The 70,970-nt window shown below is 48.8% G+C and overlaps 3 protein-coding genes and 1 pseudogene across 3 annotated transcripts; 2 read left to right on the top strand and 2 right to left on the bottom strand.

The window, feature by feature from the left end:
- Positions 1–18,328: 18,328 nt before the first annotated feature.
- LOC142439430 (CD209 antigen-like protein 2) lies at positions 18,329–20,538 on the top strand (annotated as a pseudogene).
- An 8,439-nt stretch (positions 20,539–28,977) lies between these two features.
- On the bottom strand, positions 28,978–36,540 carry CD209 (CD209 molecule). The gene is made up of 6 exons (XM_075541705.1): positions 36,477–36,540; positions 31,983–32,072; positions 31,329–31,421; positions 30,268–30,419; positions 29,626–29,738; positions 28,978–29,119 (listed from the first exon to the last, which is right to left on the bottom strand). Exons 1-6 carry the CDS (start codon positions 36,538–36,540, stop codon positions 28,978–28,980), a joined length of 654 nt encoding a protein of 217 aa, XP_075397820.1.
- An 18,372-nt stretch (positions 36,541–54,912) lies between these two features.
- LOC142431244 (C-type lectin domain family 4 member G-like) lies at positions 54,913–58,098 on the bottom strand. The gene is given in 10 exon segments (XM_075536169.1): positions 54,913–55,051; positions 55,484–55,599; positions 55,749–55,897; positions 56,073–56,162; positions 56,699–56,803; positions 56,977–57,039; positions 57,203–57,256; positions 57,568–57,669; positions 57,961–58,026; positions 58,029–58,098. Coding segments are annotated over 10 exon segments (954 nt in total).
- A 2,796-nt stretch (positions 58,099–60,894) lies between these two features.
- Positions 60,895–69,949, top strand: CLEC4G (C-type lectin domain family 4 member G). The gene is made up of 10 exons (XM_075541592.1): positions 60,895–60,903; positions 66,949–67,018; positions 67,310–67,411; positions 67,723–67,776; positions 67,932–67,994; positions 68,168–68,272; positions 68,767–68,856; positions 69,046–69,194; positions 69,284–69,399; positions 69,811–69,949. The coding sequence occupies exons 1-10, from the start codon at positions 60,895–60,897 to the stop codon at positions 69,947–69,949; spliced, it is 897 nt and encodes a 298-aa protein (XP_075397707.1).
- Positions 69,950–70,970: the final 1,021 nt, after the last annotated feature.

Genomic DNA, 70,970 nt, shown 5'->3' with positions numbered 1-70,970 from the left:
TTTAATACAGCTCCTCATGAAACTTTATGGTTGCGGTGACCCCAATCATAAAATTGTTTTTTTTGCTACTTCATAACTGTAATTTTGCTATTGTTACGAATTGTAATGTAAATATCTGATATGTAGGATGTATTTTCATTGTTATAAATTGAACATAACTAAAGAATAGTGATTAATCACAAAACCATATGCAATTATATATTGTGAAATGTTTATTTCTAATTACAAATAAATGAAATTTTGTCTTGAAGCATGGTGTAGCATGGGTAATAGTCTTAATATAACAACAGTAAACTACATTGCGACATTTTGCGACAGTGTGCATAAAAAGCCAACGTCAGTGCGAAGGTTGAGATAGCTTCTTTCTCATCAGATCAGAAATTTGTGTTCTCCGATGGTCTTAGGCAACCCCTGTGAAAGGGTCATTCGACCCTCAAAGGGGTCGCCACCCACAGGTTGAAAATCGCTGAACTAGAGGAAAGTTGTGTTTCATTGGTGCTATACTGCACCCTGAAAAGCTCATCTCTTTCCTGTGACCCCTCTGTGAGGGGATAAACAATTGTCTACAGATGGGTGTGGGGTCTCCACTCCATTATCTCCCCTACCCCCTCAATTCACATTGGGTATGATTTTGTTCTGGGTCTTACATGCCTGATACCTGATCCCATTGATGCCTCATGATCACACAGGCTGGTGTGCTTCTTACATGCGGACTTTGCTTCTCAGCTAGATGGTCGCTTATTTATCTTCAAGCCTTTAGGACCCCAGACACTATATGTTTTTATAGTTGGGCACCATCAGCTTTCCTCACCACATTTGCTTATGCACCCATTTTGTCTTCAGCGATCGTGTCAGGAAGATGAGCATCACAGAATGACAGGTTATTAGAACAAAGTGTTCTTGCATTGAGGGAGTACTTGAGTCGAGCACCAATGTTCATCTGCAATCTTAATTCTTAACATATAGATATGAGTTCATAGTTCTATTCCCCTCTCATTGTATATACATATATATTTACATATGTGCATGGCTGTATTTAGACCTCTATAAATGTCCTTTTCCTCCTGGTTCTTTCCTCTATTTCCTTTTACTTCCCTCTTGTCCCACCATCATGTTTGCCTTCATTCAGGTTTAGTAATTCCTCGCTGCTGCATTGCCCTTGATTAAGCCCCACTAGGCAGAGGATCTTCCTTTAAAGAAAAAATTTTTTTTTGCTGATGTTCTGTTTTATCCAGCAGATGTCCTTTTCCAGGAACCAGAATGTCCATTTTTTAAAATATGGATCAAGCATTTTTTATTATTAAAATAATTTTATTGGGGGCTCATACAACTCTTATCACAATCCAGACCTCCATCCATTGCGTCAAGCACATTTGTGCATTCGTTGCCCTCCTCGTTCTCAACACATTTGCTCTCCATTTAACCCTTCTGATGACATGTCCAAAGTATGTGAGTCAAAGTCCACCCTTGCCTCCGAGGAACAATCTGCTTGTACGTCTTCCAGGACAGATCTGTTTGTCCTCCCGGAAGTCCATGATTCTTGCAATATTCTTTGCCAACGCCATACTTCACCTACATCGACTCTTCCGTCTTCTGTATTCAATGTCCAACTTTCTCATGTATGTGAGGCAATGGAACTACCATGGTTGTGTCAGGTGCATCTTAGTCTTCAATACCTAGGATATCAGTCTTTATGTGTCCATTTCCTTTTGGATGATTGCCAATTTTCCTAAATCCATACTTCATACACTGCAAGTTCCAATTGTTTTTTTAATTAAATTAAAATTTTAAATAATTTTGTTGGGGTCTCGTACAACTCTTATCACAATCCACACATCCATCCATTGTGTCAAGCATATTTGTACGTTTGTTGCCATCATCATTCTCAAAACATTTGCTTTCTACTTGAGCCCTTGGTATCAACTCCTCATTTTTCTCCTCCCTCCCCACTGCCCCCCTTATGAACCCTTGATAACTTATAAATTATTCTTATTTTGTCATGTCTTACACTGTCTGACATCTCCCTTCACCCAATTTTCAGTTGTCCATCCTCCAGGGAGGAGGTTATATGTAGATCCTTGTAATCGGTTCCCCCTTTCTACCCCAACTTCCCTCCACCCTCCCAGTATCTCCACTCTCACCACTGGTCCTGAAGGGTTTATCAGTCCTAGATTCCCTGTGCTTCCAGTTCTTATCTGTACCAGTGTACATCCTCTGGTCTAGCCACATTTTGTAAGGTAGAATTCGGATCATGATAGTGGGGGAGGGAGGGGGGAAAGAAGCATTTAAGAACTAGAGGAAAGTTTTATGTTTCATTGTTGCTACCCTGCACCCTGACTGGCTTGTCTCCTCCCCAAGACCTTTCTGTAAGGGGATGTCCAGTTGCCTACAGATGGGCTTTGGGTCTCCACTCTGCACTCCCCCTCATTTACAATAATACAATAAATCTCTTTCTTACACACATGTGTGTCCATGGATTTGTTTCTCTAGTCTACCCAGACTAACACAGAGAGTATTGGAGAGACAATTATAGTACATTAAAATTATAAACCTGATTTGAATGGTTAGAACCTTGCCATTTGATCTCCCTTTTGATACACTTTGAGCTTAATCTGTTGTTGTTTTAAATCATTTTATTGGGGGCTCATACAACTCTTATCACAATCCACACATCCATCCATTGTGTAAAGCACATTTGTTGCTATCATCATTCTCAAAACATTGTCTTTCTACTTGAGCCCTCGGTATCAGCGCATCATTTTTCTCCCTTCCTCCCCACCCTCTCTCCTTCACGAACCCTTGATAATTTATAAATTATTATTATTTGTTCATGTCTTACTCTGTCTGATATCTCCCTTCACCCACTTTTCTGTTGTCTGTCCCCCAGGGAGGGGGTTATATGTAGATCATTGTGATCACTTTCCCCTTTCTACCCCCACCTTTCCCTTCCCCTCCTGGTATCTCTACTTTCATTATTGGTCCTGAGGGGTTTATCAGTCCTGGATTCCCTGTGTTTCCAGCTCTGATCTGTACTAGTGTACATCTGACCTAGCCAGATTTGTAAGTAGAATTGGGATCTTGATAGTGGGGGGTAGGAAGCATGAAAGAACTAGAGGGAAGTTGCATATTTCATCATTGATATCCTGCACCTGACTGGCTTATTTTCTCCCCGTGACCCATCTGTAAGGGGCTGTCAGGTGTGTACAGATGGGCTTTGGGTCTCCACTCCACACTTCCCAACATTCACAATATGATTTCATGGGGAACCAATATCAAGGAGTGGAAGAAGGAAGAAAATGATTGTGGTAGCTTATGCACAACACTGCTTGATAGGACTCAACAATTGAAAGGTGCGATGTCTGGATTGGTTCCTAATAAAATAAACTTTTAAAAGATAGAATAACACAAGACCAGGGGCATATCTACAAAATCCGGCAGAGATTTGGTTTTGTCCATTGATAAGCTGATTGTTAATATTTGCTTTTCTCAGAGATCATAGGTACAAGTTATATGGTAACAGCAGCCAAGAGGTTTCTTTCTTTCTTTCTTTCTTTCTTTCTTTCTTTCTTTCTTTCTTTCTTTCTTTCTTTCTTTCTTTCTTTCTTTCTTTCTTTCTTTCTTTCTCTAACAGGCCAGAATGTCAGAGGACAAAAAAAAAGAAAATTGCCCTGTCTAGTTTTGAGGAAGACATTCCGTAAATCTTGTGTACATCTGCTCCCAATAACCTATCTGTCTTACCCAAGATAGATTATTGGCTCTTTCTCCCAAATTCATCAAGGAGACTTAGCAGGGCTACCGCCTCATTCTGCTTCCCCAGGGTCTGTCCCAGGTGCATTTACAATCTGTTGTTGTTCGATGCGTTGATTTGGTTCTGACTCATAGTGACCCGATGTACAGCAGACGGAAACACTGCACAGTCAGTCCTGCGCCCTCCGCACAATTGTCCCAATGCTTGAGCCCATTGTTGCCGCCACCGGTCAGCTTGCCGAGTCCATCTCATTGTGCGTCTTCTTCTTCTTCTTTTGCTGACCCTCTATCAAGCATGATGCCCTCCTCCAGGGGCCAATTACTCCTGACGACATGTCCAAAGTATGTAAGACAAACTCTCGCCATCCTTGCCTCTAAGGAGCACTCTGGTCATACTTGTCCCAAGACAACTTTGTTTGTTCTTTTGGCAGGTTGGTGGTCAACAATATTGTGTAACGTACTCAAGATGGCGTTTGGACTGGTTCAGAGCACAGGATGGAATCAGGGCTCTGTCTGCAGACTGCAGACTTCCTCAGAACAAATAAATGCCTTTTCCGGTTTCAGGTGTGAATGCATTCCCTCCTCGTGATCAGATAGTGAAGGTAACACATCAATGATCAGCCTGGGCTTAATGAGGCTCCTTGATGGCAACCATGGCAGGCTCCTTAAGCTCTTCAAAACCAGGACATGTTTATGTACATAAATAGAGAAGCCTATATAGAAAGGATTTTATACCAAGAAAATAACCTAGACAGCCGCAGATGGGTCGGACCCAGCTAGACTGCATTTATGGGCCAGTTCCGCTGAAGGCCCTTCCTGACTCACACAGGTGCTGAGCCAGTGAGCCAAGGAGGAGGAGGCAGAAGGGAATGGCGGGGCAGTGGGAGTGAGACCGGGCTCTGCCACCCCAGCACAAAGAGAGAGAGAGACTGCCCCTGGAGTGTTAATTTATACACATCAACTATGCCACCCTCTCTGCCGTGAGAAGGCATCAGCAAGCTGTGGTGCTCTGCTGGCCTGTGCTCCGACCTCAGAAGGGAGGCTTCGATGCCAAACTGCAACACCAAGTGAAGTCCACACCAACCTACTTATCACACCCCCCCCCTTAAGGTGTTCTTTACAACTCATTGTAAAGAAGAGCAAAGCCCTCACAACTGGACCAATAGGTAACATCATGATATACGGAGAAAAGATGGAAGTTGTCAAGGATTTTGACTTGCTTGGATCCACAATCAGTGCTTCTGGAAGCAGCAGCCAAGAGATCAAAAGATGCATTGCATTGGGCAAATCGGTTGCACGTGATCTCTTTAGAGTATCGAAAGGCAGGATGTTACTAAGAAATGCCCGGCTCAAGCCATGGCATTTTCAGTTGTCTCAAATGCATGTGAAAGTTGGACCTTGAATAAAGACCAAAGAATTGATGCACTTGAATTATGGTGCCAGAGAAGAATATCGGAAAGACATTGGAGTGCTAAAAAGACAAACCCATCTGTCTTGGAAGAAGTACGGCCAGCGTGCCCCTTAGAGGCAAGGACGGCGAGACTTCATCTCATGTACTTTGGACATGTTGTCAGGAGAGACCAGTCCCTGGAGAAGAACATCACGCTTGGTCAGAATAGGTAGGACAAGAGAGGAAGGCCCTCAATGACATGGACTGACACAGTGGTGGCAACAATGGGTTCAGGCATAGGGACAATTGTGAGGAGGGGGCAGGGCTGGGCTGGTGTTTCGTTCGGTTGTGTGCAGGGTGACTATGGGTTGGAACGGATTTGAAGGCATCTCATAACCACAGAGAAGATTTCATAGCTTTGCCCCTTTGTGTGCACCACCACATTTATGGGCATATTTTCAGCGAAGATAACTTTTAAACACTGGAAAGGTGTGTTTTGAAGAAGCTTTGCCCGGTGCAATGTATTGTTGAATTTCTCTACTTGCTGGTTTCATGAGGGTTGATTATGGATCCAAGTAAAATGAAATCCTTGACAACATCAATCTTTTCTCCGCTTATCACAATCATTGCAACAGTTTCTCATAGAAGAATCAGTACCAGACTGGTCCCAAGGAGTTGGAGATTAATGATGTCCCGAACGTCCAAGTCTTCCAAGATGCTACTCAACTCCACCAACACTCATTCCCCCTTGAGGATATTCCGTCACGTTCCTGGGTTCTGTCAATCGTTGCTACAGCCCACAGAAACTCACAAAACTTCGAGGAATTGTTCCACATAGTGATGGGTGCTTTTCAGCCCAAAAGTTGAAGGTTAAGTAGGGGTGAGTCAAATACAGGGTCCAGAGCCAGAAACCCAAACTGTCCAACTGTTAGAGCAGGTCCTGCTTCCCCTGAGGCTCAGTTGGGAAAGAGAGGTCTACCTTTCCAGGTGAGGGGACCAGGGTCAGAGCCAGCATTTGATGTCCCCCCCAAAATGGCGGCTTAAACCACACCCTGGACCAAGGAAAAATCAAAGATGCCCCCAACTCAACTAGAAAGAAAATGTTTTGGAAATGATGGTGGCAGCATATGTACAAAGGTGCTTGTTACAATTGATGTATGGGGGAACCGATTACAAGGATCTACATATAACCTCCTCCCTGGGGGACGAACTACAGAAAAGTGAGTGAAGGGAGATGTCGGACAGTGTAAGATAAGACAAAATAATAATTTATAAATTATCAAGGGTTCATGGGGAGGAGGGAGGGGAGAGTGGGGAGGGCCAGGGGGAAATGAGGAGCTGATACCAAGGGCTCAAACAGAAAGGAAATGTTTTGAGAATGATGATGCAACAAATGTACAAATGTGCTTGACACCATGGATGTATGTATGGATTGTGATAAGAGCTGTATGAGCCCCCAATCACATGATTAAAAATAACCCACCATAGTGACTCCACAGGTCTGTCTGAATAGGACAGGCTGGATTAACTATCTGGATGAAAAACAACGGGACCGACAGTTCCGGGGGGACTTGGGGTGGGGGGTAGGGGGGGGTAAGGAAGTGGTGTTAACAAACCCAGGGACAAGGGAAAAACATGGGACCCCAAAGGGTAGAGAAGGGGGAGTGGCAGGCCTGGTGGGAAATGATCAAGGGTAAGGTTGCTTAGAAAAGAGGTATACTCTAGCCCAGGTGGCGATGAAGCATGGTAGTAGGGCAGGAGGAAGGTCAAGGGAGATGGAGGAAAGAGCTAGGAGTCAAAGGGCATTCATGGAGGTCTAGACAAAGACATGTACATGCAAATATATATAGGAGGTTGGGGAAATAGATCTTTGTGTCGATATTTATAGGTCAAGTATTAAGGTGGCGGAAGGACCTTGGGCCTCTACTCAAACACTCCCTCTATGCATGAATACCTTCTTTTATTAAATTGGAACTCTATGATGCTCACTCTCCCGACACAACGGCTGGAGCCAAAGTGGGTGAACAAGTAAATGTGGTGAAGAAAGCTGATGGTGTCCGGCTATCAAAAGAGATAGTGACTGGGGTCTTAAAGGCTTGAAGATAAACAAGCGGCCATCTAGCTCAGAAGCAACAAAGTCCACATGGAAGAACACACCAGCCTGTGTGATCGAGTGGTCCCAAAGGGATCAGTTACCAGGCATCAAAGAACAAAAAATCATATCATTGACTGCACACCTCCATGATAGGATCGCTGAAGACAAATGGGTGCACAAGCAAATGTGGTGAAGAAAGCTGATGGTGCCCGGCTATCAAAAGAGATAGTGTCTGGGGTCTTAAAGGCTTGAAGGTGAACAAGCGGCCATCTCGCTCAGAAACAAGTAAGCCCACATGGAAGAAGCACACCGGCCAGTGCGATCACGAGGTGCCCAAGGGACCAGATATAAGGCATCATGCAAAAAAAAAAAAAAAGATATAAGTGTGTGTATGTATGTGTATTTATGTGTATATTTATATATGTATGTGTATATATATTATATTAAATGAAGGGGGAAGTGCTGAGTGGAGACCCAAGGCCCAAGTGTCGGCCAATGGAGATCCCCTCATAGAGGGGTTTAGGAGAGGAGATGGGTTAATTAGGGTGTGAGGTAGTATCGATGAAGAGCACAGCTTTCCCCCAGATCCTGGATGCTTCCTCCCCCCAACTGCCATGATCCGAGTTCTGCCTTGCGGGGCTGGATAGGACAGAGGCTGTACACTGGTACATATGAGGGCTGGAGATGCAGGGAGTCCAGGGTGGATGATACCTCCAGGACCAAGGGCGTGAGGGACGATGCTGGGAGAGTGGAGGGTGAGTGGGTTGGAAAGGGGGAACTGTTTACAAGGAGCCACATGTGACCTCTTCCCTGGGAGAGGGACAGCAGAGAAGGGGGGAAGGGAGACCCCGAATAGGGCAAGATATGACAAAATAACGAGGTATAAATTACCAAGGGCATATGAGGGAGGGGGGAAAAGGGAGGGAGGGGGGGGAAAAAAAAGAGGACCTGATGCAAGGGGCTTGAGTGGAGAGCAGATGCCTTGAGAATGATTGGGACAGGGAATGTATGGGTGTGCTTTATACAATTGATGTATGTATATGTATGGATTGTGGTAAGAGGTGTTGGAGTCCCTAATAAAATGTAAAAGAAGAAAAGAGAAGGGGATGATTGGGGCAGAGACTGTACAGATGTGCTTTATGCAGTTGATGTATGTATATGTATGAACTGTGAGAAGAATTGTATCAGCCCCAATAAATTGTTAAAAACAAACAAACAAAAAAAAACAAAACAACAACAACAAAAAAATAACCCACCATTGATGTATGAATTGTTAGAAGAGCTGTAAGAGCCCACAATAAAATGATTTATCATAAATAAATAAATAAAATTCTATTTTAAAACAAGAAAGAAAGGAAAAATAAAGTTAAATAAACAAAAAAACAAAGATGCCCCAAGAAAACAAAAGCTATGGCTCGGCCCGTAAGGAGTCATGACTTGAAGGCCTGTATTCACTGACCGTCACTCAATAGTGTTGCTCATCAGTCCACTTGCAGCTTCTGTTTACTCTGAGGTGCAACCCATACTGAAGGTTACAATCTGTGATCTTCATCAGTAAGTGTTCAACGGTCGTTTGCTCCCCAATGTTCATCGCAGCACGGTTCGCAATAGCAAGAAGCTGGAAGCAGCCTATGTTCCCATCAGTAGGAGAGTGGATAAAAAGCTCTGGTACAAATGGACGGTGGAACTGTACGCATCCCTAAAAAACAGCAACGAAACTTCAAGACATGGAGGGATCTGGGAGACATTGTGCTCAGTGAAGTCAGTCGAGCACTAAAGGACAGATACTGTATGCGTCCACCATGGTAGGAACACGCAGCCGAACTGGCACTAGCTCAAGCTTTCTGGGCACCGAGTCTCTGGCTGGGACCAGAAAGCCTGGTAAAGAGCCGGACCAGTGCCCATGAGCCTCACATCATCCTCTGCAGGTAAGTATCGTGTAGGTCAGTTGGCCGGAGCACATCACTTCAGCTGGGATCAAATGGGTGGGGGAGAGGGGCCTCTGACGGTATCCCTGGGAACCCAGGCCGGGTCTCATGGAACACTGGGACACTGAATTCTGGATCTTTGGGGCACACGGCATGCTCCAGAGGCTGCATTTGGTGAGACCCTATACGGATCTCCATTGGGAGAACTGGACTCTACTTCAGACAGACTTGTAACCTGAGGACGTAAGCCGTAAACACATGGTGTCTGAGGAAACAGAAGACAGCTGTACCATGAGGGATGTACTGTGGTTGGTGGACAAACAAGGTCTTGTTACATCAAGGCCCCGCATGCTGTATTTAGATACACATCATTCCAGCAATCCAGCGATAGTCATTTTGTTACATTTTGGTTAATACTTGTTCATAGTAGGGTGTTTCTAAGAGGGGAGTCACCAGTGGGGGGGGGGTCACCCTATTGAAGCTGTGTCATTTGTTTCTCTGTTTTCCCGTAAATGAAACTCGGGGACTTTGAACCTCTAGAGAAAGCAAATGGAACAAGGGTTTCGGGGGAGGGGAGATAAGAGGGAGAGGATGTCAAGGAGTCCATGAAGGACAAGTAGGTTTGGAGGCTGATTACAGAAGTAATTGTACAGTTCTGTTTGATGTCATTAAACTCTGGCATGACATATGTTTTAGCTCCCCAGTTAGAGCAAATTAAAAAAAATCTATATCTATATGTATATCTATATCTATACCTATATCTATATCATCCCTATCTATCTATCTATCTATCTATCTATCTAGAAGCATAGATCCAGGAATGGGCTTTGGGCTCCCACTAACTCCTAGCTCCAACTTAAGAACAATCAATTCTTACATCATAGCCCTGCTTCATACTCGCCCTCAGGAAGGGGACACGGAAGATAGAGGTGCTATAGCAAAATGTGGTGAAGAATGTAGATGGTGCCCGGCTATCAGATAAAATAACGTCTGGGGTCTTAAAGGCTTGTCTACGTGAGATGTCAACTGAGTCCACATGGAAGAAGCACACCATCATTAGCATCCGGAGGATTGGAATCCATGTCATCTGAACTCAAAGGAGGGATCGCGATCAGAGGCTAAATTGTGTGACTCTGGTGTGCAGAGGTGAGAGATGGCAGTGGAGCCCAAGATCCACTAGAGGAACTCCACAGGAAATAAGCCTCTGGCGAACTCCCCCTACCTGAAATGGAGGGATGGGAGGAACGTGGTCACTAAACAGAGTGCTTGGGAGAAAGGAGGATACAAGGTCAAAGGCATAACTCTGACCTGAACAGCTACAACAGCGTTAGTAGATTCCCCTCTGTGATGCAGACTGGACCCTGATCTGGTTTCTCAAATTTTCTGTATTTGAGGTTTGTATTGTTTTGTTCAGTGTTTGTGTGTTCATCTTAGTGTGTCTCAGAGGTGTTATCGAAGCTGTGTTGTGTGCTTTTCCATTTTACGAAACCCAGGATTGACGAACCTGTGGGGACAGCAAATAGGGTTCAGGGGGCAGGGGGGTACAATGGTGGTGGGGGAGGGGGCGGTGAAAGGGAGACAATATCACGGAGTCCCTGTAGAAAAAGATTGTTTGGAAACTGATGGTGGTCGCAATTGTACACGTCTACTTGATGTGATTGAAAGATGGAGTGATGTGCTATGTGTATGAAACCACAACTAATAAATAAATAATAAACGAAAGACATATCTACCTAAAAAAAATAATACATGTTCGAGTGCCCTTCCCTTTCAGTAACGAAGGCTGTGTCATGTGCGCAGCGCACATGGTAAAGGAGAACTGAAACAGACGGGCACAACGGAACTCCCCTTGGATGTTGAGGACTGGGGCGTGAGACCAATTACTCAGGCATCTGAGGGATACATTGAGTGTTTCTGGAAACGCCCACAAAAAAACAACAAGCCACTTCCCATCAGAAGAGAGACAGGCCCTCTTTTATTTGAACAGCAGTGTTCTTGGAAGACCCACCCTCCCTTCCAAAACCCCAACCTTTGCTCAAGCCTTAGTGCAACCGAAGGACTTTTTCCCCAGTAGCATCCACAGAAAATGCTAATGCAAAGTCACAGTGCTGCAACTTGGCCCTTCTGCTTCCTCCTGCAACCCAGCAGCTGTGGTGTCCTCAGGGTCATGGTCCTTGGGGGACCACACTCATTCTCCTGTGGCTCGTAGAACACCTGCCTCCAGAGTGGCTGAGCTATGAGATGCTAGGTCATTTACTAGGCACAGGGGATTCAGCCAAGGAGACCCCAAAACGAAAAAACCAAACTCCCTGCCCGTCGAGCTAATACCCACTCGTAGAGACCCTACAGGAAGGGCGGAACTGCCCCTGTGGGTTCCTGAGATTGTATCTGTTTACAGGAGCAGAAGGCCCAGCCTCTTTCCTGGGAAGAACTCTGGTGGTTTCGAATTGCCAACCTTGCAGTAAGCATCGCAATCAGTGAACCACGATGTCACCAGGGCTTCTCAGCAAGGGTCAAGATAGGCAACATGTGACAGAGGATGCAAAGCCAGAGTGTCAGGAGTCGTGGGTCTGATGCTTAGGAGACTGGTTGTTTTCATTCAACTGCCCTGCTAAATTCCATGCTCGGGTATTGTCTATGACTCAGGGCAAGGTTCCCCCCTCGCTGCCCCTCCTTGGAGAGTGGGCCTCTCCGCTGCTGGGATGGGTTATTAAAAAGACAAGAAAGAAAGAAAAGATCAAAGTGGATGTCAGAAAAGACTCTGAAACTTGCTCTCCATCATAGAGTAGCTAAAGCCAAAGCTAAAGTCAGGGAGCTCAAGAGAAAACTTCACAGGTCAGCGTTAGTCAATTTTGATAGCAGAAAGTGCAAGGACACAGAGCTAGAAAACCAAAAGGGGAAAACAAGCACATGTGACAATGAAAGAACTCGAGAAAAAAAACTGAAACCTCAAATTGCAATTTTGGAAGTTCTCGAGGCAAACTATTAACCAATGCAGGAGGCTCCAAGAGAAGATGGAAAGAGTACACAGAGTCACTGCACCACGAAGAACTCGTCACCGGCCCATCAATGCAGGAGGTAGCATATGGGCAAGAGCCAATGGCGCCGAACGAAGTTCAGGCAACACTGAACGTATCAGCCAAAAACAAGGGTCCAAGAGTTGACGAAATACCCATTGAGATGTTTCAGCAAGCGGCAAAAGCACAGGGAGCACTCACTCATCTAAGGCAGGAAGTTTGGAAGCAGCTACCTGGCTGACAGGAAGAGATCCATATTTGTACCCACTCCAAAGAAAGGTGACCCGACCGAATGCTCCAACTATCGAACACTGTCACTGACATCGCGCACCAGTGAAATTCTACTGCAGCTCGTTCAACAGTGGTTGCAACAGCATATTGTCAGGGAATGACCCAAAGTTCCGGCCAGCTCCAGAAGAGGATGTGGGACAAGGAATATCATTGCTGGCATCGGATGGCTATGAACTCAAAGCAGAGACTACCCGGAAGATGTTTACTTGTGCTTCATTGGCTGTGTAAAGGCTTCAGCTGCACGGGCCATCGTACACTGTGGAGCGCCTGGAGGAACATGGGAATTCCACAGCAGTTCATCGTGCTCACGAGGAACCTGGACACGGATCAAAAGGCAGTGTGCGAACAGAACAAGGGAATACCGCCTGCTTTAAAATCGGAAAAGGTGTGCGTCAGGGTTGTGTCCTCTGACCGTGCTTGTTCAGTCTCGGTGCTGAGCTGATCATCAGAGAAGCTGGATTGTGTACGAAGGTGAGTGCAGCGTCGGGATTGGAGGAGGGCTTAATAGCCCGCGGAATGCAGATAACATAAGCCTGCTTGCTGAAAATGAGGAGGGCTGAAGACACATGATTATGAAGATCAAGGATTGTGGCCCTTAATATGGATTACGATCCAATGAATTCAATGTAAGGAAGCTCAAAATCCTCACAACGGAACCCATAGGTGGTAACATCATGATACATGGAGAAGAGGTTGAAGTTGTCAAGGATTTTGTCTGAATTGGATCCACAACCAATGCTCCTGGAAACAGCAGTCAAGAGGTCAAAAGATGCGCCACCTTGGGTAAATTTGTTGCACAAGACCGAATGCTAGAGTATTGAAAAGCGAGGATGTTACTTTGAGGACTAAGGTGTGCCTGACCCAAGCCACGGTATTCTTCATGGCATCATATGCATGTGAAAATAAGGAAGATGGTAGAAGGATTGTGGTTGCTGGAAAAGCATGTTGAAAGTACCATGGGACAACTGCTCTGTACTGGAAGAAGGAAGGCCGAATGCAAGGTCTTACAGACTTTGGACATACTGTCAGGAGAGACCAGTCCCTGGAGAAGGACGTCACGCTTGCTAAATGGAAGGGCAGCGAACAAGAGGAAGGCCCTCGATGAGATGGATGGACACAGTGGCTGCATCGAGGGCTCAGGCATGGGACCACTGTGAGGATGGCTCAGGGTCGTGGCAGTGTTTCCATTTTTATTGGGAACTCTTACGGACGTTGTAACAATCCATAGCTCAATTCGATCGAGCCTGATGGTACAATTGCTGCCACCATCGTTTTCTTGTTTTTTTCTTAAATCACTTTATTGGGGCTCATACAACTCTTATCACAATCCATACGTACATCAATTGTGTAAAGCACGCTTATACATTCGTTGCCCTCGTCATTCTCAAAATTCGCCTTCCGCTTGGATTCCTGGAATCAGCTTCTCATTTTCCCTTTTCTCCTCCTCCTCCCTCCCTGCTCCCCCCTCCCTCATGAACCCTTAATAATTTATAAATTTTTATTTTATTTTATCTTACACTCCCTTCACCCACTTTTCTGTTGCCCATCCCCCAGAGAGGAGGTTATATGTAGATCCATGTGATCAGTTCCCCCTTTCTACACCCCCTTCCCTCCTGGTATCACCACTCTCACCACTGGCCCTGAGGGGTTCATCTGTCCTAGATTCCCTGTGTTTCCAGTCCCCATCTGCACCGCTGTGCATCCTCTGGTCTAACCAGGTTTTCAAGATAGAATTGGGATCATGGTAGTTGGGGGGAGGAAGCGTTTTAGAACTAGAGGAAGGTTGTGAGTTTCATTATTGCTACACTGAACCCTGAGTGACTCATCTCCTCCCCACTACCCCTCTGCAAGGGATGTCCAGATATCTACAGATGGGCATTGGGTCCCCATCATGTGCTCCCCTCATTCACGATGATATGATCCCCCCCTGCCTTTGGTGCTTGAAACCTGGTCCCCTCGGCCATTCATGATCACACATGTTGGTGTGCTGCTTCCATGTGGGCTTTGTTGTTTCTGGTCTAGATGGCCGCTTGTTTACTTTCAAACCTTAAGACCCCAGATGCTAATTATGAGAGTGACGAGTGCAACGAATGTATAAGGGTGCTTTGCTCAATTGATGTATGTACAGATTGTGATAAGAGCCTTATGAGCCCCAATAAAAAGATTTTAAAAAAAGACCCCAGATGCTATATCTCTTGATAGCTGGGCACCATCAGCCTTCTTCACCACACTTACTTATGCACACATTCGTCTTCAGCGTATATGTGAGGAAGGTGATCACACAATGATGGTTTTTGCTCTTTGGTGTCTGCTACCTGATCCCTTCAACACCTCGTGTTCACACAGGCTTGTGTGCTTCTTCTCTGTGGGCTGTGTTGCTTCCAAGCTAGATGGCCGTTTGTTTGCCTTCAAGCTTTTACTACCCCAGACACTATCTCTTTTGATAGCTCGACACCATCAGCTTTCTTCACCACGTTCGCTTATGCACACGTCTGTCTTCAGCGATCATGTGGGGAAGGTGGGTATCATCAAATGATCATTTAGCAGAGCAAGGTGCTCTTGTATTAAAGAAATGCGCGCGAGGAGGTCCAATGTCCACCTGCTACTCTACTACTAAACTATAAATATATGCACATAGGTCTATTTCTACCATAATCATAAATATATTTACATATGTACATGCCTGTATTTAGGCTTCTATGTATGCCCTTTGCCTCCTGCTCCTTTCCTCTATTTCCTTCCGCTTTCCTCCTGTCCCACTATCATGTTCAGCCTTCATTCTGGTTTCAGTAATTCCTCTCAGTTACCTTGCCCTTGGTCACTCCCTACCAGTCCTCCAGTCCCCTCCCTCCACTGGGTTTGAGCCATTCATTGTTCCCTTGTCCCTGGGTTGGCCAACACCTCCTCCCTTCCCCTACCTCCCACACTCTCATGTCCCTCCGGGACCGTTGGTCCCATTATTTTCTTCTCACATTGTTTGTCCAGCCTATCTTATCTAGGTGGAACTTCAGATATATTAATATGTGCATAAAATTGAGGATGGCTTTGACATCACCAAAGTGGCTCATAAGAACATGTGACGACGGCAGCAACACCAACAAACTAACAAACATAAAAGCCACTGATGTACAAAATTTAAAAGAAGAGGAAAAACACAAAACAAAAAAACACCCAGGAAAACAAAGCCTGTTAATAGTTCGAGGTCTGTTTGTTGGCCTTTAGGAGTGTTTTCCGGATGAGTCTGACGGAGTGCCACATCCTGGCCCCAAAGTCCATCCTTTATACTCCCTTGGGACCTCCTTGCTCTGCTTCCCCCGCCGCTCCGTGTAGGGACATGGGTCAGTGCAGGCTGTCGCATCCTGCCCTGGGGCCGGCTATATGGTCCTCTCTGTGCACTGGGCCCTCTGAGCTGGGCTGTCATCCTCTGAGCTTGGCCACCATCATTTCCAAAACATCTTTGTTCTTCTTGCACTTTGAAATCAGCTCCCTTTTATCCCCGGCCTCCCCTGCCCTGCCCTCTAGGAACCCTTGTTGTTGTATTAAATATTATCATTACTGTTATTTCTTTTGCTTTTGCTTTTGCTTTTGTTGGCCATATCTTGTACCACCCCATGTATCCGTTCACCTATCACTCTGTAATTCGTTCTCCTCGAGTGGGGTTCTAGTGTCACTGCTGCTACCAGTTCCCCCTTCTCCCTCTCCCACTCCCCTCTCTTTCTGTGCCCTCAGGGAATCATTGCTCCCATTCTTTTTAAAAATCATTTTATTGGGGGCTCATACAACTCTTATCACAATCCATCCATCCATCCATCCATTGTGTCAAGCACATCTGTACATTTGTTGCCCTCATCATTCTCAAAACATTTGCTCTCCACCCAAGCCCCTGCCATGAGCTCCTCATTTCCCCCCTTCCTCCCCACTCCTCCCCACTATGAACCCCTGATAATTTATAAATTATTATTTTGTCATGTCTTACACTGTCTGACGTCTCCCTTCGCCCACTTTTCTGTTGTCCATCCCCCAGGGAGGAGGTTAAATGTAGATCCTTGTAATTGGTTCCCCCTTTCCACCCACCTTCCCTCCACCCTCCCCATATTGCCACTCTCACCACTGGTCCTGAGGGGTTCATCTGTCCTGGATTCCCGGTGTTTCCAGTTCCTATCTGTACCAGTGTCCATCCTCTGGTCTAGCTGTATGTGTAAGGTAGAATCGGGATCATGATAGTGGGGGGAGGGGAGGAAATATTAAAGAACTAGAGGAATGTTGCATGTTTCATCATTGCTACACGTCACCCTGACTGGCTCATTACTCCCCCTCTTAAACAACAGCTGAGCTGAATTAGTCGAGACGGTCTGCCTTGAGCATGTACTCTTTTAAGACTTTAGCTCTGTGAGATCAGTGACAAACACGGAAAGGGTCGATGGAAGCTGAAAGGGCAGGGAGTTGACCTCCCTGGGGAGGAGCAAGTGGTAGAGAAGGGTGCTGGGAGACAGCTGTCCAGGTCACAGAAAGGAACGCATGCGCCTGAAGTGCATGCATGCACACCATTGCACGGGGCTGCGCCCCGAGGCCTGTAATCTCGACAACAAAGGTGTCAAACAGCGGTTCTCGATCTGTGGGTCGCAACCCCTTTGGGGGTCAAACGACGCTTTCACAGGAGTCGCCCGATTCATCACAGTAGCAAACTGACAGTGATGAAGTAGCAACGGAAATAATTTTATGGTTGGGGCGGGGGGGGGGGGGCGCGGTGTCAGCATGAGGAAATGTATTGAAGGGTCGCGGGATGAGGAAAGTTTGAGAACCACTGGTGTCAAAAAATATATATAACTAGGAACGTGGAGCTGCAAAATGCCACTCCCGCAGTGCAAAGCGGGTTGCTGTCCCCTTCCGCCACCGCGGAGGAAACCGAGGCACTGAAAAGGCGATGGGTCTCATGGGGTCAAGGTCAAGGCTGGATCGGGGTTGGAACATGTGCCTTCTGGCACTCTGCCAGTCACCTCATCCCTGACCCCTCCTTTCCAGGGGGTGTGGTGTGCTGGGGGAAGCACTTCCTTGTTGTTCTTCTCTGGTTGTGAACAGGGACGGAGGGGTGACTGTGCAGAGTGGTCCTCATGGGCAATAAAGCAACCGCCTTCCAGTGAAAGGGTGGACAGGGAGGAGGAGCAGGGGAGAGAAGTACATGATGGAGAATGAATATATCAACGAGCCAACAAGCCCCGGTGAGTGAGTGTGTGTGTGTGTGTGTGTGTGTGTGTGTGTGTGTGTGTGTGTGAGAGCTTCCAGTCTTAGGGTGGGGGTGAACGGGCAACTCACTGGGATTATGTTTGACCTGGTTCAGAGGTGATATTCTGGGGCCAGAGACCTGCGGAGAAAGGCCCTGGAACTTTACAGATGCATCGTCTCAGGAGCACAGCAGGTACTGTGTGGGGTGGATGGTCCGGGGCAGGGCCTGGGGCGGTGGGAAGATGGTGACCTCTCCAGGAGGGGCAGAGAGAACTCTGTCCCTGAGCTCCCAGCTCTGCCGGTCCTGCAGGCTGTCTGCCCCGAGTCTCCCTGCCTCTGCTGCTGCTTCTCTTCTTTCTGGGCCTCGTCTTCGTGCTCCTGGTGGTCACCCAGGTGCAAGGTGAGTGAGGGGCTGGGCCTGCGAGTGCTGGGAGAAAGGGGGCCTGGGTCCCTTGGGGTTTCCCTGTTGGATGGCCCTTGCCCTTTCCAGAGTCCCTAAACCCACCAGGACTGAGTGCCCGGACTCCACCTGCCTCCCTGTGTGACCATGGGCAGGGCACTGTCCCTCTCTGAGCCTGTCCTCTGTCCTGTGCAATGCTGACTGTCTCTGTAGTGGGGGCCTGGGCTCTCCGGGAGGATGGGGCTGGGCCGGGCACAGGGTCAGGTGTACAGTCAGCGCTCAGGAAGGAGGGGTGCTGTGCTCTATTGCAGTTTACAGGATCCATCAAGTCCTGCAGAGGGAGAAGGGGGACCACCCAGGGAATGCCAGTCTAGGTAAGGGGCTGGGCACTGGTCCTGAGCGGGAGGGGGCCCCAAAGCCCATCTTTGAGCCTCATGCAAGTCCCTTACAGTACCATGGGGTGTGGGTTAGGGCACTCGGAGCCCAAGAGGAGGCCTTGCTCCTAAACCTGGCAGGTAATGAGCACACACCAGGTGCTCCCTCAGAGCCCCTCCTTCTCCCAGGTGCTGTCTCCTGGGCCCCCAGGAGGGACCCGGGGGACCACCAAGGAGATTACAGAACAGGTGAAGGGCTGGATGCTGGGGTCCTAAGTGGGATGGGGCTTTGGTGCAGCATGAACCCCAACAAGCCCTGGGAGAAAGATGGGAGACAGGAGCAGGGGAGGAGATTGGACCTTGGTGTGATATCCTGCGGGCTGTTGTTGGGCAAGTTAGTTTTGCGGCCTCAGTTTTCTCGGCTGTGAAATGAGCCGGGGAGTCCCTGTGAGAGCCATGTCCTGGTGTCCTCCCGGGGCCTCCTCTGCACAGCGCTGCACAGAAGGTGCTTGCCAGAAGGCGACCGGCCTTCCCCTTCTTCTCTCGTTCCTCCCCAGCACTTCAGGAGTTGCAGGGGATCCGCCAACAGCTCACCTGGCTGAATGCCTCCTTGGGTGAGAGATCTCGGGGTCCATCGCGTGGGCTTAGGACCTGCCTCTGCAGCCCGCGTCTTCCGGGGGAGACCATGACAGACCTGAGCTCTTTCTCACGGGTGCACGGAGTGGGTCCCTAACTACCGGGGCCCTGCCTCTCCCCCCACCATCCCCTCCCCAGGATTCCCAAGGGCTGATGCAGGGGGGTCCAGTGACATGTCCGTCTGCCCTGCTCCTCCTCTGTAGCCGGCCTCTGCCGTCCCTGCTCCTGGAACTGGGAAGTCTTCCACAACAAGTGCTACTTCCTCTCCCAGACTCAGAAAACGTGGGACACGGCTGCCTCCCACTGTCAGGGCCTAGGGGCCCAGCTCCTGATCATCAACAGTGCCGAGGAGCAGGTGGGCCCGGCAGGGTTCCCCAGGCAGGCGCTGGCTCCTGCCGCTGGTCAGCCAAAGGCCTTCTACCACCCTCCACCTCCCTCTGAGCGGTGGTGGCCCAGATGCAATCAGCAAAGACTGCCTGGAGGAGGACACGCAGGCCTGGGGAGGTCACGTGGGTGGGAAACGCCGGGACCCTCGGGAATCATCCACGATCCCTCCCCAGACACGCGTGCCTGGTCCGAGACACAGGGCAGCACACTGACACACACGTGCCTCCTCAGCTCACAGCTGTAGCCCGCACAGCGTAACAGGGTGGGGTGGGGGGAGGGGCGCGGGAGGTTAGACTGCAGAAGGGACTTCTCCTGATGCCCCCTCCCCTGCAGAAGTTCCTTTCGACCTGGAACTTCAGGAAAGATGACCGTATCTGGATCGGCCTCACCGATGTCCACAGTGAGGGCAAGTGGCACTGGGTGGACCACACCCCTCTCGAGACCAGGTGAGCCCCGGAGAGAAAGGTCTGGAAGGGCTCCTCCCCCCCTCCCCCCATCCCAAGAGGAAAGACGGGCATCTGAAAAGCATGCAGCGCCCTGGTCACCTCCCGGAGGACTCTGATTCACTAAGTGCTGGTCAGGGGCCCAGGGAGCCTCATTGTCCCCTCACAGAGCTGGTTGGATGGAGGGGTCATTGTTTGAACTCTGAGCCCCTCCGCACCGCCCTTGGCCCTAGAAAGGCCACCGTTCCAAACTCAGGGCCCAGGGCGTTGGGGCGGGCCGTGGGTCAGGCCGTGGGTCAGGTGGGGGGCTCATGGCTCTGATGGGCTTCACAGCTTCTGGCTCACCGGCGAGCCCAACAACATCGGGGAAGAGGACTGCGCGGAGCTGTTCAAGGACGGCTGAAACGACAGCCCGTGTAACTCCAACAACTTCTGGATCTGTGAGAAGCCCGCGACCTCCTGCGGGGCCCCCTGAGCACCCCTGCACCCCCAGGCTGCAGAGCCCCGGCCACTTGGGCACCTTGCTGCCACCCAGCCCCAGCCTCTCATGGTTTTCCCTTTGCTCAGTTCCCATCCTCCTTCGGAGACCCCCTTCTCCTCTGAGACCTGCTCCCCAACTTCTCCACTGACGGGAGATTCCTGGCTGCAGCGAAAACTGTTTCCCCACAGCCCCCCTTGACGTCTCGGTAATAAAGTCACCCCTGGCATTTTGAGTCCCAGTCAATGTGTCCTTGCTGACCTGGCCACAGTGGCCAGGACTCTAATTCCGTCACCGCAGGCTGGTGGTAGGTGCCGGCGATCCTCTCTGTGTGGCAGCACAAAGCACTGCCCTGCCCCATCCTCCTGCTGCGTCCATCCATCTCACCCAGGGCCTGCCCCTTTTCTGGTGCCCCTCTATTTTGCCAAGCCCGGTGTCCTTCTCCCGGGGCTGCTCTCTCCTGGTAAGCACGTGAGATGTCGTCTTGCCATCCTTGCTTCTAAGGAGCTCTCTGGCTGCACTTCTTCGAGAACAGATCAGTTTGTTTGTTTTTTTACCTTCTGGCGATCCATGTTTCTTTTGACCCATTTTAAAGTTGGGCTCGTTTTTAATATTTTCCTGCTTTCTTTTCCATTGAGGTTTTCCTCTGCTTTATTCTGTTATTTGTTGTTAGCTTTTGTTTGCTTGTTTTGTTGTCTTTCTATGTTTCTCAGTATATGATATCCAGAGTGGGTGGAGACAGTGTCTGGATAAATGGTTTCTTGGGGGTAGGGCCAGGGAGGTTGAGGGGGACTGGGGGGCTAATAACGAGGAGCACAAGCAAGGAAAAAAATGCTCTAAAACAGAGGGTGGTGATGATTGTACAACTCTTCTGGATAGGATTGCACAATTGCATTCATTGTATGCTTGTGACCTATGTCCCCCTAAAACAGTCTTAAAAATATTGGAAGCGAGGGGATGATACCTAACACCGGTCACGTGACCGGGAAAGTTGTCCTAAGTATTGAATTTGGGGTGAGACATAGTTCCCAAGAAGCCCAGGTGATGGGACAGTGAAGTGACCAGTTGTGAACCAAAAGCTGAGTGGTCAGTCTCAGTGCCGTGCTGGGGAAGGGAACCCGGAACCGGAAATCTGCTCCTGTGGAGATGACAGCTCAGGAAAGAGACCCTTTGGGGAAGTGCCAGTGTGTCATTCAGGGTTATGATGAGTTGGAATTGGCTAGCGACCACACCATGAACAAAAACAACTGCAACACCATGCTACGTCTCTACGGCTGTTCTAACCGAGTGCCCAAAGCCACGGCTTCAAAAGACACCAACTGACTGTCTTTATCCAAAGGTCCCCTCTTATGGAAGAGCATTTATTCCTGAAAGAAAGGGGAAGGAAGAGAAAAGACTTTCATTGGGCATCTGCTCAGTGCCAAGAGGTCTGTGTGAGGTTCTTTCTTTCCTTGTGAACGCTAGGCTGGCCTGTAGGAGCTCCTCTGGGCAGTTACACAGCTTGTTTACAGCGAGAAGTCATCGGACTGAACATGCTGCACATGGCAATCCGGAGTTGTGTGGGAAGAGAGCCTCAGCCTGCCTGGCTGCAGCCAACAACAAAAAACAGAGTCGGAGAGAAAATCAGGGATGGAACGAGGGTGTGGTTTTTCTTAAAGTGATACAACACACCTTACAAACACACACACACACACATCTTTACAAAGGAAAGTTATTAATTTGTACTCCAGGAGGCTCCGGAACACCAATGACAAGTGCTTGCCTTCCATCCTGTCCACATCTCAAACATCAGAGATGACCAGGAAGATATTGGAAGCAAACAAGCAATTCTGCAAAATACTTGGCAACTCGAAACATGATTGCAATCTAAAGTTTTGCTTTACGTTTTTTTCACATATCAAAAGATCTGCTTTAGAGACATGCTACTCCTACCAGAAAATAACCCCAAGATCCCTTTGTTGGTAACACGCTTTACGTTTACCAGCAAATTTGTTAGTCTACACCCATGTGGTGTGTGTGTGTGTGCATGTACAAGTTCATGTATTGTGTTGGGCAGGGCTCTCTAGGGAAACAAAATCAGATGTATCAGATAGATACATTTACACAGCAAGAAGGACTATTACAGCTAATTAGTCCACACAGCAGTACAGAGGGCTCAGCTCAACTCACTTCCATGGGACAGTTAATCTCCTGGAAGCCCAACTCACATGGGTTGCTGGGTCCAAGGTCAAGGAAGCAGACAGTGGAGTCTTCCCATGGGCAATGTAGGCAGAGTCCTCCCGCAGGCAGCAAACAACAGGATGGGTCACCAACAGTCAGCAGCAGAAGAGCTTAGCGAAGCAGGCCCAGGTGGGATATCGAACTCAAGCAATGCAAGATGACAGGACCCACCAGCCTCAAGCTCAAGATGAACACACCAGAAGCATGGTGAAGCAGGTGTTAAAGGAGCCTCAGGCTCTAGTGACAAGGTCCACAGGTTGGCTTGTCCCACGGGTAGTGTGGCTCTCAAGTTGAGTCAGAGAGCTAGCTAAAGCAGCCGTACACTAGTTTGATCATCTATCTATCTATCTATCTATCTATCTATCTATCTATCTATCTATCTATCTATCTATCTATCTACTAAGGTGACCAGATTTTAACATTGGTAAAGTGGGACACCAGCAGGACACCATTGATAAAACTCATATCCTGGCGACATAGCCACATGGCAGCCGAAAACCGTATACCCTAGCTTGTCGTGCATCCTTTCCAAAAATCGGGACTTTTAAAAAATGCTGCAGGATGCGGGAACAATTGTTCAAAAGCGGGACTGTCCTGCCAAAAGCGGGACGTCTGGTCACCTTCTAATCATAAGTGTCCTGGTTTTGTTTCTCTAGAGAACCCTGACTAACACACCTCCCATCGCCCTATGCATCTGCCTGGCTCATCTCCTCCAGGAAGGCATCCTGGATTCCCCCAGGTTAGGTGGACTCAACGTTGTATCAGACTGTAATGAACTGCTAGGACCTCCTGCATTTTTGCTTGCTTTCATAGTTTAGTCTATGATGCATTAATTTGCCTGTGCTGTTTCTCTTTAGAAGTGCTAAGTGTAATTAGAATGATTTAAGGGAATAGATTTATGGGAGAACGAGTGAAGAGTGAGTTGAACACTATGACTTTAGTAGGATTTATTTTCGCTTCCCTAGTATTACGAGTTGGGCACGTGGAAAGTCTGTGATCGCAAAGCCAGTGTTTGTTAAAGTTAGACTAGACGGAAGCGCGTTCTTTGGCGTCCCAGAGAAAAACGCAAGATGAATCGCTCCCTTTTGCTGTCCCTGCTCCAAGCACGATCACCAACCACCAGAGCAGAATGAAACACAAAGAAGAGCGCATGATGTGTATTAATCGACATCTCTTAATCAAGATGATTAAATGAGGTGATTCACGTTTCTTTCCCAAAGCTCTACTTGCTCCCCCCACCCCCCATTATCTACAAACTCCCTCCTTTCCTCGTCTGAGGAGGCAGTTGGAGGAAGCAATCTTTGGTCTCCTTTTTGTTATTGATCTTTCAAATAAAACTGTCATTCCCCTAGCCAAAAGCTTGCCTCAGGGTACTCTGGTTTGACCCTGGATGCAGGCAGGGAGCTGGCTTCTGCAGCAACAGACTCTTTAAGTCCCTTTGTAGTAGTTACATAATCATTTGTTAATTTGCAGATTAAGAATGTAGGGATGGAATCTAGCCCATCAATCAGATCATAGCCAATGAGGGCTCTGTGTGGGCATGACCTTCTCCTGAGAATTCTGGGAAATCCAGTACTTCCCCCTTCGAGGCAAGAGACACCTCACTACTTCATTCCCTGGGAGACATTGCAGCTGACAAGCCACATGGATGTAACCAGACCTCTGAAGCCAGAGAAGCCACAAAGAGACTCCTGCCAGCGCTGAGATGTTTACATCGTCACTGGACTCAAAGACTTTCTAACCACCTGCTGGTGATCTTCCTACATATGCCTTCGTTGCATGTGTTTCATGAGTCTGAAGAGGACTTTATTGATTGGTATCAGACATATTGGCTAATTTCAGACTTATGCCCTTGGACTGGACTGGGTTAGGATCTTTTCTTAATGTACAATTGCTCTTGTATATAAACTTTTTCTTATACACATATGTGTGTCTATGGATTTGTTTCTCTAGTCTACCCAGACGAACACACCCTTGTTCACATGCTTCAACACTTGCTAGATGCTGTCTCCCCTACTAGCTCCATGTGAGATGCTGGATTGGTCTGATTCATTGCTTATTCCTGGCTCACAATTGCTCACTGAAGCAATGAACTCAAGGAGTGAGTTTCGGCTCCCTTCCCTTCCTGGTTCAACCTCTATGACACACAGAGATACATCTGTTAAGCCCTACATTCTAAGTCATGCTCTCATGTCTCTCTTCCATGGACACATCTCACCATCTCTATATGTAGATCATCTCCAGGAAGCTTTTCTTCCATCACAGGAAGCCTCTTCCAGAGTGTCTTGGGGTGCACAAACTCTGACAAACACAATAATCTTTGAGTTCTGAGAAGAGCAGATTTTTCTAAAAGGGCTGACTCAGGCCACCTCTCCAAAGTCCAGGCAGATATTGTTAGATCTCTCTGGAGCTAGAGTTACACCTCAGTCCTTGGCCCCGTGCGAGAAAGAATTCACGCCGAAGCCTGGTTCGTGATCCAAGTGAGTTTTATGAGAGTTAGAAGAAGCTTCAGGTTTACACGGCACCCATAGGACTCCTCCCAACCATGCAGCCTGGCAGAAGCTGTGCAGCATCACACAGAAGAGTGTGTGTGTCGAATCTGGGCTCTTGCCTTTTCAAGGATTCCACGGGGAGGCATGGTGGATGACCCCTGATCGACCCCATTGGCTGAATTGAATTCACCTGGCCTAGGTGGGCCAATCCAGGTTTAGCGCCCACCCGTGCCTACTGGTGGCAAACCTGAACCACTGAGCATGTGCAGTGCGCCACTCCTTTGTTTCCGTAGCTTGGCCCCCAGCCCTATGCTAGCCTACCTAACAACCTCACTGGTTGCTCTCAAGGTTTCAGTCTCCCTTTTACAACCCAACCCAATTTAATCCCATCCACCACACCCCACCCACCCAACCCAATCCACCCCACCCAATCCACCCCAATCCAAGCCAACCAACCCAACCCACCCCACACCACCCCACCCCAACCTAACCTAACCTAACCCAACCAACTCAACCTAACCCTATCTGACCTATCCCAACCCAACCCAACCTAACCTAACCTAACCCAACCCAACCTAACCTATCCCAACCCAACCCAACCCAACCCAACCCAACCCAACCCAACCTAGCCTATCCCAACCCAACCAACCTAATTCAACCCACCCAACCCAAATCAAGCCCAGCCAATTCAACCCTACTAAACCAAACTCACTGTCATGGACTCATAGTAACTATATAGGACAAGGTAGAACTACCCCTGTGGATTTCCAAGACTGTAACTCTTTACAGGAGTAGAAAGTCTCACCTTTCTCCTGTGGAGCAGCTGGAGTTTGTTAAAGGATTCTAACTGATGACCTTGTGGTTAGCAGACCAATATGAAACCCACTCCACCACTAGAGCTTCCCTTTTATGAAACACCTACAGTAAAGAGTTGAACAACTTGAGAAACTAGAAAAAGAACAAATGAAACCTAAAGTGATCAGAGGAAGGAAGTAACAAAGGTCAGAGCAGAAATAAGTGGGAAAAAGAATAGAAAACCAACAGAGAGAATCTCCGAAAGCAGAAATTGGTTCTTTGCAAAAATCAATACAATTTACTGACAAATCTTTTGCTAGATGGAAAAAGAAACACAGGGAAGAAGATGCAAAGTACTAAAATCAGAAATGAACATGAGGACATTACAGCCAAACCTCTGGAAACAAAAAGGCTATTATGTAAGCAATTGTGGGGGACAATGAATAAGGAAAACTGAAGCGTTGTTGGAAAATGATGGTGTGTTGGTGAAGAATATTAAATGTACCATGGGCTGCCAGAAGAACAAACATATCTGTCTTGGAAGAAGTACAGCCAGAATGCTCCTTCGAAGCAAGGATCGTGAGCCTTTGTCTCACAAGTACTCTGCATGTTACCAGACGGGACAAGTTCCTGGAGGAGGATGTCCTTGTTGGTAAAGTGGAGGGTCAGCAGAGAATGCAATAACAAGAAGACCCGTAACAAGATGAATAGACACAGTGGCTGCCTCAATGGGCTCAAGTGGAAGAGTGCTTGTGAGGATATCATAGGACAGGGCAGTGCTTCGTTCTGTTGTGCTATGAGTTGAAACTTAACAACCACGGCATAAGCAATCGCTTGCCAACCAATCAGATAATTGAGACGCAGAAGACAAATTTCTGGAGCCACATAAACTACCTAGGTCGACTGACAAAAGGAATGGATACATTAACAGGCCCATCTAACAAATGAAGAGTTTGCTTAGTGATGAACTGTCCCCTGTGGTAGATGGCTTCCCTAGGGAATTCTGTGAAACATTTAAAGGTGTATTGATACCGCCAACTGTTCTTGGACTCTTCCCGAAAAGAGACGAAAAGAAAATGCTTCCTAACTCATTCAAAGAGGCAAGTATCAGCCTGATACCCAAGCCAGACTGGGGGACTCAAAAAAACCCAGCTGCTGATGGACATCCCTTAGGGATACAGATGCAAACCTCCTCAACAAAACACTAGCCAATCAAATCCAGCGGCACATTGAAGGGATCACACACTGCTACCAAGTGGGAGTTTATTCCGGGAGTCCACGGGTGATTCAATATTGAAACAAACAAACAAACAAGCAACAAAACAATCACTGTCACATAGAAGTGACAAGATGAAGGAGAAGGGTCCCATGATCGTCTCATTTGATGCAAAAAAAAAAAAAAAGAGGCACTTGACAAAATCAAACATCCTTTCCTTATAAAAAACACCCAAAGCACTCGGGCTAGGAGAGAAAGCGCTCAATGTGATAAGGGGAGATTATGGAAAGCTGACATCACACTCGATGGAGACAGAGCGGATGCTTTCTCATTAAGATCAGGAAGCAAGGGAAGATCTCTATTTTCACCACTGCTCGTCAATACTGTATTGGAAGGACGAGTCAGACTCGGAGCAATCAGACAAGAAAAAGAAACGCGATTTCTTAAAATCAGGAAAGAAGAAGTAGTAGAATCTCTGTTCCCAGATTACATGATCCTGTATACAGAAAACCCCAAAATATCCGCATGCAGGCAGCTAGAACTAACGAATTAACGAAGTTGCAGGCCACATGGCAACCCAAACATCAGCTGGGATTCTAAACACCAGCCACCAGCAATTTGAAAACGAGATTACGAAAGCAAGCCCATCTAAATAAATAAAATACCTAGGAATAACTTTAACCAGGGGGGTGAGTGAACGATGTGTACAGGGACTACTATGAAACGTGGCTGGAAAAAATATGAAAAGGCCCAAATAAATGGAAAGATATCACATGAGCAGGGATAGAAAACTTAATATTGCTAAGATGTCAATACTACTCAAAGTGATCGATAGGTCTATCCCATCTCGATCAAAATTCCAATAGCCTTCTTTACAGAAACGGAAAAATCAATCCTCAAATGCATGTGAAATTGTAAGCAGGCTTGAGCAATCAAAATAATTTTGGAAAATAAAGAGCAACGTGGGAAGGACTCACACTTCCTGACTTTAAATCCTCCTATCGAGCTACAGTAATCAAAACATCCTGGTAGGGGTATGGGGATAGACATAGAAATCGAGAGTCCGGAAATAAACCCACATGTCTTTGGCCAATTGCTTTTCGACAAGCATGCTAAGTCCATTGAGTGGGAATGAATGATGCAACTTGAAGGAGCGAGCCCTGGTGGTGTGGTGCATTAAGAGTTGGGCTGTTACAACAACGTCACTAGTTCAAGTCTCCCAGCTACTCCACAGTCGGAAGATGAGGCTATCGGCTCCTGAAAAATATTTATAGCCTCAAACACCTTATAGAAGGTCAATAAGAGTCGGAATGCACTAGATAGTAAAGGTCTGTGTTCTTTCTATTTTTTTGGGGGGGGAGGGGTGGGATTGAGACAACTAGATTTCCACATGCAAAAGAAAGAATTTAGGACCACGCCTCACAGTCTATGTGAAAACCAACTGAAATTGGGTTGCTGCTGTTGTTAGGAGCTGTCCGATCAGTTCCAGCTCATAGTGACCCCCTGTCCAACAGAAAGACACACTGACCAGTCTTGTGCCGTCTCCACAATTGTTGCGATCAAGGGAAGGGAATAAAGGGGTTGAGCCAAACACCAAACACCACGAGGCCTATCATAGCTGGGCAGGCGAGTTTATTAAGCACTGGACAAGAAGTGGAGTGGCACCTAAGGAAGTTCCTTGCGGGGGGCAGTGGTCATTAGTGGAGCAAGGGGGGTGGGCCTCGGCAAGGGGAAGTGTCTTGGAGATTCTCGCCAGACCACCAAGCCCTCTTACTGAGCCAAGAGCAAAAGGGAGTTCAGGGCTGCCGGCAAGCATCGCTGCCCAGGCTCTATGGAGAGGGGCCCTCAGGGACCAGGGCAGGAGGCTGCGGGCCTCTCGCAGAGCCAGAAGTTCTGCGCGGTACACCTGTTGTCATTCCAGCCGTCATCGACCAGCTCCACACAGTCCTCATCCTCAGCATTGTTGGGTTCTCCCCTCATCCAGAAGCTGCAACCCCATCAGAGCCATGAGGTCACCCTCTGCCCACCCTCTGCCCACAGCCAAAGTTCAACTCCCTGGTGGGCGGAAGGGACTTACAGCACAGGTTCCAAAAGGCAGAACCAGAAGTGGCCGCATCAGCTTCTTGGGTTCCAGTAACAAAGGAAACCAAACCAGACTCATCACTGGTGCGGAGTCAGGGGTCACTAACAGAGTACAGCTGCCCCACTGGGCATCCAAGGTTCCCAGTCTTTATAGAAACAGATCACTTCATCTGTCTCTAGGGGGAGGGTGCCTGCTAGGTTCGAACCACTAACCTTGAAGTTAGTGGCCGGGCGCTTTAACCGCTGTACCACCAGGTCAAACACGGCTTACATCATCAGAGCGGGGCTCTGAGTCCAGCCTCTCCCCAGCCACCCCCCCGGTGAAGCATTCCCATTCCTGAACAGCCTTGGCTTGGGGTGGCTTGGTCTGTGGGTCTTTCCCCAATTCCCGATCCCTTTTCTGGGAGTCACCTGAGCTGCAGGGGGGTGCCGTCCACCCAGCGCCAGGAGCCCTCAATGTGGTGGTCGCTGAGGCCGATCCAGGTGCGCTGGTTCTTCCTGACGTCCCAGTACCTCAGGAAGTTCTGAGGAAATGCGACACCCCACGCCCCTCAGCCCAAGCTCTGGTCTGAGCTCCATGGATTTCCCCTGAGTCTCTTCTTTCACCCAACCTTCAGCCTCCCAAGGGTTTTCCGAGCCCCTCCTGCTTCTCCTGGCTGGTTCTGCGTGCCTGGAACACCCCCCCACCCCCCAACACAGGTAGTGACATCCCCAACACCTGTATAGGTGCACCTCCCATTTTTGCAGATGCTCCATGCATCTTGGAAAGGATGTGCCAACCCGGCGTCCACCAGTGCCCTGCTCCGTTATCTCCTGCCTCACAGCATCCACCACACAGTTTCTTTACCCGCCCACCCTCACCCCACCTGACGGCCCTTTCTGCACAGGGGCTTCTGCTGGGCAGATAGATTCTCCTCCTGTGCAAACACCTCCAGGCCCAAGTGCAGGTCCTCCTCCGGGAAGCCCACCCCACTGCGCCCTCCTTCCCAAGCTTCCCCAGGGGCCAGGGGAGGGCAGCAGCAGGTAGGTGCTCAGTGCGTGCCTCGGACCTACCTGCTCCATTGCAGAGTCGATGATGGCCAGCTGGGCCCCATCGTCCTTACAGGCAGAAGCGGCCTCCTTCCAGTTCTGCAGCGTCATGGAGAAGGAATAGCAGTTTCCCTGGAAGAAGTACCACTCCCAGGGGCAGGGGCGGCAGAGGCCGGCTGGGGAGACAGGCCAGTAGTTAGCATAGGTGCCCAGTCTTTGGGGAGAATGGGGTGTCCCTGTGTAGCTCTGGGGATGCGGTGCTTCGGCACACGGCTGTTACCCCCAAAGCCAGTGGTCTGACCGCCCCAGCTGCTCCGTGTGAGAAGAGACCCAGCCACCTGCTCTGGTAAAGAAGACGGTGTAGGACGCCCTACTTCCAAGGTGGTTCAACTCAGAGGGTCTCCACAGAAAGGGGCCCACTCCCTGGGGCGTGACAACCAACGGCAACACGCTTAAGCCAATGACTAAGCACGTGACCACTAGCCCAAAGGTGGATGGCCGAAGCCAACCAGGGGCCTGACTGCCAATCTGCTTCTGCCAGGTCTCAGCTCTGCACACATAAGGCCGCCAGGATGGGTGTTGGTTGCCACGTACCACAGTCACAGGCAGTGCCAGGCCCCGTGGTGGCTTGGATGGTTTGTGCTTGACTGCGAACCGAGAGGTCAGTGGCTCAAACCCAGCCAGTGGCCTGGCAAAGGGCTTTTGTTAAGATGACCCCAAATCCCAAAACACATTACTGCCATGGAGTAGATTCTGACTCATAGCAACCCCATGGGGCAGGGTGGAACTGCCCCTGTGGGTTTACCAGACTGTAATTCCTTATGGGAGGAGAAAGCCCCATCTATCTCCTATGGAGTGGCCGGTGGTTTTGAACTGCTGACCTTGCGGTTAGAAGCCCAGTGCATAACCACTACACCACCAAGGCTCCTGTGAAGAGGATAGCTAAGAAAATCAACCCTCTGGAGCAGTTGTCCGCTGTCACACATGAATCAGAACCAATTTGACAAGCTGTGGGGAATCCCTGGGGAGCCCACCTGCCTCCCAGACCCTGCGAGGGTCCTTCCCAGGACCCAGGCATCCCTTACCCATGCTGGCCTTCAGCTGGCGGAACTCCTCTTGTTCCAAACCCACCAGAGCCTGAATTTGCTTCTGGGAGCTGGAAGTCCAAGAGACAGCACCTGGGAGAAGGAGGGGCTCTGAGGGAGCACCTGGTGTGTGCTCATTACCTGCCAGGTTTAGGAGCAAGGCCTCCCCTTGGGCTCCGAGTGCCCTAACCCACACCCCATGGTGCTGTAAGGGACTTGCATGAGGCTCAAAGATGGGCTTTGGGGCCCCTCCCGCTCAGGACCAGTGCCCAGCCCCTTACCTAGACTGGCATTCCCTGGGTGGTCCCCCTTCTCCCTCTGCAGGACTTGATGGATCCTGTAAACTGCAATAGAGCACAGCACCCCTCCTTCCTGAGCGCTGACTGTACACCTGACCCTGTGCCTCCTGGCCCGGCCCCATCCTCTCGGAGAGCCCAGGCCCCCACTACAGAGACAGCATTGCACAGGACAGAGGACAGGCTCAGAGAGGGACAGTGCCCTGCCCATGGTTACACAGGGAGGCAGGTGGAGTCCGGGCACTCAGTCCTGGTGGGTTTAGGGACTCTGGAAAGGGCAAGGGCCATCCAACAGGGAAACCCCAAGGGACCCAGGCCCCCTTTCTCCCAGCACCCGCAGGCCCAGCCCCTCACTCACCTTGCACCTGGGTGGCCACCAGGAGCACGAAGACGAGGCCCAGAAAGAAGAGAAGCAGCAGCAGAGGCAGGGAGACTCGGGGCAGACAGCCTGCAGGACCGGCAGAGCTGGGAGCTCAGGGACAGAGTTCTCTCTGCCTCTCCTGAAGAGGCCACCATCTTCCCACCACCCCAGGCCCTGCCCTGGACCACCCACCTGACACAGTACCTGATATGCTTCTTGGGAAATGGCTGTCTTGGGAGCTACGGTCCCTTTCAAAGAGTTTCAGGCCCCAGGTTCGCTTCTTTTCTGGATGGGTTTGGGTGCACGCCCAGGTCAGCTTTGCAGCCAGCTGGACCCTGACCGGGATCCCAAGGACGGGCAGCTCATGCCTCCAACCAGACGGACCCAGGACCCTAGGACTCTGAGGCCTCCCCACTCCCCAGCCTCACCAGGGCCCCCCGGGCACTCAGCGTCCTGCTTTTCCAGCATCCTCGGTGCCCTCTGCTCCGTGATCTCCACCTCCTCCCTGCTCGGGCTGCGTTTTTTATATGCCCAGATATTGCCCTTTGCAGCCCCTTCTCAGACACATTTCTCCAACTTCAGCAGGGAAAAAAAAGGGAGGCAGTTGGGGGGTTCCCCTGGAACATTTGGGGAGTGAGCGGAAGTGCCTGATTCAGCAAGAAGACAGGCTGGGCGGGTGGGGTACACCCCGCACGTAACAGTCAGGGCCAGGCACACAGCTGCGGCCAGGAGCTTTTTTGGGGCCCAGAGGAATGAAAGTCAGGTGACCCCTGTCCCCCTGTCTTGTGAGCCCAAAGTGGTCCCAATTCACCCCACACCTCACATCTCTGAGGCCCTGTGTGTTCACAGGCTGAAAATCCGTGGATGACCGAAAGGACAAACAAATCTGCCTTTTTGGGAAGGAGTTTGACGGGAGGTGAGGATGACAAGACTTTGTTACTGTTGTTTATTTTATTTACTTATTAAATAAATCATTTTATTGGGGCTCTTCCAACAATCCATACATCAATTGCATCAAGCCCATTTGAACCTACGTTGCCATCACCATTTCCAAAACATGTCCTTTCTGCTTGAGCCCTTGGTATCAGCTCTTTTCCCCATTCCCTCCCATCCTCATAAACCCTTGATAATGTATAAATTATCTTTATTTTCATATTTTACACCGTCTGCTGTCTCCCTTCACCCATGTTTCTGTTGTTCATCTCCCTGGGTGGCGGGGAGGGGGCGGGTGTTGGTTGTATGTCAATCATTGCATTCGATTCTCCCTTTCTCCCTCCACCTTCCCCCATACCATGGTGGTCATGCTACCCTCATTATTGGTCCTGAGGAGTTTATCTGTCCTGGATTCCGTGTGTTGAGAACTCTTGTCTGTACCAGTGTACATGCTCTGGTCTAGCTAGATTTGTAAGATAGAGCTGGGGTCATGATAGTGGGGTCGGGAAGGAAGGAAGCATTAAAGAACTAGAGGAATGTTGTGTGCTTCATCAGTGCTAGACTGCACCTTTCCTTGTGACTCTTCCGTGAGGGGTTGTCCAACTGTCTACAGATGGGCTTTGGTCTTATACAAGAGATATTGAATGTTGAGAAAATATCCCAGCCCAGTCCAGATCAAGTCCTTATGTCCAATACCAATCTATAAAGTCCTCTTCAGACTCATGAAATACATGCAATGATGCCGAATGCAGGAAGATCACAGGCCAGGGGGTTGGAAGTCTTGTGGATCCAAGGGTGTTGTAAGCATCTCAGTGCAGGAAAGAGTCTCTACATGGCTTCTCTGGCTCCAGAGGTCTGGTTGCATCAAGGTAGGTCCATGTGGCTTCTCCAGCTCCTAGGGCTGTATCAGGGCAGGTCCATGTGATTTCTCCTCAGGGATGTCTTGCAGGTAGTCTGTCTTGTCAGTAGAGAATCTCCAAGGGAGTGAGCCGAGAGAGAGACAGTTCTGTCTCCTGCCTCCAAGGAGGAAATCAGTAATTCCCAGAATTCTCAGGAGCAGGTCATGCCCACACAGAGGCCTCATTGGCTATGATCTGATTGACAGACTAGACTCCACCTCTTCACGCTTAATCCTATCAAGTCCCAAATTGACACCAGATTATGTAACCACCACAGGTCTCCATTGGGACCCACCTCATTTGCATCAAAATAGTTAGTTGTTTTGGGTCTTCAGATGCCTGATCCTTTCATGTGCACTTTGTCACTTCCCTGCTAGATGGCCGCTTGTTTGAGACTGCAATGCTCTATCTTTTGATAGCCGGGCACCATCAGCTTTCTTCACCACATTAGCTTATGCACCCATTTTGTCTTCAGCAATCATGTCGGGAAGGTAAGCATCCCAGAATGCCAGGTTATTACAACAAAGTGTCTGCTATCTTAATACTTAACCTATAAATATATTTACATAGATCTATATCCCTATCGTTATATATTAATTTATTTACATATGCACACGCCTATGTTTACGACTCTATAATTTTGCCTCCTAGTTCTTTCCTCTATTTCCTTTCACTTTCCTCCTGTCCCGCTATCATGTTGGATCTTCATTCAGTTCTCTGTAATTCCGCTCGGCTACACTGCATTTAATTGAATACCACCAGGGAGGATGGCAAAACTTGGTATCACAGACCTTGCGCATGATGTCAGGAGAGACCAGTCCCTGGAGAAGGATACCAAGCTTGGTCAAGTAGAGGGGCAGCGAAAAAGAGGAAGGTCCTCAACAAGACAGATGCACGCAGTGGCTGCAGCAACGCACCCAGGCATAAGAACAATTGAGAGGATGACGCAGGGCCATAGTGTTTCGTTCTGTTGTGCGTAGTGTCGCCATGGGTCAGAACCGACTCGATGGCACTAAGTGGAGCTGGGCTCAAGCAGAAAGAAAATGTTTTGGAAATGTTGACGGCAACATACGTACAAGTGGGCTTAAGACAATTGAATGATGGATTATCATAAGATTGGTAAGAGCGCCCCCAATAAAATGATTAATAACAACAACAACACAATCTTCCTAGGGGACTTCTTGGCCTTGAGTTGAACTGGCCCAGTAGATCCCCTTGGAAGCTACTATTCTGATTGGATCTGGCTCTCTGGATCAGGAAGGTCCACAAGACTGACCCTCCCCAATGGTGTCTGCCTCAGCTTTGATTGTGCTTAACAGGCGGATGGAAAAGATGAGCTCGCTGTGCTGGTTGAGCTTCGGAAAACGCGTTGGGCTCCCCTCTCTGGAGTTGGAAGCCTGCCGAGGTCAAGCCGTCTGTTGGAAACGGAGAGAGCTGTACCAGGCGCGTGCCCCGCTGAGCAGCTGCCACACCCACAGCAGTTCTGTGTTCTTCCCCCGAGGCTGAACCTCAGCCACCGGTTCTTCACGCCTTCGAGTGGATGACCTGCCTGTGACTGGCTCTTCTTTGAGCTTCTTGGAATGCTTCATGTATCCAAACACGGCTGTTTCCGGTGGGGCAGCATGCCTGCGCACTGGTGGGAAGGCTTCTGTGATTTAGGAAGACGTCCACTTGAGTCTCCTTTAAAAATGCCCTTCAAGTCAGTTTTGTTTTGTTCCTACGGGAAAAAAGAGCATCTCTTTTTTGTCCATTAAGCATTTTATTTGTTTCGAGCATTACATCCTTATGGGCAGGTGGGGTGGGGGGAACCCCAGGATGTTCCCTCCTGTGCATTTCACCCTGCGTCTTCCTGGTCCCGGGTGCTAACTGGGGTCGTCTGTACAGTCCGACCAAACTGGCGGGAGGAGAGCTGGTCATTCTGCTGCCTTTCTGGATCTCCGAGCTGCGCGTGGAATGGAGGGCTGACCACGCCACTCTCGCTCACTTAGCCCACCCTCGGGTGCGGTTCACAGCAATTTCCCCAGCTCTGTGCTCATCAGTGATTTCAAATTCACCCCTGTGACCCTGTTTTTTCATCACAGTTAGCCACTGGACCGTGACTTTGGAGCCCAACCTGACCACAACCTGGCACTTGCCTCTTGTGTTAGTCTGGGTACTCTAGAGAAACAAATCCACAGAAACTCATGTCTAAGAGAGAGTTTTATATAAAGGGTAAGTGCACATCAAGAAAACATCCCAACCCAGTGCTGCCCAAGCTCACAAGTCCAACATTATCCCCTATGTCCGACCCCAATCCACAAAGTCCTCCTCCATCTCACAAAACACACACTATGACACCAACTGCAGGAGGGAAGCCGAGTCAGTGAGCGTGTAAGCATTTCAGACCTGGCAGGGGTCTCCACACGGCTGCTCCAGCACCCAGGGCTGCATCGAGGTATGTCCATGTGGCTTCTCCTTGGGGATGTCTTGCAGGAAGTGAGCCTTGCCAGCTGAAGCAGGGAACTGGCTAAGGCAGCTGTACCCTGGTCCAACCATCAGAAAGCAAGAGACTCAAGAACTAGAAAGGCGAGGCTCACAGCTCCATTTATCCCTCTGCCTTTCAATTAACCCCACATGTGTTTATCGGCCAGCTTGGCACAATAAACCTTAACAAACTCACCTCTCTTCTCCGCAGGACTGATGCTCTTGAGACCGTTGGCCAGGAGGACCTTCATGCGCACCATTATGGTGACTCAGAAAGATGGCCTTTTTGTGAAAGCACTCTTGTGGGGAGCAGATGATGGGGAGCGAGTGTATACGGATGAAGCCTTTATTCTCATATACTAAGGAGCCTGGAAGGCTTGGTTTCTGGGTGGAGGGAGGCCTTCATCCTTGTGAGTTAGAGGTGAATCCCAATCACATTCTCCTCATTAATGTTGTTCCCCACTCTACTGTCCCATAACAGTGCTACCTTAAAGTTACCTCTTACAAGCACATAGCCGGCCGCTTTAACTACAGAATCAGACATCCTTTGCGTCTCTCTTCTGGCTGTGACACCAAACCCCGCCTTTTACCTTCCCCCAGTGCAGGTATTAGGTTTCCCCACCTGTGAGCTCCGGGGTCTTAAGGTAGATACCAGCCACCACAGGCAGGAACATCACCCTAGCTGCGAGGAAGGGGCACAACCGGGCAGTGGCTCATTGAGGGTCACTGTGAGTAGGAACCAAATTTCTGCTCATGAGGAGATCCAAGAGAGGAGCACACCCTTTGGACGCTGGGGCTTTGCACCGGGCACCTCCTAGCACCAGGGGAAGGTCGATGCCAAGACACACGGAGCTCTCCCAGGGACCCGGGCCCACAGAGGTTGAGGAGATAAGGGCTGGGCCTCAGAGGCAGCAACGAGAGAAAAAGCCTTCCTTTAGAGCAGACTCTGAATCTGGACGGATGGCCCCCTCCCCTGTGGGACGATAACTTTGTGCTTGTTGAAGCCACCAACTTGTGGTGTCGCTGTTACAGCGGCACTAGCTAACCAAGACACACCCTACTGAGACCAAGACCAGGGGATTCCTGGGAGAATTCGTCTGCAGCCAGCCACTGATGGCAGCCGTGGGTAACCATGTTCTGTTGGGGACAAACCCGTGAATGGGAACACTGGTAGCAATTCTTTTTTTTTCAACTTACCCTCGTATTTGCCTTTCCTTAGCTGATGAACTTTACTTGGCACAATGTCCCTACTGTTTTCGATGACTTGCTTTTGTTTTCAACTAGATCATTGGGTCTCTCGTGAAGCACCACGGGGTGGACTCGAAGCGCCAATCTTCAGGTTTACAGATAGTGGGCAAACCGTTTGTGCCAGATGGGGACTTCCAAGACCACCACCTACGCCAGGTGTACATTTCTCTGGGCGTCCTGTGAAGGCTGGCGGCTTGTCTCTTGCCACCAGAGCCCCTTGAAGCAGCCTTACCCTTTCTTTGACCTCTCCTGCCCATCTCCCAAATCTCTGGACTTTCTCAAACGTCCTGTGGTCTGCTGATTTCTGCTGAAATTTTCATTGTCTTTCCGGCAGCTGTCCTTCTGGCAGAAGATGCCTTCCGCTTCTCCAGGTCAGCTCATTGAGACTGGGCTTTCCCTAATGATGCAGCTCTTCCCCCCCACCCCCCACCCCCCGCAGTTTCTACCTCCCACACTGTCAATTCAGCAGAGGGACCACACAGCCTCCCTCTGAGTCCAGAAGCATTGCTCTCTACAAGCTCCTCCAGACCTTGCTGCTCCGGCCTCTGCTGCTAGAATCCCTCATGGATGGAGATTTTCACATGGTGGCCTCATAGTTACGAGTTGGGTTGCTAACGGCAAGGTCAGCAGTTCAAAATCGCCAGCTGCTCCAAGGGAGAAAAGACAAGGCTTTCTACTCCCTCGAAGAGTTTCAGTCTCAAAAACCCACAGGAGCGGTCTACCCAGTCCTATTGGGTGTCTGTGAGTCAGCGTCAGTTCAATGGCAGTGAGTGAGAATGCGCTTCTATGGGCAGAGAGCGCTCAATGACGAGAAGCAGGGGCTTCGTTATGTAGTCCTGCTGTAACTAAAGAGGTTGACTTTCCAGGACAAAAGTTTATTTTCTCACAGTTTGGAGGCCTTGCTTCCTGTGCAGGTGTTGCTCTAGGTGGAGGGTCTTCCTTGTGGTGGTGGCTGGGTGCCATCAAGTCGGTTCTGACTCACAGAGACCCGGTGGATGAAGCACCTGCTGGTTCTGTGCCATCCTCCCAATTTTTGTCACAGGTATTTCTTGCTTCCTCGGCTGATAGGTGAGTTCCATAAGACATCGGTCTTCCCTGGAGTGTCTCCCTATGTTTGTCCCAGTATTTTTACTCCTCCTCTTCCTCCTCCTCCTTCTCCTCCGCTTCCTCCTCCTTCTCCTCCTCCATTTATATCAACAATTCCCCCTCCACCTTGTGTTTTCTATCTTCATATTCTTCCTTCTTTCTGAACTTTGTTCTTGAGTTAATGCTGCCCCCCGATCCCAAATGATCCATTACTCTAAGATGTGTCCAATGGTGTCCTTGTTCCCTGGAAAAACCCAAACTCACAGCTCACTGTCCTCAAGTTGAAGCCATTTCACAGCGACCCTACAGCACAAGGTAGAACTGCCCCCCTGTGGGTTTCTGAGACGGAAACTCTTTACAGGAGTAGAAAGCCTCATCTTTCTCCCAAGGAGCGGCCAGTGTCTTCAAACTGCTGACCTTGCAGTTAGCAGACCAACTCTAATCACGACTCCACCACGCCTCCTGTTCTCTCGACAACCCTGTCTATTATTTGGTTGAAAAGTGAGCACCACTGGTGAGTTCCATTTCAGACCTGATATTCTAGTGTTCTCAAAACTCAGAAGTGATTAGGTTTAGAATCCACCCTACACTGCAGTGACCACCCCAAGTGACTGGTGACTTACAGTATAGTAATTTACACTATAGAAGGTGAAGGAGCCCTGATGGCTCCATGGGTGATGCACTGGACTGCTAACTGCTAGGTCAGCAGTTCCAACCTACCAGCCACTCCTCAGGAGAAAGTTGAGACTTTGGGACTTATAAAGATTTACAGTCTCGGAAACTGAAAGGGAGTTTCTACTCTGTCCTTTGGGATCACTACGAGTCAGAATGGACCCAATTCAGATCGGGAAAGGGTTTTGTTTGTACTTTTCATTGTGAATTAGGTGAAGATCATCAGTCTTACATTCAACGACTCATTAAACTTCCGGTGACAGGGAGCTCCATGAAAGGTGACTATATTAACTCTAAAGTAATGACATTGCTTTTCGATGCTGGAAGCTATGTCGCTGGTATTTCAAATGCCGGCGGGGGTGAGGGGGGTGCGTCACCCAACGTGAACAGGTTTCAGCAGAGCTTCCAGACTAAAAACAGACTATGAAGAAAGAGTAGGCTGAGTACCTCAAAGGAATTGTTAGACGTTGTGGAGTCAGTACGGACTGATAGCCCCAAACAGAACCCAAACACTGCCCAGTCCTGCAATCGTTCTTATGCTTGAGCCCACTCATGCAGTCACCATGTCAACCCAACATCTTCCTCTTTTCCCTGCTCCTCTACTTGACCAAGGCTGATCCCCTCCTCCAGGGACTGGTCTCTCCTGACAAAAGATTCAAAAAAATGGGGGATGAATTATTGCCCTCCTTGCCACGAAGGAGCATTCTGACTGTCCTTCTTCCCCCAAAGAGTGGTTTGTGATTTTGGCAGTCCGTGGCACTTCCACCATTCTTCACCAGCGCCACTATGCAAATGTCTTCTGTATTCAATGCACAACTCTCACATGTATATGCGGCACTGGGAAATACTTTGGCTTGGGTCAGGTGCATCTTAGTGGTCAAAGCAACATCTGTGCTTTTCAAGACTTTAAACAGATTGTGTTCAAAGAACATGTGGTGAAGAAAGCTGGTGGCGCTATCAAAAGCTATAGCACCAAACCATATATCCACTGGGCTCTTAACGGCTTGAAGATGAACAAGCGGCCATCTAGCTGAGAAGCAACAAAGCCCACATGGATGAAGCACGCCAGCCTGTGTGATCACGAGGTGTCGATGGGATCAGGGATCAGACATCAAAGACTCAGAACAAAAAATCACATCAATGTGAATGAGGGGGAGTGCAGAGTGGAGACTCCAAGCCCATCTGTAGACCATTGGACATCCCCTTACAGAAGGGTCACAAGGGAGAGATGAGCCAGTCAGGATGCAGTATAGCACTGTTGAAACACAACTTTCCTCTAGTTCTTTAGTGCTCTCCCCACCCCCACTATCGTGACTCCAATTCTACCTTATACATCTGGCTAGGTCAGAGCATGTTCACTGGCACAGATGAGAGGTTGCAACACAGGGAATCCAGGATAGAGAAACTCCTCAGGACGAATAATAAGAGTACCGATACCAGGAGAGGAAGGGGAAGGTGTGGGGAGCAAGCGGGAACTGATCACAATGATCGACATATAAACTCCTCCCAGGAGGACTGTATTGGACAGGGTTCTCTAGAGAGACAAACCAGATTGCTAGTAATTATATATAAATATATTTATAAAGATAGATATATGATACAAGAAATGAACTGTTAAATTATATACAGATAGATAATACAAGAAATTAACAGTTAAATTATAAAGCAGTGAGACACTAGCAGTCCTTCAAGGCTTGAGAGCTGCCAGTTGCCAGTTCCCTTCTGTAGAGAGAGCTGGGCTATAGATACCCAGGCAGCAAACTGAAAGGCAGGTCCCCAACTGTGATCAACTGTCGGTCCCCAGCTCCAGAGATGAACATTCCAATCATGTGGGCTTGAAGGGACCTCAGGCTAGGACCTCAGGCTAGGCATCCCACAGGTAGTGTACCCCTTTAAATTGAGGCACAGAACAAGCAAGCCATTTATCCCTCTGCCCTTCAGTTAATCCTACTTGTGTTTATCGGCCAGGCTGGCACAATAAACTATAGCAAGGACAAAAACAGAAAAGTGGGTGAAGGGAGACAATGGTCGGTGTAAGACATGAAAATATATATATAAATTATCAGGGGTTCATGAGAGAGGGAGAGTGGGGGAGGCAGGAAATGAGCTGAGACCAAGGGCTCAAGTAGAAGGAAAATGTTTTGAGAATGATGATGGCAACACATGTACAAGTGTGCTGGACACAATGGATGGATGGATGGATTATGATAAGCACTGTAAAAGCCTCCAATAAAATGGTTTTTTTTTAAATGAAGTTGTGTTCAGCAGATTAACCCAATGCAGCAGGTTGTTTGATCTCTTGACTGCTGCTTCCATGAGTATTAATTGTGGATCAAAGCAAGACGAAATCCTTAACAACTTCAATCTTTTATTTATCACTATTTAGCTATTAGTCCAGTTGTGAGGATTGGGGTTTTCTTTGCGTTGAGTTGCCATCCATACCGAAGGCTGAAAAACGTCATCTTCATCAGCAAATCCACCTTCTGAAGTCCTCCTCGCTTTTAGTAAGCAAGGCGGTGTTACCTGCACACTGCAGGTTGTTAATAAGCCTTCCTCTAATCCTTGTGCCACATTCTTCTTCGCATAATCCAGCTTCTTGGATCGTGTGCTTAGCATATAGATTGAGGAAGTATGGTGAGAGGATACAACCTTAACCCACACCTTTCCTGATTTTAAGCCATTCCGTACTCCTTTATTCTCTTCATCCAACAGCATCTTGATCCATGCAAAATTCTGCATTAATACAATGAAGTGTTGTGAAATTCCAAGTCTTCGCAAGGCTATTCATGGTTTGTTATGGAGAAATGACTTCTCATAGTCAATGGAACACAAGTAAACTAATTTCTAGTACTGTCTGCTTTGAACCAAGATCCATCTGACACCAGCAACGATATTCCTGGTTGCACAGTCTCTTCTGAATCAACCTTTGGCAGCTTCCTGTCCATGTAATGCAACCGTTGTTGGATGATCTTAAGCAAAGTTTTACTTGCATGTGATATTTCTGAATGCTTCCGTTCTATAAGTTGATTATTCTGCTGGGTCACCTTTCTTTGGAATGGGTACAAATAGGGGTCTCTTCCAGTCAGTTGGCCAAGGAGCTGTCTTCCAAATGTCTTGGCATAGAAGAATTAAGTTTCCAGTGTTTCATCAGCTTGTTGAAACATTTCAATTGACATTTGATAAATTCCTGGAGCCTTGTTTTTTGATGACCACTTTCAGTTCCTTCTGCACCATTGGTTCTTGCTCATAATCTGCCTCCTGAAATGGTAAGATAACAAATAGTTTACTAGTGTTTACGTGTTTGTTAATGACTATGCAAAGGTATTCAACTGGGTGAACCACACAAATCATGGATAGCCTTGAGAAGAATGGTGTGTTAGGGTGCTCTAGAGAAACAAAACCAGAATGCTAATAATTTTATGTATATTTATACAGAGAGATAAATATATAACATAGGAAATAAACAGTTAATTTAATTATAAAGCAGTACAAATGGCTCAGTGCACCTCACTCCTGTAAGACAGTTGTGAGACACTGGCAGTCCTTCAAGTCTTGAGGGTCACCGGGTAAGTCCTCTGTAGAGTAATTCAGGTTATCCAGGCACAGGAAGCAAACAGCAAGGCAGGTCACCAACAGTCAGCCAGATGACAGGGTTCGATAGTCCCCAGCTCAAGAGATATAAATTCCAATGGTGTGGCGAAGCAAGTATTGAAGAAACCTCAAATTACAGCAACACAGTCCCCGGGTTAGGTGTCCCACAGGTAGTGTAGCTTGAAAATTGAGGCAAAGAACAATCAAGGCAGCTACAAACTGGTCTGATGATCAAAGAGCAAGAGACAAGAGAGGTGAGCCTCGCTTCCTGCAAGACATCCCTAAGAAGAAGCCACATGGACCTACCCCGATGAGGCCCTGGGTGCTGGAGCAGCCATTTGGAGATCCCTGCCAGTGCTGAGATGCTTACACATTCAGATTTGGCTTTCCTCCTGCAGTCGGCTTCATTGCGTCTGTTTTGTGAGATGGAGGAGGAGGACTTTGTGGACGGGTGTTGGACATATGGGTTAATGCTGGACTTGTGGGCTTGGGCAGCCCTGGGTTGGGATGTTTTCTTGATGTGCACTTATCCTTTATATAAAATTCTCTCTTCTACATGAATTTCTGTGGATTTGTTTCTCTAAAGTACCCAGACTCACACAAATGGTAATTCCGGAGCACTTAATTTTGCTTATGCAGAACCTGTACACGTATCAGGAGGCAGCTGTGTTAACCGAACAAGGGGACACTGCAGGGTTTAAAATCAGGAAAGGCGTGGTCTGGATTATATCCTCTTACCATTTTATTCGATCTATATTCTGAGAAAATCATTAGAGAAGCTATATTACATGAAGAAGAATGAAGCGTGAGGATTGGAGGAAGGCAGGCTCATTAACGATATGGTGATACAATATGGAGATGAAAGTGAGGAGGACTTGAAGCACTTGCTGATGAAGGTCAAGGATTGCAGCCTTCAGTATGGATGACCACTCAATGCAAAGAAAATCCAAATCCTCACAACTGGACCAACAGGTAACAACATCATGATAAATGAATCGAAGATTGAAGTTGTCAATGATTTTTTTCCCTGCATCCATAATCAATGCTCATAAAAGCATTGGTTTCTGGAGATCAAACGACCCATTACATTAAGTAAATGTGCTGCAAAAAACTCTTTAAAGTCTTGAAAAAAACAACTGTTCTTTTGAGGACTAAGATACGTTTGATTCGAGCCATGGTATTTTTAATTATCTCATGCATATAAAAGTTGGACATTGATTGAATAAGGAGGACCGAAGAAGAATCGGTGGGTTTGTATTGTGGTGTTGGTGAAGATTACTGTAAGTGCCATGGAATGCCCAAAGAAGAAACAAACCTTTCTTGGACGAGGCACACATAGAGTGCTCTTTAGAGGTAAAGATGGCAAGACTGTGTGTGACATAATTTGGGCATGATGCTGGGAGAGAGACCAGCACCTGGAGAAGGACATCATCCTTGACAAATTAGGGACACAGCAAAAATTAGATATCAACCATAGGACCGTGAGAGTCATATATATTGAACTTGAATCATACTTTACTTTAAAAACTGGGTAATTGAAGACACATATAACAAATCAGAATGAAGATTCAATAGATCAAAATCTCTGGGACATAGCCAAAGCTGTACTGAGCATGCAGTTGACAGCAAGTGTCCACATCAAAAAGGAAGACCGAAACTAAACACCTGAATACATCAATTACAACCACTGGAACAAGACCAGCAAAACAAGCCCTAAGTCACTAGAAGTAAAGAAATAATAAACATCAGAGCAGAAATAAAGGAACCGGAGACTAGAACACGATAGGAAAAAATCAAGAAAGCAAAAAAGTTGGTTCTTCTAGAGGATTAACGAAATTTTAGAAACCACTGGCAAGTGTAAGAAGAAAAAGAACAGTTCAAGTCCACAAGTTCGATGCAAGCCAGCGGCGACCTCTCCAGACTCATGCAGCCACATGCCGGGGTTCCACAAAGGTGAACCTGGAAGTAGGAGGATCGCAGGATGGTGGGTGCAGAGTCTCATGGATCCGAAGTCAGTGGGCACATGACAGGGCGCTGACAGCTCTCTGGGTCAGGCAGCTCATATGAGTTCACCCATGGTAGCAGACACAGAGTCCCAGTGAGGCCCAGAAGAGGGAGAGGGAGAGTGTGTTAGGCAGGGTTGACCAGAGAAACAGATCCAGTGACGCTCATACAGGTGTAAGAAAGAGCTTGATGTCAAGAAGTAATTATATAACAAGATCATACCCCAGCCCAGTCCTACTCAAGTCCCTAAGTCCGATGCTAGTCCACAAGTCCCTCTTCAGACTCACGCAGTCACACGCGATGATGCAGAATGCAGGAAGATCACAGGCCGGAGGGTGCAAAGTCTTGTGGATCCAATGGCTCTGGCAGGTGCCAGAGTGGCTCTCCATCGTGAAGGTGAAGCCCGAGGGAGAGAGGGGCTGGCCTCCAAAGAGCCATTGATCTCAGTCACACCTCCAAAGGAGGTCACTTAGCTGTGACTTGATTGAGAGGTTTCCCCCAATCCTCATGCTGCTTCTGCTGGCTAAATCACTCTTATGTAACACATGCTGGGGAATTCTTGAGGCTTAAATTCCTGGCATGGAACCCCCTTTGTTCACCATGGCCCTAAACATCTCTGCCCTCCCACTGGATGTGTGTGTGTGTGTGTGTGTGTGTGTGTGTGTAGCATCGAACCAGTTCTTCCACCAACCAGGACTCACTTTGTATGTAAGTCTCTCTTAATAAACTCCTTTATCATGATCCTAGATTTTCCAGCCTCTTTCCAGACTCAGGGAACCCTTGTGCTGGAGGAGGCTGTGCTTAGAGCAGATAACCCCAAAGTCCTCCACTGATCCATGGGAGAAAAAAAAATGAGTCTCTCCCCTCCCGTAAAGTTCTAAAGCCATCGAAACACAAGGCATCGCTTCTACTCTGTCCTACAGGGTTGCTATGAGTCAGAATCTACTCAATCGCAGTGAGTTTTGTCCCCCTCCCCCACCCCAGGCTCAGCGCTCCCTCCATATTTGGGAGCAAGACTCAAGTTTTGCTTGACAATTAATGAGCCAGCCTGGAGGCTGAAGTTGTGATGGGTGAAGCATTTATTGGGGGAGTCCTCTCTGGATCCCAGATTGATCAGCCACCTCCATGTAAAAAGGTTTTGTCTGTATGCTTAAAACATATGAACCATTGCACGAATGTGGGAACGCCCCCCCCCCCCCGACAATGCCAAACAGCACAGCACAGTTGGGGGGCAGGGAGCACACAATCATAAATGTGGGAAAGAGGCTAGGAAAGTAGTGGCTGCCAAAAAGTGGTCCCTAACATCCAGTTGGTCAGGAAGGAGGAGCTGTCGTTAGAAAGTGGTGCGTGATAGCCGTGTGGGTGACAGCGGCTTGTGTTCTAGACAGCTGCCCTGACCTGTGGAATGAGCAGTGGTGAAGTTTGCCTGCCTGCAGGTGTGCTAAATTGGAAGTGGCTTGCGGAGGGGAGTCCGTGGGCCATACGCATAAAGCGTGCACGAGGGTGCCCAGCCATGCCCTACCAGGTGCCCCCACTGCCACCACAGCTCCTCCCAAATCAGGATTCCTGTCTGGGGCTAGGCACAATACCCATGCTCCTCCCTCTTGGCCAGGCTGGAAGGTTATTCAAGATGAGCAAGGGGATGTGGGGAGAGTTAGCATTGGATGGAGGCAGCCAGACTGGGCATTCGCCCACATAAGGGGAAGCCCCTTGATCTCTTAGCTTTCCTCCTCTCTCCCACTCCTCCCCACCCCCTGGCTCAAGGAATAGCACCCATGTCAGCAGCTATGGCCAAAGTCAATCAAACTAAGCTGAACTCCTACCACGGTCCAGCTAGACAGTGCCTTTTTACTACGAGAATGAAAGCAGAAAGCTAACAGGTGGCTCTAATAGTGCCTACACACACCTTGGCCTAGCTGACAGCCCCCAACCCCCAGACACACACGAGCTATGAAGAAGGGGGTACAAGCCCCAGGAAGACAGAAGGGAAAACTCTGTAGAACGATTACCCACATGCCCCTCGAGGGAAACCTGAAAGCAGATGCGGGTGGACTTACTGGTGGGCAGGATGGCAGTAAGGAAGGAAGGTGAACAAGCTTAACTTCTGGCGGACTCTGAAATTGGGGCACCACTCCTGCCCTCTGGATCCCACTGCCCCTGTGAGGAAGGAAGTGCCCTTTGCCTCTGAGTGAGTCCCACCAGAACCAGGGCCCTGGTCACCCACGGGTCAGATTTTTACACACACACACACACACACACACACACACACACACGACGTTTCTTTGAGGGCTAAGTTGCAGAGGACTTAAGCCACGGCGTTTTCAATCACCTCATATGCACGGACAAGACTCTGAAACTTGCTCTTCATCGTCGAGTAGATTTGGCAAATGGAAGAAAGGATGAAGTCAAGGAGCTGAACAGAATGTTTCCAAGGGCAGCTCAAGAAGACCAAATCTAATGAAGATCAAGTGCAATGAAATGTGAAAAGACCGGGGGTTGAAAAACCACAAAGGAAGCACATACTCCGCGTATATCAGATGGAAGCAGCTCAAGAAATACTCAAGCCTAAAGTTGCAACATTGAAAGAATCTCTGGGGAAAATACTGAGCGATGCAGGCAGCATCAAAAGATGGAACGACTACAGTCCCTGTACCAAAAAGAACTGGGCAGCATGCAACCATCTAAGAAGTAGCACAGGAGCAAGGTACTGAAGGAAGAAGTCCAACCTGCACTGAAAAGCACTAGCCAAAAACAAGGGTCCAAGAATTGACCGAATACCCATGGAAATGTTTCAGCAAGCTGAAGCAGCACTGGAAGAATTCAGTCGTCGACGTCGACTCAGTCGTCGACGCCGGGAAATTTAGAAGACAGCCATTTGACCAACTGGCTGGAAGAGATCCCTATTTGTACCTATTCCAAGAAAAGGTGACCCAACAGAATGCTCATTTGATAGAGCAGTCTCATTAATATCCCGGGCAAGTAAAATTTTGCTGAAGATCATCCAACAACGGTTGCAGCAGGACACTGACAGGAAGCTGCCAGAGGTTCAGGCTGGATTCAGAAGAGGATGTGAAGCAAGAGATATCATTGTTGATGCCAGTTGGATGTTGCCTGAAAGCAGAGACTACCAGAAAGGTGTTTACTTGCGTTTCCTTGATTATGCAAAGACATATGACTGGCGTGAATCATAACCAACTATGGGTAGGCTGGAGAAGAATGTGGTCGTGAGGAACCTGTATATGGATCCAGAGGTAATTGTACATGGTTTAAAGTCAAGAAAAGTGTGTGTCAGGCTGGTATCCTCTCACCATTCTCCTTCGATCTATATGCTGAGCACATTGTTAGGAAAACTACGTCACTCGAAGAAGAACGTGGCTTCATGTTTGGAGGACAGCTTATTAAAAACCGTGATGTGCAGATGACACAACTTCGCTGAGAGGACTTGAAGCACTTGCTGATGGATGCAATGTAATGGCTTCCCATCGTGCCCCCTACTGAGGTCTAATAAATCAGTTGAAAAAAGCATTTTACTAGCATGTGTTCTGTTTCTAGCTATTTATAAATAGCTGTTTTGGCAGAAGTCTGTTTGTCACACAGACATACAGTAAAAGGGGGTGTGGTGTAGAGCAGCGGTTCTCAACCTGTGTGTCGTGACCCCTTTGGGAGTTGACCCATCCTTTCACAGGGGTTGCCTGATTCATAACAGTAGCAAAATGACAGTGATGAAGTAGCAATGAAAATAATTTTATGGTTGGGAGGGTCACCACACCATGAGGAACTGCATCAAAGCGTCGTGGCATTAGGACCCTGGTTTAGAGGAAGACAAATGCTTTGTGAAGACCTTCTATAAGCCAAGGAGCACCTGAGGCGAATGGAAGGAAGGAAGCAACAGAGCCAAAACCCTGACGTTGGCTGTTAGCTCCTGGAACTGGGCAATAAAGTTCACACCGTCTTATAGTCAGTCCCCTGCACATGGTGCTGTGTTGAGCAGCACTAGGAAGCAAAAACATTGGATGGTTGACTTCCTATGGAATTCTAGAAAAGATATGTTTCATAGACAGGGATGGGAAGCAGACCAGTGGTGGCCTGGTGATAGGAGGGGGTGGGAATTGGCAGAGGGAATTGTATCGGGTGATGGTGACTACACCAGTTGCATCTTTTTGTCAAAGCTCACGGAATTGTGTGCTTGAAATGGGTGCATTTTATTGTATCCAAATTATCCCCCAATTAAGGGAGGAGGAGGAAAGGGAGAAAAAAAACAGAAGAAGAATTGGAATTACCCCTGGGACAACAAGTGCCGACAAGGGCAGCTTGCGGCAAGCAGAGAGGTAAGGGCATCCTGGGGAAGGTAACTCCTGCCTCTCTGTCACTTGTTTCTGTGGTGCTGGAAGCTGAGCCACCGGGATGTAAGTAGCAGCAGCCTCATCTTTAGTGGAGCTTCATCCTAGAATCGATTAGGAAGAAAGGCTTAGTGATCTCTTTTACAACAGAACATTCCAATGTGGTTGCTCTGGACACCTCATCAGGAGGGATCTATTGTTGGAGGAGGAGATCAGGTTTGGTGATGCAGAGGGTCAGTGAGGTCAAGGGAGATGCTCAGTGAGATGGATTGGCCCCAACAAAGAACTCGATCATATCAGCAGTCATGAGCATGAAGCACACAGGATTGGTCACTCTGGTTCTGTGGTGCACAAGCTCGCCATGAACTCAGGCTAACTCGGTGGCAACTCGCTACCTGGTAAACAGGTAAGTTAGTTACATGTGTGTTAGTAGTTGATGTGGGAGTTAGAGATAGACCACAAGTGGAGGCTCCATGATAGGGTTGAATGAGAAGTTTATTACCGATGCTTCGAGCATCTTTTTGTTGAGTTGCAGGTATTTGCTTTTATTGGGGTACACGGGTCCCTACAGATGCGTTGAGGCAGGTTGCAAGATTGTCATACGTAGTTGCTCCTGTGTGACAGGTGACTTCATTATGGATGACTTCATCCATTCCTCTCGATACTGTAACATATGGCCTCAAATGTAGGGGCTTAAATGATACAAATTTATCCTCTTGTAGCTCTGGAGGTAAGAAGTCCAATATAAGTCTTATAGGGCTAACCACAGATGGATTTGTGGTAGGGATGAATTAGAACACAGGCAGCCCTGTGGAATCCTCCTGTGGACCCTAGACCATCTGCTTCCTTATTTTCAAGTATATGTACATATATGTATGTATGTACATGTTTTGATATGTGTATACGTAATATATACACGCATGTACTCTATTTTTGGTGACAGTACACACCACCAAACATACCTGCACCCACAGTTTCACCATGAGCAGTGCAATGGTAGTGATGCCGTCCTTGATACTGTGTCATCATTCCCAGTATCTCCCGATCTTGTACATCACTTTAGGTTCTCTGCCCCTGCCAGTGCTTCATTTAACCACTGTCAGTATGCACTTACATAGATCGTTCTCTATAAGAACACTGTCCTTGAAGTAAACATTCATGATGAATGGGGCTAAATTATTGATTTGTTTAGTGATCGTTTCATGGGTTCTAGGCTTAAAGATTGGTTCTAGGCTTAAAGATTATTTCTGGGCATTAGATTGGGAAGTTCTCCCAGTCTCAATGTTGAACAATCAATAGCATGTTGAATAATTGATGTTCTATTTAATAATTACGCTATGGAATAATCAATATTGGATCTAACACAGACTGCCAGGAGAATGAACAAATCCATCTTGGGAAAAGGTGCCAGACTGCCCTTTAGAACCAGCCCCTGTAGAAGGATCTCACACGTGACAAAGTAGAGTCAAAATGTCCCCTCATGGTAGCACCACACCATCTATGGTTCCTTCCATTTTCAGGCTTCAAGAGACCACCCACATTCCTTGGCTCATAGCCCCTTCCTCACATTCAGAACTATCAGGGTAGCATGCCACTGACCTTCTAGACTTCTGACTTCCAGAGCTGCCAGAGGACAAATGGTGTTGTTTTAAGCCACTCTGTGCCAGATGCTGTTACAGCAGCAACACTTCTCCCAAGGGACTCGTATGCTTTGCCCAGGTGACTGTCTGGGGTGTCATCAGTCTGACTAAGTGACTAGTCTCTGGGGAACCCCCAGCAGCCTCTAGTTCTAGACTGGGTCCTGCTACTGGCCTCAGTCACTTTTCTCCATTGGTCCTGTCTCTGCAGAGAAATCTTGGAGAGTCTCCCTAATGGAGGTAGGAAACATTGGGAGGGCAAGGTGAATTTAGATCGAAAGGTAAGTTAAGACTGGTTCAGTCATGGCTGATGGGGCATAATGGTGGCATAACAGTCATATCTCTTGCATGGGGGGCACGGGTATCAGAGCCAACTCAAAGATGACTTTGAGTGCATGCAGCTGCCATCTTTGAGTAGCCACTTCCTGTTTCCTGGGAGCAAGAGATGTGCTTGCTGGACAATGCTTACGTTCTGTCAGCCCTGACTAGATGTTTCTTACTGGATCGAGGGGCTGATCAAAAATTCCCCTGATGGGGGGAGTGGGGAAGGAGGGGGAACACGAACAGCTGATATTAAGGGCTCAAGTGGAAGGCAAATGTTTTGAGAATGATGATGGCAACAAATGTACATATGCGCTTGACACAATGGATGTATGGATAGTGATAAGAATTGTACGAGCGGGGGCATGGGGCATTAATCCACCCAAGGGGAGGGTATTGTTTATATCTCCACAGGGAAAGTGGGACCAGACTTCAACCCAGTGCCGCAAGGTGTGAATGCAATATCCCGGCGTGGAGTAGGGAACCAGTGGAGAGGTCTGGGAGGCTGGCCCCAGCACCATAAATTAAGTGGATTCCTGCCCCTCCCCCGAAAAGAATTTGTTCCAAAGGATGACATTGACTCTGCAGCTCCGGGAGATGGACATATCTGATCAGAGCACACGGGAACAGATGAAGGGGCAGAAGGAGAGAATGGAACACAGCCTGGCCCACCAGGCCGTGATGATGATGTTCCTGAGTAGAGCAGCTAGTCCACAGAGAGAACAACATGGCTGGCCCCACTATGAGAAATGATGCCAATCAGTGACTAAGGGCGATACAGGGGACTGCACCGGAGACACAGTGTGGGAATTGCACCTGACCTGATCCCACCACACCGAGGCAAATCACTGGGGGAGTGCAGCAGAACAGCAAGGGAATGGAGTGGCAAGGTCCCCAGGGAATGCTGAAAGTGGACTTTGGGGCCAGGACGTGGTGCCCCAACAGACTGGACTGGAAAACGCTCCTAAGGGCCAGCAAACGATCCCTGAACTAACTACAAGCTTTTCCCTTGTGGAAAAAAAAAAAAAAAGAATTGTACAAGCCCCCAATAAAATGATTAAAAAAATAAAATAAAGATATACTTCAGTAAATAAAAGTTCCCGTGATGATGGAAACATTTCAAAACAGACACAGGTGATGACTGAATGATGCAATGAACAGAGTGTCACTGAATTATGCATGTGGAAATTGTCTCCGTGGCAAAATGCTGGATTACGTATATATTTGTCACAATAAAAACAGAACCCAAACAGATTATTTAGGGGAAACACAGTCAGTTTCACAGATTAATATTTTATGATACTATTATTATAAAAGAAAAAATATTGTGTTCACGCAGATGGAAATGGGTTTAAAGACTATGACGAAGGAAGGGTTCAGGGAAAGGAAAAAGGAAGGGACAGGAAAATACGGAAGAAGGGTCAGGGCGGGGGAAAAAGAAGAACCTTACAACCAGAGGCTTCCTGGAATACTGTCACTGGACGGGCTGGGCTTCGCAACTATGTACACTGTGATTATTTTTGTATAAGTTTTATTCCATAAATAACAAGATGAGAATTAAAATGAATAAAAATTCATATTTTTAAAAAAACAGCAAGAGAAGGGCCACAGCCTGAGCAACTTTTAGAGTCCTTACGCATCAGCTCTACACACTGGTCTGAGTGGTTACAAAAGGAGGAAAAGCAAAATTGAAAGGGAGTTAAATTCTTTATTTTAATAAATCATTTTATTGGGGCTCATACAACTCTTATCACAATCCATACATACATCAATTGAGCAAAGCACCCTTATACATTCGTTGCCCTCGCCATTCTCAAAATTTGCCTTCCACTTGGGTTCCTGGAATCAGCTCATTTTCCTTTTTTCCCTCTCCCTCCCCGCTCGCCCCTCCCTCATGAACCCTTAATAATTTATAAATTATTATTTTACCTTATCTTACACTGCCCAACGTCTCCCCTCACCCATCTTCCTGTTGCCCATCCCCCAGAGAGGAGGTTATATGTAGATCCCCGAGATTGGTTCTCCCTTTCTATACCCCCTTCCCTCCCGGTGTCGGCACTCCTCTCACCACTGGTCCTGAGGGGTTCATCCGTCCTAGATTCCCTGTGTTTCCAGATCCCTACTGCACTGCTGTGCATCCTCTGGTCTAAAGAGGTCTGCAAAGTGGAATTGGGATCATGATAACTGCGGGGGAGGAAGCGTTCAAGAACTAGAGGAAGGTTTTGAGTTTCATTGTTGCTACACTGAACCCAGAGTGACTCATCTCCTCCCCACTACCCCTCTGCAAGGGATGTCCAGCTGTCTACAGATAGGCATTGGGTCTCCATCATGCACTCCCCTCATTCACGGTGATGTGATTTTCCCCCGCCTTATTGTTTGAAACCTGGTCCCCTCGGCCCTTCATGATCACACATGTTGGTGTGCTGCTTCCATGTGGGCTCTTTTGCTTCTTGGCTAGATGGCCGCTTGTTTACTTTCAAGCCTTTAAGACCCCAGACGCTATATCTCTCAATAGCCAGGCACCATTAGCCTTCTTCACCACACTTACTTATGCACACATTCGTCTTCAGTGTATATGTGAGGAAGGTGATCACAAATGATGGTTTTTGTTCTTTGGTGTCTGCTACCTGGTCCGTTCAACACCTTGTATTCACTTAGGCTGTGTGCTTCTTCTCAGTGGGCTTTGTTGCTTCCGAGCTAGATGACCTCTTGTTTGCCTTCAAGCCTTTAAGACCCCAGACGCTATATCTTTTTGATAGCTGGGCACCATCAGCTTTCTTCACCGGTTTGCTTATGCACACGTCTGTCTTCAGTGATCATGTTGGGAAGGTGGGTATCATGGAATGACCGTTTAGCTGAGCAAGGTGCTATTGTATTGAGGGAGTGTGCGCGAGGAGACCCAATGTCCACCTGCTACCCTACTACTGAGCCTATAAATATATGCATATAGTTCTATTTCCCCCATAATCATAAATACATTTACATATCAGAAGGCAAAGCAACTTGGAAGACCAGCAACATCAGCCCAGAGTCCTGACATCTTTGCCATGCTGTATGGGATGGTTTGGGGGAAACAGGTCCAGTCTGACCCACTTCTGCTTCCACAGCACCCTTGGAGATAAGCCTCTTGGTGTTCATGAGAAAATGGCCTTCTATTTAAGCCTTCGGGCCTGGGCACTTCACTAGTACACTGTCCTGGTATTGTTGATCCAGACGCCAGGTGTCCCTCTGTGTGTTAGATTAGAACTGTGCTCCATGGTGTTTTCAAAGGCTGGCTTTTCAGGCCTTAGAAGCTAAGAACAGGAGCCAAGATTCAATTCTCAAATATTTATTGACACTCCCATGGGCTGCCGAGAGAGCTCATAAAACAGGGGCCACCCAGTGTGGGGAGAGACGGAGAGACAACAGTTGTCTGGAAAGGCTTCCGACTGGCTGAGCGAGTCGTCTACCCAGAGGTTCCAGAGCTCCTGGTGGGCAGAAGTGTGTTGCAGCATTATATAGGGTGCAGAGAAGGGTTTGGGGGCTGGCTGGTTACAGCACCGAGGAATCTCTGAGTTACCTGAATGCGGATTACAGGGAGGTGGGATCAAAGCATCCAGATCTCAAACCTGGGGTGGAAAAGCCAGGGTGCTGTGTAAAGGAGGGGTCTGTAGGGGAAATTGATGGCAGTGGGTGTGGCTCCGGGAAACTGGGCGGAGCCCTGGTGCAGGGGTGTGATTGTAGAGTGCAGGGATCAGCAGCGGCGCCTCTTCTCACAGATCCAGTTGCCATTCTCATTATCGCAGAGTGCATCGTTCCACAGCCCCGTGTGCAGCATCATGATGCAGTTTTCTCGCCCCCAAGTGTCATTGGGTTCTCCCACATTCCAGTAGCTGCAGTGGTTGGATGGGAGTGTTGCTGAGGATGGGCTTGGGATCAAGCTGATTATTTCTTAGGTTTAACATTAGCGCCTGAAACTAACGTGAACAAGGCTCTGGGATATGCTTTCTTCAGCCAGTTCCTGACATCTAGCCTTAGGAGTCGTGGAGGCATAATGGTTGTGTATGGGGCTTCTAATTGCAGGGTCAGCAGTTCAAAATCACCTGCTACTTTGAGGGAGAAAGAATAGGTTTTCTATTCCTTAAAGAGTGACAGACGTGGAAACCCACAGGTACAGTTCTACTCTGTCTGAAAGAGTCACTATGTGTCCAAATCAATTTGATGGCACTAAGAGTTTTGTTTTGTTTTGAGCCTGAGAGCTAGCCAATACGCTTTGCAGAGTCAGACCAGCCTGTCTCTGACAGCGACAGGTGCCCCTCCCTTACCTGAAAGACAGCTGGACACCATCCACCCACTGGTAGCTCTGGATCTTGCTCAGGTGACGCACAGCCTTAAGGCCCAGCCAGAAGCCACGCCCACTCGTGTTTGCGCTCAAGAAGTTCTGGGTGAGAGGGGCAAAATAGGACAGCCAGTCATTCCGTGTGTGCCCCTCCCCTCTCTCTCTGCCCCACCCATGGGCGCACACATCGTGCCCCCAGCAGTCCCTTGCTGCCCACCAGTGCGCAACGCCTCCCCTGGCCCACTGAACACCTGCTCTTCTAGGTCATTGACAATCACGAGGTGTGCGCCTATGTTCCCACAGCTCTTCACCGCTGATTCCCAACTGCCCCGCTGCTGTGAGAAAAAGTAGCAGGAGTCCCCAAAGGGCAGCCACGATGTGGGGCACGGCTCACAGGTCTCTGCAGGGGCAGACACGGGTCAAGATGGGACAGGCCCAGAGAATTGGGTGTGCTGGAACCCAAAGCCAGAGGCAGCCTCCAAGAAACTAGAACCAAGATCAAAGGGAGGACAATAACAGGGTGCTAGAGGCCCAAACCGAGTGTCACTGTGCCCCCCTCCCCCCATGGTGCTTACTGTTCATGAACTTGGCACCCTCCATCGCCCTGAGCAGTTCAGTGCGGATAGTGTTTCGGTCCCTTCCCGCCTGGGCCATGTCCTTGGCCACTGGAAAGGCAAAAAACAAAAACAGAAACCGCTGCCATTGAGTGGATTCTGACTCCTAGCGACCTTGTCGGCAGGGTAGAGCTGCTCCTGTGGGTTTCAGGGACTGCGACTCTTTAAGGAAATAGAAAACCCCATCTGTCTCCTTCTGAGAGGCTGCTGGTCTCACACTGGTAACCTCACCTAGGGAGCCCAATGCATGCCCACTACGCCCCAGAGATCTCACTGGGGGGATGGAAGAGTCAAAATGACAGCTGTAAGAGTCTGGGTTATGAGCAGAGTCCTGCCTCGATAAGGATCAGGAACCATGTCACAGGTCAATGTCAGGTTGGGCACCAGGGTCAAGAAGGACATCAGCAGGGACAAAGTTGGACAAAGCTTTATCAGAGTTGGTTAGGGCTGCACCATGGCTGGACTTAGCAGTCAAGGTCAGGCTCAGAGGATGTGATCAGAGGGAGTCACAGAGGGGTGGGATGTGAGTGGAAGGTCAGGTCAGGCCAAGGTCAGCAGTCTGAGGTGGTGGCCCCACAGGCCCTCACCGCTGTCCCGCAGCTCCTCCAGGGTGCTTCTCTGCTCCAGCAGCTTCTTCTGTGCCTCCCCAAGCTCTGCCCTTGTGGTCTTCAGCTGAGCCTGCGCCTCAGAGCCTGGGGGTGGGGGCAGCTGAGGGCTAGGAAACTGCTAGCAGCCACCCTCCCTCACACACACACCCCGCCCTCGCGTGCAGTGCCACCAAGCAAGCTCTCCTGGAGCCCCTCTCTGCCTGCCTCCGGAAACCCCACCCACTCAAACCACAGGCCTGGCTCTGCCTTCAGCTTACAGCAGGTTGTGCAGGCTCCGACCTTCTGCTGCAGAGAGCCCAATGTCGCCGCCTGCTGAGAGGCTGGAAAACACACACACACACACACACACACACACACACACACACACACGCCAGCGTCAACCGTGGAGATTTATGAAACAACCTTCCCCACCCTAGGGCTTGACCTAGGGATTGTGGCTCACCCTCCCCCCTCACTACGCTGGGGCCACTGTCCTGTACCCACCATTTGTCCTCAGCAGCCCCTGATGGTCCACTAGCAGCCCGCGCTCTGTGGAGGCTGCAGAGAGAGGTTGAGGCAGGTGAGGCCAGGGCCACAGATTCTTCCCACCGCCCCACCCTCCGGGTCTGGGATCTAGGTCTTGCGCAGTCCAGAGCGACCGACTGGCTTCCAGGGCACTCATGCGGCCAAGAGAAGGAAACCAATCACACAGATGTGCACAGGGAGGCATGCACACACATGCAGCACGCATGCAAACTCACATTCAAACCACACAAATTCTCACCTACACTTATGGCCAGGCAGAGTCTGGGACGAGGTGGTCCCCTAGGGAGGTGGGACACAGCCTCCCCCAAACTCCACACACTTACCCTTGGACAACAGGACGCTCAGAATGAGGGCCCACAGGGCTGTGGAGACCGTGACAGCCAGTGCGACCAAGAGGGCCTTCCGTCCCCAACATCCGCAGGGCTCTGGGGACACAGGTGGAATCCTGGGTCCCCTGAACAGTGACTGCTTTGGGTTCCCGGATCCCTCTGGACTCTTGGGTCTCTCCCAACGAACCCAGGCTCACCATCACTCACCCCCTAAGTGGCATAGTGGGGATCTGAACCAGGTATCCCTGACTCTGGGCCTGTGGGAGTTCTCTGTTCCCTGTATCTTGACCTCTCTAGGCTCCTCTCTCCCTTCTCCCGACCCCATCAAACTGAAGATCTCTGGCCCAAAGAGGGTTTCAGACACACAGGCAGTCCCCCCTCCCATACCTGCAGGGGCTTCCTCAGGCCTGCCTGTCCACTTGCTGTACCCAGAGCTGTCCATGGCAGTGCAGGGACCCTGCTCTCAGCTGGGCTATAAATTAGCCCCCACCCCACCCGGCTCCTCCCACTTTCCTTCCTTCCCATGTTTTTGGTATCAATTCCTAGAACCAGGAACCAATGACGGTCAAGTGCACAGCTGGGCCACAGTGTTTTTAGCTGGAATTGGGAGGGTAATTTCAACCTCTCTGGCCTGGTAAGCTGTAACCACTTCCCCCAGGATGTGGTTGGAAACTTAACTTTGGACCTTGGTCCTTGTCTCTTGTACAACTGGGCTGATCTTCCTCTGCAAAGGTGTCAGTGATGCTCCGCCAACTTCTAGCCACTTCTGGTCCTGAGACAATCTCCTAGGACCTGTCTCCCTCCCTCTTCCCACCTCTTCCCCCCTATCAGTTCAGCTTCTCTCACACCCTCCCCTCCTGCAGGTGTCCACCTGAGGCAGGGTCTGACCTTTGCTTATCTTTGCCCTTCTTGGCCCCAAAGGAAACCCAGATGTTCATTGTGGTGGTGGTCAGCCAAACTGTTGTTGTGTCAGGGAGGGGGGACCCTCAGGCACGAGTGTCATTTCTAGAAGCCTTCTCCTGTAAAGAGGGAATAGTATCAGAGCGTAAATCCTGAACACCCGGTTTGCAAAAAGCTAGGGGTGACAATGAAAGCCCCCAATCATCTTGTAGGATCCCCACATGGATTAATCCCCCAGTGAAACTCCGCTGATCACAGTCCAGGGATCTGAGGAGCCTTGCTGTCAGACAGAGAGCATTGTAAAGTCGATTATGGAAGATACAGTTAGGTTAAAATGCAACACTTTATCATTTGATCTTCTTTTTAAAAATTGTTTCCATTTTCATAGTTTCTCCTTTTTTTTCTATTGAGGTTTTGCTGTTTTGTTTCTGGAAGGGATTTGCTTTGTATGTTTTTCTCTATACGAAATTCAGGATCGATAAATCTGTCAAGATGGTGACTAGATTAATAATTATGCAGGGGCGTTGTAAGGGAGGTCATGAGGAAATGAGGAGCTAACAACACTGAGAACAAGAAAGAAGGAAATGTTCTGCAATTGATTGTAGTGTTGATTGCATAATCTTCTTAATACAATTGAACTATGAAGTTGTACGATATGGGAAAATAAATTGACAATGTGCTTGGCAATATTTCCTAGGATTACCCTATGCAATAAGGCAAGAAAACGAATATATGAATACAAATGCAAAGAAAGGGGAAGAGGTAAAATTCACATTATTTTTAGTTAGTATGACTTTCTTCTTGGAAAATGTAAATGGATCAATTGGATAACTTTAGGAAATAATGTGATTACGGCTAGTGAGGCAGATGTAGGAGCAACCTGTAACGATGATTAGCTAGAAAATGATAATGTGATAGTCACCTAATCTGGTGTTAAATTGAGGATTAAGAGTGTAGGGGTGGAGTCTAGGTTGTCAATCCAGAGATAGTCAATGAGACTTCTATGTGGGCATGGCCATCTCCTGAGAATTCTGGGAAATCTGGTACTTCCTCCTAAAAGGAGGAAGGCACCTCTCTTTCTCTCTGCTACTCCATGGGAGACATTGCAGAAGACAAGACACATGATCCCACCCTGATGCAGACACCCCCACCAGTGCTGAGATATTTCCAATGACACTGGATCCAAAGACTTTCTACCCACTGGCCTGTGATCTTCTACATTTGGCATCATTGCATGTGTTTCATGGGTCTGACGAGGACTTTATAGATTGATATTGGACATGTGGGCTGATATCAAACTTATGGACTTGATCTGGACTGGGCTGGGATGTTTTCTCAATGTTTAATTGCTCTTGCATATAAATCTGTTTCTTAGACACATATGTGTGTCCGTGGATTTGTTTCTCTAGTTTACCCAGACTAACACGGCTAATATGCCTAGAACTGAACAACAACAGCAAAAAATAAAAGTTACTAAAGGATTTGAATATCTTGACTCCTGGGTAAGAAGGCTCCGTATATACAGAACACAAGTGTAAGTAGCTAGACCTCCAGACTTCAATAATAGAATCCTTTTGTATTAGTGTGGGTACTTTGGAGAAACAAATCCACAGAAACTCGTGTATAAAAGAGAGTTTTATGTAAAGGTTAAGAGCACATCAAGAAAACATACCAATCCAGTGCTGCCCAAGACCACAAGTTCAACATTAACCCAGTAATCCAAATGTCCAATACCAATCCACAAAGTCCTCCTCCATCTCACAAAACAGACACAATGATGCCGACTGCAGGAGGAAAGCTGAATCAGTCAATGTATGAGCATCTCAGCGCTGGCAGGGGTCTCCACATGGCTGCGCCAGCATCCAGGCCATTGGGGTAGGTCCATGTGGCTTCTCCTTGGGGGTGTCTTGCAAGAAGTCAGCCTCACAAGGTGAATCAGGGAACCGCTAAGGCAGCAGATTGTCCAACCATCACAAAGCAAGAGACCCGAGAACAGAAAAGCGAGGCTCACCGAGCCATTTATCCCTCTGCCCTTCAATTAACCCCATATGTGTTTATTGGCCAGGTTGGCACAGTAAACTAACTCACCTCTTCTGGGAAGTAAAGAAGCAGATTTAAAATAGCATCTGGTAGATAAAATGGACAAGAGCATATAAGAATATTTTGGAAGAGATGGCTCACATCCTACCTGATGACAGGTGTTCTTGTTGCTGCTGCGTGGTGGTGTCCAGTTGGTTCTGACTCGACGTGAGCATTCTTACAGCAGAATGAAGGCCTGCCCGTGATGGCACCATTTTCACAACGATGCCCTGCTTGAGCCCTTGTTGCAGAAACGGCATCAAGACATCTTCCTCTATTTCCCTGACCCTTTGTTTTACCAAGCAGGATGTCTTTCTCCAGGGTCTGGTCAGTCCTAATAACATGTCCGAGGTAGGTGAGACATAGCCTTAGCATTCATCCTTCTGAAGAGCCTTCTGACTGTGCTTCTTCTGAGGCCGGTTTGAGGCAGTCCACAGTACCTTCAATATTCATTGTAGACACCGTCCTCCCAATGAGTCAGTTCTTCTCTGGTCCTCCCTTACGCATGATCAGTTCTCACTTGCATCTGAGGCCATTAAAAAGACCAGGTCCATCTTAATCCTCAAAGGGACGTCTTGACTTTTTAAAAAAGAGCTTAAATTAGCTTTTGTGTAGCAAACACACCCAGGGCAATACATTGTTGGATTTCTTGACTGCTGCTTTCAGGAGCATTCGCCGTGAATCCAAGTAAAATGAAACCTTTGGTAACTTCAATCTTCTCTTTCTGTCAAAATACTGCTCCTCTGTCCAGCTGTGGTACACGAGCGGAGGAAGAGGAATGAGCTGGAGCCGCAGTGGGTGTAGGTTTTTGGGGGAACAGGATCTATAAATTTCTCTTACAATTGCAGAAGAGTAGTGCAGGAAGGTCTGGGGAGTAGGAGATGGGGCAGGGACTGCGTCCAATTATTCAGTCTTTGGGGCAGGGGCTGAAGGAACAGCCCAGAAATTATTTGCTGCACAGTTGTCATTGGTCTTGCTCTTGTGATCCTGTTCCACACAGTGTCCCCTTCCTTGTTGGTGGCGGCCCTTCATTGCAGAAGCAGCCAACACTATCGGCACCATAGACCCCCTCTTCACTCTATTTCAGTCTGTTCTCAGAGGAGCTGGTCCTTGGGCTTTGAGGGCAGGATTTGGCAACATATAGATTTAAATAATTGAGTCTTATAAAAGCAAAAATGCTTCCTGGACTCATAGCAAACGCAGATCATCAGAAGCCTAAAGGGTGGAGCAAGATTCGACATTTTAACCCAGATTCTCTGTTGATGTCTGGGGCAGCAGAGCTGAGCACTGCTCCTCTAGGGCAGAAGTCTGAGGTGGGGGTAGTGAGTGGTACTTCCTGGTTTACTTTGCCTGGGACTCATAACAAGGCCACCAGAGAAGTAAGAAGACGTTGTTCCCCCAGTTCCAGGGTCCTTCCCTGTAGTAGGAGCTGGAATTAATCCAGGTTGGGGTATATCTCATGATATTTCAGAACTGCAGAAATCTCTGCACAGGAAGGAGTATGAAGAGGAAACTTCCACTCCCCATCTCTGCCCACGAGTCTAGAGTCTCCTGCCTCTGACTTAATGGAAGTTCTTTCTGCAGTCTCACCCCAGGTCCTCAGTTGAGTTGTATGCACTCACGGGTGCATGTTTGTAATGAATGTGAGTTAATGCTTACACACATGTGTGGTGTTTTGAATGAACTGTCACCCCAAAATGGGTTGTCATTCCTAGCTCCCATATCTTTGGGCTAAGAGGAGGCAAGAGAACTGAAGAGCACATTTCTAAGGACAGCTCAAGAAGACAACGTATTATCATGACACGTGCGAAGACCTGGAGTTGGAAGACCAAAAGGGAAGGACACAGTCAACATTTCTCAAGGTGAAAGAACTGAAGGAAAGATGCAAGCTTCCAGTTGCAATATTGAAGGATCATATGTGCAAAATATCGAATGGCGCAGTAAGCACCAGAAGAAGATGGAAAGAATGCACAGAGGAATTCTGGGAACTGGTGGAATGCCTATTGAAATATTTCAGTAGGCTGGAGGCGCACTGGAAACACTCACTTGCCCACACCAAGAAATTTAGAAGAAAACTGCCTGGCCAACCAATTGGAAGAGACCGACGTTTGTGCCAATTCCCAACAAAGGGAACACCATAGAATGCAGAAATGATCAAACAACATCATTCATATCAATCGGAGGAATCCAATAGGACCGCATTGTTGGATCCTAGGTGAAACTCTCTGCGAAGGAGTTCTGAAAATACAATAGGACTGATTTCAACAGCCTTCCTTTGGGACCTCCCTTGAGGAACAGAACGTCTGCTAATTGCTGTATATACTCGTGTATAAGCCGAGTTTTTCAGCACATTTTTTATGCTGAAAAAGCTCCCTTGGCATGCACTCAAGGAAGGGTCCCACTCACCGGTCCTCCGGTTCGGTGCGGATGTTCTCCGGTCTCTCCTTATCTTCTTTGCTCCTGCGCACCAGCAGCCTCTGTGTTGTCCGTGCTGCGCTGGGCAAGAACCTCCCTGCTTCTGTGAGCTGGTACCTGGGGCGCACCACATCCTTGTCAGATGAATGTCAGATGTGGCCGCTCTTCTTCTCCAGGACTGTGACCAATGACGTGGCCTTTACAGTCTTACCCGTGCTTGGTCACGCCCCCTTGCTCTGCCCAAGCATTGCTGAATACAAGTACTGGTATATCTCTGGTTTTGGATACACAGTACATTTATTTACAGTACTTAGTCTGCTGTATTTCATTTTTTTATTAACCCCTATATGAACCCAGTGTTGACTATGCTTGCCTTGAGCAGCCTGTGTTATGGCTCATAATATGTACGCTGTGTTGTGTTCACACTGTTACTGCATGTGTTGCGTTAGCCCTTCCCATATGTATGTGGTAACGCTGTGTGTACAGTAAGGCAGTCAATACGTTTTCCCAGTTTTGTGGTAAAATTAGGTGCCTCGGCTTATATTCGGGTCGGCTGATACTTGAGTATAAACGGTGCATGGCAACATCTCAAAGGAAGGAGCTGACAGGAAGAAATCCTTCACAACACGGTGCTCCCTGACAGGATGCCTGTGGAGCCAACTCTATTCCTGGCTTTTGGAATTTTGGCAGCGAGCGGACACTCTCTCCTCACCCACCCCTGGCTAATACCTCAAAGGACACTATCACTTCTCCCACAACACAATTGGGAGGATATTGAGTCCAAACTCGGGTGAGAAGATGCAAAGACTTCTGTGTTCTGGGACTGAGAGGGTCTCAACCAGCTTCCTGCATTCCAGCCGGATCAGGAAGGTTTACGTTGGCTATAGCCTTGTACCCAGGGCTCATCTGGAACTCATGGGGACTGGACTGTAGCCAAGCATTCCTGTAGCACCCTGGGGACAGGCCCACCCTGGGAGGTACAGAATTAAGTTGCCCTGTGTTAGGAGAAAGAATCAGCATCAGTGTTTGAGTATTTCTCTGTGGGCTCAGGATTCATTGAGTTATCATCCGCCTTCCTTCAGCTCGTGTCCCAGTGGAATCTGAGCCCCACTCTGACATACAGAGTCAGCAAACATAGCTCTGGCAGGCGTGTGGGAGTGTATCAGATAGGCTCTTCTCACCTCCAACATGTTGGGTGTGTTAATCATTGCCTTGAACTCCCTGGGGACTTGGAAGCCAGCCTCAAAACCGGCATATCAATGGAGGCAATATTTAATTGCTTTCTGCCATTGGCTCCTGTGGGGTAGGATAGTACGGGATTGCCTGGCCATCTTTGATTAGCCACCTCCTACGGTAAATGCACGGGGATAACTCTGTGTCCAGAGACACGTTAAACATAAAATGCACACACCAAAACACCCAACAACACAATGTCTCCAAAGCAACAATCCATTTCTGCATGCCTCTGGAAACAAGAGAGAACCACACAGTTCACTGGAGCACAGACAGGCGTGGTCCTGGAGGAGACCTTGGAAGAGTTTGAGAAAGCACTGGATCCTCAAATTAGGGAAATTGGGGTCATGATCTCCGGCTACTTTCAATGATTGAGGAAAATTTGATAGAAGCACAGAAAGAGCAAGCAGAAGAGACTATGCAGGAACTCAGGGAGGCACTGGAAGACCAATCCAACAAGATAAAGGAAAGACGAGGGCTAAGTTAACAGCTCCAAATAGAAATTCAAAAAGTAAACACTAAAATCGTATAACTGGATAACACTCTGAAAGAACAAAACAGAAGGATCCAAACAATGGAATCACTGATCTTGAAGACAAATCTCTCAAGAGCAGCATACAAGAAGATCGAACTCTGAAAAAGACCTCACCCCCCAAAGCTGAAGAAAACCTACTTATTCAATGGGACACTATCAAAAGGAACAATTTACATTTGATAAGTATCGTAGAACAGAGAGAAACAAATATTAACTACAGAAAAAAATAGTTGATTGTGGGGGACCAGCCTCCCCTCAACGGAATGGGTCCAGGGGGTGGTTGTGTAATTGGGGGGGGGGCAAATTAAAGAGACTTGAGACAAAGCATGCAAGAGTTCACCTCTTCCATGTTGACTGAGACCAGAATGAGGCAGTCATGTATTCTCTCATGTAATCTTGGGCATGCAAACCACGGTATGCATACATAACAGGAAGGGGTTGTATTAGAGGGTGAGCTAGGGGTGTACAAGCAATAGGAAGGGGAAGTACTAGACAGGGGTTCTCAAGCTTCCTAATGCCACAACCCTTTAATATAGTTCCTCATGTGGTAACCCCACCCCACAACCCTAAAGTTATTTTCATTTCTACTTTATAACTGTAATTTGGTACTGTGATGAATCTGGGGACCCCTGTGAAAGGGTTGTTGGACCCCCAAAGGGGTCACGGCCCACAGATTGACAACCGCTGTACTAGAGACATACATGTGACAGGAAGGTGCATATGAGTGGGCTCTAGGGTCAAGAGGGCAGTCTAACCTTAGTCGTCTCTGAGCTGGCTTGACCTTAAGTGCCCCTGAGCTCTTCTCCAGGGGAGCAATCTATGGTCCTTATTAGAAGGGAGTGGGCCCCCCTTTGGGTGGGACAGACAATTGGGTCTGATTGCTCTCATGGCCTACACCCTTCAGCAAGAAGCCTTCAAGCAATTGACCTGCAAGCCCAGATAGTAGCAACTGTGTGCTGGCAAGCAGCACCTTAAAATGGTCATGACTATGGTGGGGGGGGGGGACATCGTGGGGAATAACTTCTACTTGGGAGAACATGACTAACACGCATCTCCAACTTATGAACACGAAGTTCTCCCTCCCCAGACCCGCCCGTCTCCCAGACTCCGTAATGTATGAAGGTAGAGAATTTGTCCAAATACACTCTCTTCTCGGTTCTGTTTCCCACAGTGGATGAAGTATTGAAGGAGAATTTCCCTAATAGAATGACGACCACATAGTAACTACTCCAAAAGCCTAGAGAACTCCAAACAGAATGGATCCCAAAAGAAAATCACCAGGACACATCAGTGTCAATGCTACTGATATAATATTCACACATAACACACTTCCATAGTTAAATCTCTTTTTAAAAGGTTGTTAAAAAGCATCACAACCAGTTCGAGTGCTAGGAGTGGAGTCATATCTGCCAGCTTGATGACACGTCCTTAGGGGTGTGGCCTCCTCTCCCTTCCCCTCCCGTCTCCCTCTCCCTCCCGCTCCTATCCAGGAGAAGAGGCTGTGGGGATAAGAGACCATATTGTGAACATTTGATAACCTCTTGGCTTCCCTGACAAACTGCATAGGACAAACCCACTGCCACGGAATGGCTCGTGACGACCTATGAGACAGAGGAGAATGCTCCCCCTCTCCCTGAGACAGTAACTCTACAGGAGAAGGCTTCTAGAAATCACCCTCGTGCCTGAGGGTGCCCCCTCCCTGCCCTGTGCCCACTGGCAAAGCCAAGAGTTTGGCTGATCACCACCACAGCAAACATCCGGATCTCCCTTGGAGCCAAGTGAAGTCAGAGCCTGCCTCAGGTGGATACCTGCAGGAGGGGAGGGTGTGAGAGAAGCTGAACTGATAGGGGGGAAGAGGGGGGAAGGGGTAGGGAGGCAGGCCCCAAGAGATTGTCTCAGGACCAGAAGTGGCTAGAAGTTGGCGGGGCATCACTGACCCCTTTGGGGAGGAAGATCAGCCCAGTTGACAGGAGACGAGGACCAAGGTCCAAAGTTAAGCTTCCAACCCCAGCCTGGGGGAAGTGGCCACAGTTTACCAGGCCAGAGAGGTTGAAATTACCCTCCCAATTCCAGCTAAAAACACTGTGGCCCAGCTGTGCACTTGACCGTCATTGGTTCCTGGTTCTAGGAATTGATACCAAAAACACGGGAAGGAAGGAAAGTGGGAGGAGCCGGGTGGGGTGGGGGCTAATTTATAGCCCAGCTGAGAGCAGGGTCCCTGCACTGCCATGGACAGCTCTGGGTACAGCAAGTGGACTGGGAGGCCTGAGGAAGCCCCTGCAGGTATGGGAGGGGGGACTGCCTGTGTGTCTGAAACCCTCTTTGGGCCAGAGATCTGCAGTTTGATGGGGTCGGGGGAAGGGAGAGAGGAGCCTAGAGAGGTCAAGATACAGGGAACAGAGAACTCCCCAGGCCCAGAGCCAGGGGTACCTGGGTTCAGATCCACCCTATGCTACTTAGGGGGTGAGTGATGGTGACCCTGGGTTCGTTGGGAGAGACCCAAGAGTCCAGAGGGATCCGGGAACCCAAAGCAGTCACTGTTCAGGGGACCCAGGATTCCACCTGTGTCCCCAGAGCCCTGCGGATGTTGGGGACGGAAGGCCCTCTTGGTCGCACTGGCTGTCACGGTCTCCACAGCCCTGTGGGCCCTCATTCTGAGCGTCCTGTTGTCCAAGGGTAAGTGTGTGGAGTTTGGGGGAGGCTGTGTCCCACCTCCCTAGGGGACCACCTCGTCCCAGACTCTGCCTGGGCATAAGTGCAGGTGAGAATTTGTGTGGTTTGAATGTGAGTTTGCATGCGTGCTGCATGTGTGTGCATGCCCCCCTGTGCACATCTGTGTGATTGGTTTCCTTCTCTTGGCCGCATGAGTGCCCTGGAAGCCAGTCGGTCGCTCTGGACTGCGCAAGACCTAGATCCCAGACCCGGAGGGTGGGGCGGTGGGAAGAATCTGTGGCCCTGGCCTCACCTGCCTCAACCTCTCTCTGCAGCCTCCACAGAGCGCGGGCTGCTAGTGGACCATCAGGGGCTGCTGAGGACAAATGGTGGGTACAGGACAGTGGCCCCAGCGTAGTGAGGGGGGAGGGTGAGCCACAATCCTTGGGTCAAGCCCTAGGGTGGGGAAGGTTGTTTCATAAATCTCCACGGTTGACGCTGGCGTGTGTGTGTGTGTGTGTGTGTGTGTGTGTGTGTTTTCCAGCCTCTCAGCAGGCGGCGACATTGGGCTCTCTGCAGCAGAAGGTCGGAGCCTGCACAACCTGCTGTAAGCTGAAGGCAGAGCCAGGCCTGTGGTTTGAGTGGGTGGGGTTTCCGGAGGCAGGCAGAGAGGGGCTCCAAGGGAGCTTGCTTGGTGGCACTGCACGCGAGGGCGGGGTGTGTGTGTGAGGGAGGGTGGCTGCTAGCAGTTTCCTAGCCCTCAGCTGCCCCCACCCCCAGGCTCTGAGGCGCAGGCTCAGCTGAAGACCACAAGGGCAGAGCTTGGGGAGGCACAGAAGAAGCTGCTGGAGCAGAGAAGCACCCTGGAGGAGCTGCGGGACAGCGGTGAGGGCCTGTGGGGCCACCACCTCAGACTGCCTGACCCGACCTTCCACTCACATCCCATCCTGCTGTGACTCCCTCTGAATCCATCCTTTGAGCCTGACCTTGACAGCTAAGCCCAGCCATGGTGCAGCGCTAATCAACTCTGATAAAACTTTGTCTGACTCTGTCGCTGCTGATGTCCTTCTTGATCCTGGTGCCCAACTTGATATTGACCTGTGACATGGTTCCTGACCTTTACCGAGGCAGGACTCTGCTCATAACCCGGACTCTTACAGCTGTCATTTTGACTCTCCCGGCCCCCCAGTGGAATCTCTGGGGCGTAGTGGGCATGCATTGGGCCCCCTAGGTGAGGTTACCCGTGTGAGACCAGCAGCCTCTCAGAGGGAGACGGATGGGACTTTCTATTTCCTAAAACAGTTACAGGGTCGCTAAGACCCTGAATCAACTCAATGGCAGTGAATTGGGCTTTTTGTTGTTTTGTTTTGGTACTGCAGTGACCAAGAACATGGCACAGGCGGGCAGGGACCGCGATGCTATCCGCACTGAACTACTGCGGGCGCTGGAGGCTGCCAAGCTCGGGAACAGTGAGCGCCTTGGGGGACACAGTGGACACTACGTGGGGGCCTCCGGTCCCCTGTTGTCCCCGCCCCTTTGGCCTTGGTTCTAGCTCCTTGGAGGCTGCCTCAGGATTTGGGGTCCAGCACACCCCATTCTCTGGAGATCGGTCCTGTCAGCGAGGTGAGGCCATTCTCGACCCCTGTCCACCCCTGCAGACTCCTGTGAGCCGTGCCCCAGGTCGTGGTTGCCCTTTGAAGGCTCCTGCTACCTTTTCTCAGAGCAGAAGAACACGTGGGAAACCGCCCTGAACAGCTGCCAGAACGCGGGCGCACACCTAGTGATCGTGGACGACCTGGAGGAGCAGGTGCTCAGGGAAGGCTCTTTGCACCCAAGGGCGGGGCAGATGGGCGTGGCTCAGAGTGGCTGATTCGCCGGCCCATTCTCCCCTCCCAGAGCTTCTTGAGCGGGCACACGCGTGGGCGTGGCTTCTGGCTGGGCCTTAAGGCTGTGCGTCACCTGGGCAAGATCCAGAGCTACCAGTGGGTGGATGGCGTCCAGCTGACTTTCAGGTGAGGGAGGGGCACCTGTCGCTGTCGGAGACAGGCTGGTCTGACTCTGCAAAGCGCGTTGGCTAGCTCTCAGGAGCTCCTCCGCTCAGGCTCCAAATGAAACGAAAAACCTCAGAGCCATTAAATTGATTCCGATTCATAGTGACCCTATCGGACAGAGTCTGTTACTCTTTACAGGAGTAGAGAGCCCTAGAGTGGATGGTGGTTTAGAACTGCTGACCCTGACATTAGCAACCCAAGGCATAACCATTACCTCCGTGCCCCCTCAGGCTAGACCTCAGGGCCTGCCTAAAGAAAGCATATACCCGGGTCGTGATCAAGCTAGAGACTCAGGAGCTAATGTTAAACCTAAGAAATAATCAGCTTGACCCCAAGCCCATCCTCAGCAACACTCCCACCCAACCACTGCAGCTACTGGAATGTGGGGGAACCCAATGACTCTCGGGGGCGAGAAAACTGCATCATGATGCTGCACACGGGGCTGTGGAACGATGCACCTTGTGACAACGAGAGGGACAACTGGATCTGCGAGAAGAAGCGCCGCTGCTGATGCCTGTACTCTATAATCACGCCCCTGCACCAGGGCTCCGCCCAGTTGCCCATAGCCACGCCCACTGCCAACCGTTTTCCCTCCTGTACATGGCACCCTTGCACCCCCACTCCACGTTCCAGACTTGGATGCTTTGATCCCACCTCCCTGTAGTTCGCATTCAGGTGACTCAGAGATTCCTCGGTGCTGTAACCAGCCAGCCCCAAACCCTTCTCTGCACCCTATATAATGCTGCAACACACCTCTCCTGCCCACGAGGACCTCTGGGACCTCTGGGTAGACGACTCGCTCAGCCAGTCGGAAGCCTTTCCAGACAACTGTTGTCTCTCCGTCTCTCCCCACACTGGGTGGCCCCTGTTTTATGAGCTCTCTTGGCAGCCCGGAGTGGTGTCAATAAATATTTTAGAATTGAATCTTGGCTCCTGTTCTCAGCTTCTAAGGCCTGCAAAGTCAGCCTCTGAAAACACCATGGAGCACAGTTCTACTCTAACACACAGAGGGACACCTGGCGTCTGGATCAGCAATACCAGGACAATGTACTAGTGAAGTGCCCAGGCCCGGAATCTTAAATAGAGAGGCAGTTTATCACGAACACCAAAAGGCTTAGTTAGCTCCAAGGTTGCTATGGAAGCAGAAGTGGGTCAGACTGGACCCATTTCACCCTAACCTTCCCATGCAGAAGAAAAATTACGTCAGGGCCCTGGGTCAGCTACTTTGCTGTTCCTTAGATGCAAATGAAAACAACAATAAAATGAGGCCTCACTTCAGTATGAATGGCAAGATTATAAAAATTGAAAACAACAAATACTGGTGAGAATGCGGATAGACTGGACCCCCTCACACCCGGCTGGTGGGATTGTAACATGGATTGTGTTTTATAGAGAGACACATCCAACGACTCTGATCGATGTTCAAGAAAGAACTGCAATTCAAGAAATAATCTTATATCAGGAAGACATCCCAGACCAGTCCCACACCAGTCCATGAGTGCAGTGCTAGCCAGGGCTCTCTGCTGACTAAC

This window comes from Tenrec ecaudatus, chromosome 1 (assembly GCF_050624435.1).
Source record: "Tenrec ecaudatus isolate mTenEca1 chromosome 1, mTenEca1.hap1, whole genome shotgun sequence".
Lineage (NCBI taxonomy): Eukaryota > Metazoa > Chordata > Mammalia > Afrosoricida > Tenrecidae > Tenrec > Tenrec ecaudatus.
The sequence above is the reverse complement of the archived record's forward strand: the minus strand, read 5'-3'. Positions and strand labels throughout refer to the sequence as shown.

Excerpts from the sequence above, each read along its gene's own strand:
- CD209 (XM_075541705.1), bottom strand. The coding sequence starts at position 36,540 with ATGGTGCGCATGAAGGTCCTCCTGGCCAACGGTCTCAAGAGCATCAGT. Across the intron at positions 32,073-36,476 it reads CAGTCCTGCGGAGAAGAGAG|GCTGTCTGCCCCGAGTCTCC; the intron begins GTGAGTTTGTTA and ends CCGGTCCTGCAG. Across the intron at positions 31,422-31,982 it reads GGTGGCCACCCAGGTGCAAG|GTGCTGTCTCTTGGACTTCC; the intron begins GTGAGTGAGGGG and ends TCCTTCTCCCAG.
- CLEC4G (XM_075541592.1), top strand. Across the intron at positions 67,777-67,931 it reads GGGGCTGCTGAGGACAAATG|CCTCTCAGCAGGCGGCGACA; the intron begins GTGGGTACAGGA and ends TGTGTTTTCCAG. Across the intron at positions 69,195-69,283 it reads TGGACGACCTGGAGGAGCAG|AGCTTCTTGAGCGGGCACAC; the intron begins GTGCTCAGGGAA and ends CTCCCCTCCCAG.